Source organism: Maylandia zebra, unplaced genomic scaffold (genome assembly GCF_041146795.1).
Source record: "Maylandia zebra isolate NMK-2024a unplaced genomic scaffold, Mzebra_GT3a scaffold02, whole genome shotgun sequence".
Taxonomy (NCBI): domain Eukaryota; kingdom Metazoa; phylum Chordata; class Actinopteri; order Cichliformes; family Cichlidae; genus Maylandia; species Maylandia zebra.
In genome coordinates this window covers 4,260,957-4,333,045 of record NW_027490032.1, presented here as the reverse complement: position 1 = coordinate 4,333,045, position 72,089 = coordinate 4,260,957, and the positions used below count along the sequence as shown (strand labels likewise).

The 72,089-nt window shown below is 42.0% G+C and overlaps 3 protein-coding genes and 1 long non-coding RNA gene across 6 annotated transcripts; 2 read left to right on the top strand and 2 right to left on the bottom strand.

Annotated features, from left to right (window-relative positions):
* Positions 1–14,879: 14,879 nt before the first annotated feature.
* On the bottom strand, positions 14,880–23,856 carry LOC112431658 (coxsackievirus and adenovirus receptor homolog). 2 transcript variants are annotated; one of them, XM_076880965.1, is made up of 4 exons: positions 23,710–23,856; positions 21,166–21,256; positions 15,856–16,215; positions 14,880–15,617 (listed from the first exon to the last, which is right to left on the bottom strand). In XM_076880965.1, the coding sequence occupies exons 2-4, from the start codon at positions 21,176–21,178 to the stop codon at positions 15,448–15,450; spliced, it is 543 nt and encodes a 180-aa protein (XP_076737080.1). In that variant the 5' UTR covers positions 21,179–21,256; positions 23,710–23,856; the 3' UTR covers positions 14,880–15,447. The 2 variants fall into 2 exon arrangements, with proteins under 2 accessions (XP_076737080.1, XP_076737079.1); XM_076880964.1 differs by lacking the exons at positions 21,166–21,256; positions 23,710–23,856 and adding an exon at positions 20,310–20,614.
* A 15,089-nt stretch (positions 23,857–38,945) lies between these two features.
* On the bottom strand, positions 38,946–58,993 carry LOC112431142 (low affinity immunoglobulin gamma Fc region receptor III-like). The gene is made up of 9 exons (XM_076880963.1): positions 58,908–58,993; positions 54,170–54,285; positions 53,003–53,038; positions 44,188–44,460; positions 43,863–44,108; positions 43,573–43,776; positions 43,330–43,420; positions 39,489–39,573; positions 38,946–39,158 (listed from the first exon to the last, which is right to left on the bottom strand). Exons 2-8 carry the CDS (start codon positions 54,198–54,200, stop codon positions 39,534–39,536), a joined length of 921 nt encoding a protein of 306 aa, XP_076737078.1. The 5' UTR covers positions 54,201–54,285; positions 58,908–58,993; the 3' UTR covers positions 38,946–39,158; positions 39,489–39,533.
* Positions 47,561–48,391, top strand: LOC143415643 (histone H1.5-like). The gene has a single exon (XM_076880966.1). The coding sequence runs from the start codon at positions 47,641–47,643 to the stop codon at positions 48,172–48,174; it is 534 nt and encodes a 177-aa protein (XP_076737081.1). The 5' UTR covers positions 47,561–47,640; the 3' UTR covers positions 48,175–48,391.
* LOC143415644 (uncharacterized) lies at positions 54,900–56,080 on the top strand. 2 transcript variants are annotated; one of them, XR_013096054.1, is made up of 2 exons: positions 54,900–55,267; positions 55,346–56,080. It is a non-coding gene; the product is annotated as an uncharacterized LOC143415644 (long non-coding RNA). The 2 variants fall into 2 exon arrangements; XR_013096053.1 differs by having other exon boundaries at positions 55,342–56,080.
* Positions 58,994–72,089: the final 13,096 nt, after the last annotated feature.

The window sequence follows — 72,089 nt, the reverse complement described above, 5'->3', positions numbered from 1 at the left end:
TAACTAACTTAACCTAGTCTTCCGTACATACTAGCGGTGGGTATTTATGTACCTCCATACCGTCAGCTGTGAGGAAGACAAACTGTCTTAAACACAAACTGCGGCGGTACTCCCAAGCCAATGGCTTCAGCCGCCTGATGCCCAAAAACTAGAAAGAAAATCAGTACAACGCCTTGTGCAGCTGTATTGCTAAAACCTAACAGGGGAACAAAACTCCTGAACAAAATGCGCTCGTGTAGCCAAAGGCTTAATCTAAAAGCGGGTGGTAAAAGGCAACAGCAAACTACAAAACTATCATCAATAAAACTCATCTATTTATAAATAATCCAATAAAACCTAAAAAGAGCCACTTTCTGTTGACAAGTTGTTGCGGCTACTCCAACCAATGGCCGCGGCAGGCTAAACATGAGGACACCTGATGACGCGCAACAATTAACGCACAAAACACTTCTGTATCATTTGCTTCTTTATTTCCACATGCAACTGTCCAAACTATAAATCAGCACATGGGATCAACTGTCAAACACACGCACAGAATATTAAATCATTCAAATTGCGGTATGTTGCGATATGTTGCGATATGTTGCGGTCAACAGAAAGTTTTTGCCTCGCGCTCACCCTACCTTCTGCTCATCACATCAGGTGCTGTGTACAAGTGAGTGCAACCACATTTACCTTATACCACACCCATGAGACACGCCCCACACCCATGCACCAATACAGTGAGTCTATTTAAACTAACCCACTTAGTCAGACGGAAACAACTCATGTGGCTCCTACAGCCTACTTAAGTGTAGAAGGTTCATAAATGAGAGACTAAAGTTTGTTCAAGACAAGAAGTTATGTTTTGGCTGTCTGAACTCTGGTCATCGCTCCAAGGATTGTGAAGGGAGAGAAACCTGTGACACATGTAATAAAAGACATCCAACATGTCTTCATGACAATCGCACGAAGGAAGACAGAACAAGGAGAAATCCACACAAGAACAGTGACAGGACGAGACAAACGAACTCAGATGTCTCACAAGACAACAGTGTCACACCAACAACAAGTGAAGCAACTTCTAACAGAGTCACGCAGAATGTTGACGACACTCACACATCTTCCATTATTCCAGTATGGGTGTCATCCAAAGGTGAGCCAGAGCATGAAATTCTTGTCTACGCGCTCCTTGATACACAGAGCGATACGACCTTTAATCTTGAAGAAACGGCACAAGCTCTGCATATCAAAGGTGAATCAACTCAGCTAAAGCTCACTACCATGTCTTCAAGAAACACAGTTGTGTCCTGTCGCAAGCTCTCAGGTCTACAAGTCAGAGGGTTCTACTCAAATAAGACCATTTCCCTACCAGTGACGTATGCCAGAGACTTTATTCCCGCAAACCGAGATCACATTCCATCGCCTGCAACAGCTAAGGCATGGTCTCCTCTTGAATGCATTGCAAGTGAGATCGCTCCACTACAAAGCTGTGATGTTGGTCTGCTGATTGGGTACAACTGCCCCCAAGCACTTGTTCCTCGTGAGGTTGTGTCTGGAAAGGAAAATCAGCCGTTTGCGCAAAGAACTGATCTGGAATGGAGTATTCTGGGTTATGGCAATCCATGTCTCGATTATGGAGACGCCTTCGGAATAAGTCACCAAGTCATTGTGAAGGAAGTGGTGCCTGACATTAATCCCTCTTCAAATCTCACCAACAAGGTTCACTATGTCTACAGAACTCAAAAAAAGGAAATGATCTCTCCCACAGAGGTCCTAAAGATGTTGGAGTCTGACTTTGTTGAGAAAGCACCAGAAGACACAAAGGTCTCTCAAGAAGATCTCAAGTTTTTAACAAAGATGAAGGCCGGCATTAGGAACAAGGAGGATGGTCATTTTGAAATGCCACTCCCATTTAAGAGTGAAAGGCCGAACCTGCCAAACAACAAGGCGTGTGCTATTCATCGCCTCAAATGTTTAGACGAAAGGCTCAAGAGTAACAAGCAGTACTACATGGACTATAAGAAATTCATGGATGAGATCCTAGCCCATGGAGATGCTGAAAAGGTCACAGAGCAAGACATTGAGAAGACACCAGTTTGGTACATCCCACACCATGGTGTGTATCATCCACAAAAACCCAGAAAGATTTGTGTTGTCTTTGATGCCTCTGCCAAGTTCCAAGGCGCTTCCTTAAATGGCCATCTCCTCACTGGTCCAGAGCTAACAAACACCTTGCTCGGAGTCTTGTGTCACTTCCGAAGAGGCCCAGTGGCTTTCATGTGTGACATCGAACTCATGTTCCACCAATTCCATGTGCATGCTTGTGACCAAGATTACCTACGGTTCTTATGGTGGGAGATCGGTGACCTTGAAACTCCATTCACTGTCTACCGGATGAAGGTACACCTATTTGGAGCAGCATCTTCTCCAGGTTGCGCCAACTATGGCCTCAAGCATCTTGCAGCTGAAGGGGAAGGAAGTTTTAATGAAGAAACCATCAAGTTCATCAAAACCAATTTCTATGTTGATGACGGACTAGCAAGTGTTGACACTGAAGATCAGGCAATACAGCTGGTTAATGAAGCATGCAAACTCTGCAGCATGGGCAAACTTCAGTTGCACAAGTTCATCTCAAACAGCACCAAAGTTCTAGCTTCGCTTCCGAAAGAAGAATGCGCTGCAGCTCCCAAAGAGCTAGATATGGCACTCGGTGAAGTACATATGGAAAGAGCACTTGGCGTACAATGGTGTGTGGCATCAGATCAATTTCAGTTCAGAGTAGTTGTTAAGGAAAAACCACTCACCAGAAGAGGAGTATTGGCCACAGTCGCCTCTGTGTTCAATCCACTTGGGTTTGTGTCACCTTTCATTGTGCTGGGTAAGCAGATCTTGCAAAAAATGTGTCGAGATAAACTCAGCTGGGATGATAACTTACCTGACAGACTTCGACCTCAGTGGGAGTATTGGTTGCGTGGCCTGGGAAACCTTGCAGACGTGAAGGTTCACAGATGCTACATTCCTTCGAACTTCAAGGCACAGCACTACGAACTTCATCATTTTTCTGATGCAAATGCATCTGGATATGGAATGTGCACTTACCTCAGAGAAGTAAGCACTGCTCTGGTGAAGTCCACTGCTCATTGGCTCAAGAGTTCCACCAACCAAAGTCACAACTATACCTCGGCTTGAGTTGTCGGCGGCCGTTGTTGCTGTGCGCACTGGTGACATGCTGAAAAAGGAATTGGAAATGGAAATTTCAGAAGAAAGGTATTGGACTGACTCGAAGGTGGTACTCGGATACCTCAGCAATGAAGCCAGAAGATTTCATGTGTTTGTTGCAAACCGAGTGGAACGCATCAAACAAAGCACAGATTCAACCCAATGGAGGTATGTAACTTCCGAAGATAATCCGGCGGACCACGCCTCAAGAGGCCTCACAGCAGAACGACTTGTAGCATCAAACTGGTTCAAAGGCCCAGACCTCCTTTGGCAGAGGGTCATACACAGTGGGGAAATTAAGGTGGGAGAGTTATCAAACAGTGACCCGGAGGTTAAGAAGGTTCAAGTCCACAAGATACAAGTGGAGGAACAAAGGTCACTGTTAGATTATTATTATTATTATTATTATTAGATCGCTTACACAAGTTTTCCAACTGGTCGAGGATGATTAAGGCAGTTGCTAGACTCAAGCGCTATGTGAAAGAAGCAAATGATCACAAGAGTAGATCACACGACATCAGTAGCCTACAAGAGAGAAAGGAAGCAGAGTTAACAATCATTAAGATGGTTCAAGAAACAGCCTTTGCTCAGCAAATAAAAACCTTGCAACATCATGATGTGATGCAGATGAAAGACAAGGTTAGCAAGTTACACAAGTTATGTCCATTTCTTGATGACCAAGGCATTCTTCGGGTAGGCGGACGCTTAACACATGCAGCTTTGCACCCCAATGTCAAGCATCCTGCGATCCTGCCAAGAGACAGTCACGTGTCGGCATTACTGGCCAAACATTATCACGAGAAGACATACCATCAAGGACGAGGGATCACCATGAATAAACTTCGAGCTAACAGATTCTGGATTCTTGGATGCAGCAAGATTGTGTCATCTTACATCTATAAATGTGTAAAATGTAGAAGGTTCAGAAGGCGCACAGAGCAGCAGAAGATGGCAGACCTCCCAGAGGATCGGATGGAGACCACACCGCCATTCACCTACTGTGGGATGGACTGCTTTGGTCCTTTTTATGTCAGAGAAGGCCGCAAGGAGCTAAAGCGTTATGGCTTGCTAATCACTTGCATGTGCTCCAGAGCAGTGCATCTTGAAATCCTTGACGATCTCTCTACAGATTCCCTCATCAACTCCTTACGTGCATTCATGGCCATCAGAGGTACAGTTCGCCAGATAAGATGCGATCAAGGCACGAATTTTGTCGGCACTAGAAATGAGTTTATTGGAGCATTTAAGGAAATGAATCAAGCCAAGCTAGGGAAACTGGACTGTGAGTTTCTCATGAACACCCTAGCATCTAGTCATATGGGTGGTGTCTGGGAAAGACAAATTCGCACCATAAGAAGTGTTCTCATGTCCATTCTGGAACAATCAGCCAAACAACTCGACAGCTCCACTCTGAGGACATTCCTGTATGAAGTCATGGCAGTGATTAATAGCAGACCATTGACTACTGACCAACTATGTGATCCATCAAACCCAGAACCTTTGACACCGAATCACATACTAACCATGAAGTCCACAATCATCTCTCCACCTCCAGGAAGGTTTGTGAAAGAAGATCTTTATCTCCGTAAGAGGTGGCGTCGTGTTCAACTACTTGCCAACACTTTCTGGACAAGGTGGAAAAAGGAGTATTTGTTAAATCTTCAAGGCAGACAGAAGTGGACCAAAGAGCACAGAAATGCTAAGATCAATGATGTTGTCCTCCTGAAGGATGAGATAACTCCACGCAACCAGTGGAAGTTGGCAAGGATCATTGAAGTGTATCCTGGAAAGGATGGAAAAGTGAGGAAGGTGAAATTGCTGCGGAGTGATCCAACCCTGGATAGAGCAGGAAAACGTACCTCCAAACCTGTGCACCTGGAAAGACCCATTCAGAAGACAGTCATTCTGATGGAAGCGGAAGGAGATTCTCCACCGCACTCTGCTTAAAGGATAATTCATGATAGTTCATTCAAAAGCTGTTCATTACTTCATAGGCAATACTTTATTCTTTTTAATCACAAGTGATTGGTGGGAGTGTAACGGTCTTTTGCATTTGATGTTTGTTGCATTTGATGTTTGTTGCATTTGATATTTGTTAAGCTGTATGTCTGGATTTTGTTCCTTTGCGCCTTCTGGTGGTGAACTGTGTAGGGTACAGCTTTGCTGTTTGGGTCTCCACCCAGCCACTTTTCTTTTGCTAGCGCACATGGTGTCTGCATGCTGCAGCTCAGAGGTAGCTCCACACATGGAGAAAATATCGTTTAAAGAGTGGAAATAATTGACAAAGAAGATGGAAGATAAGGCAATAAGGCAATAAAGGACTATTTAGCACCTCCTGGATGTCAGCTCATGAGGTTTGTGTATTTTAAATGTTTATTTTCTGTAATTAAGGATTTTTGATTGACTGACACTACGTACAAGAGCGCATTTTGATGTGATGTTTTTGTTTTATTGTTTTGTCCGTGAGCAGTTCTCACGGGTTGCCAAGACCAGAATAAACCCTGTTTTATAACTACATCACGTCAATCCTTGAGGGTGCTACACTAAATTTGATTCTGTTCATCTGGACGTAGCGTTTTCAGTAGGAGAAACCTTTCGTCACTCATCCAAGAGACGTATTCACCCTCAGCTGACTGCAGGTTTCCCCAATCTCATAAACAGTACATTACATAGCATAAATCCTGGCAATCTTTCTGGCAGCATACACAATATCACTCTGTTTGTGTCGGGGGACCCGGTCCTTGGGGTGGACCAGTTTTTGGCGCAGCGTGTTTTTGGGTTTAAAAGCCACAGAGACCCGGTGTTTAGAAAAAAATGCATCTCAAATGCTCCGATACTCCTGACACATACGGGATCACTACAGTTTTTCGCTTGGGCAGCGGTTGTCCTTCTCTCCTGGATCGGCTGGAGATTTCTTTAGGAGCCTTCCCAGCTTTGACAAAAGTCCGGCTGGGATAACCACATTTACTCAGGGCCTTCTTGATGTGATGTTCTTCTGCCTCCCTGGTTGCTGTGTCAGTGGGGATGGTGTTCGCTCTGTGTTGTAGCGTCCTATTGACACCCAGTTTGTGCTCCAGTGCATGATGAGAGTCAAACCTTAAATACTGAGGAGGGGGCCTAGGGGTACATCAGTCACCATCTTACAATGCTGTGATTGCAGCTATTCCCCCGTTCTCTGTGAATGGTACTCATGGCCAGTTGGGTCTGTGTTTCCACAAGCCCCGCTAATTCTAGAGACTTATTCATCATGAAGAAAACAAGACAGTCGATCGATCAAACACTTGCGCAAGGGAGGCCTGTGTCCACCACGAAAATGACCTCGACCACGACCTCCCTTGCTGCCCTTTTTATTGAGACACAGTTCACACAAAACACGTCAGAACAAAGCTACGCCCCCTTGGTTCTGAGACAAAGCATTTGTATGTATATGTGTGAACTTCTGTAAGTGTGTGTGTGTGTGTTATGTGAGAATGTGTGTGTGTCTGAGGTAATTACTCTAATAAACTGGTTTTCAAGAGTTTCAGATTATTCAATTAACTGGCCAAAATCTACAGTTCTCCCCATTAACTGCTCCTTCCATAATTCTTCCTCTGCCCCACTGCAATCAGGAAATATTAAATATTTAGGTATTATTATCCTTACTGGACATAAAAGACGGTCTTTCTTATAAGTTTCCGGAGTTCAAGTTTTGCAACACGGACCCCCCATTCATCTCACCTGAGACGCCTTTGTTCTCTGTCCCTGGAGGCCGCAAACGCCGACGCAGAGGGAGAAGATCTGGCGTTCTGGTTCGACTGAGACGGCGCACTTACAGACCACCGTTACCCAGTTTATTACTGGCTAATGTGCAGTCTCTGGAGAACAAGCTGTGCGAGCTTCGGGCACGGATCTCATTCCAGCGAGAGATGTGGGACTGCTGCGTGATCTGCCTCACAGAAACCTGGCTATCGGACAAGGTACCGGACCCCGCAATACAACTGCCGGGGTTCTCTGTGCACCGCGCGGACAGGTCACAGGATCTTACTGGGAAAAGCAGAGGCGGTGGTGTATGTTTCATGATCAACAACAGCTGGTGTGATTATGCGAACGTGCACCCGGTCAAATCCTTCTGCTCACCGGACCTGGAGTACCTGATGATTAAGTGCCGGCCATTCTGGCTACCGAGGGAATTTACAGCAGTGATTATTACGGCTGTTTACATTCCCCCACAAGCCGACACTGACCGTGCACTCAGGGAACTGTACAGCGCGATCAGCAGTGAGGAAACCGCACACCCAGAGGCAGCGTTTATCACAGCCGGAGACTTTAATAAGGGAAACCTGAAGAAAGTCTCACCAAAACTGCATCAACACATCCTTTTTAACACACGTGGAGACCGGCTACTCGACCACTGTTACACCTCTTTCCGGGATGCGTACAAAGCCCTCCCCCGCGCCCCATTCGGCCAATCAGATCACTGCTCCATCCTGCTCCTGCCCGCCTACAGGCAGAAGCTGAAACAGGAAGCTCCAACCCGGAGGGCGGTGCACTGTTGGACGGACCAATCGGAGTCTGCGCTGCGGGACTGTTTTGATCACGCGGACTGGGAAATGTTTCACGTGGCTGCTAGGGACATTGATGAGTACACAGACTCAGTCTGTGGATTTATCAGGAAATGCGTGGAAGATGTCGTCCCATCCAGAACAGTTAAATCCTTCCCAAATCAAAAACCCTGGATTAACGGAGATGTTCGCGCGGCACTGGCGGCACGGAACACCGCCTTTGCCTCCGCGAACACATCGGACTACAAACACGCACATTACCAACTCCGGAAGACGATCAAAGCAGCCAAACGTGAGTACAGGGACAGGGTGGAGCAACAGTTTGACAACCCTCGGAGTATGTGGCAGGGACTAAACACGATCGCAGACTTTAGAGGGAAACCCAGCACACCGCAGACCACGGCCTCTCTGTGTGAGGATCTAAACGTATTCTACGCTAGATTCGACACAGCGAACACCATGAGACCGGACAGTGTGCGCACCGCGGATGACGTCAGTGCACACACTGTGTCTGAGGAGGATGTGCGGAAGTGCTTCAGGAAGGTGAACGCGCGCAAAGCTACTGGTCCGGACGGTATTCCCGGCCGCGTCCTCAAGTCATGCGCGGCTCAGCTGGCTGGAGTGTTCACACACATCTTCAACCTTTCCCTCTCTCTGTCTGTAGTCCCAGCCTGCTTCAAAATGGCCACCATCGTCCCTGTACCCAAATCCTCCACCATCTCCTCATTGAACGACTGGCGACCTGTAGCCCTGACCCCCATCCTGAGCAAATGCTTCGAGAAGCTGGTCAGGGACTTCATCCGCTCTGCACTACCAGACTCACTGGACCCTCTACAGTTCGCATACCGCCACAACAGGTCCACTGATGATGCCATAGCCCTGACACTACATACTGCCCTGTCACACCTGGAGAAGAGAGACACGTATGTGAGAATGCTGTTTGTAGATTACAGCTCAGCATTCAATACCATCGTTCCCTCGAAGCTGGACAGGAAACTGCAGGATCTAGGACTGAGCAGCTCCCTCTGCAGCTGGATCCTTATCTTCCTGTCCGACAGACGCCAGGTGGTCAGACTGGGCAGCATCACCTCATCCCCCATCACACTGAACACTGGTGCTCCACAGGGGTGTGTACTGAGCCCTCTCCTGTACTCACTCTACACCTACGACTGCACAGCCACTAACAACTCCAACATCATTGTGAAGTTTGCGGATGACACTACAGTGGTGGGTCTTATCACCAACGGGGATGAGACGGCTTACAGGGAGGAGGTCAGCGCCCTGACCCACTGGTGTCAAGACAACCATCTCACCCTCAACGTCGCAAAGACAAAGGAGTTGATAGTGGACTTCCGGAGGTGCAGAGAAGTACATACCCCCATCACCATCAACGGCGCTGCTGTGGAGAGAGTGAGCAGCTTCCGTTTCCTTGGAGTACATCTGGCTGAGGATCTTACGTGGTCAGTACACATAAACAAAACAGTGAAGAAGGCGCAGCAGCGCCTCTTCTTTCTCAGGAGACTGAAAAGATTCGGCATGAGCCCCCGCATCCTCAGGACCTTCTATCACTGTGCCATTGAGAGCATCCTCACTGGATGCATCACCACCTGGTATGGCAACAGCACCGCCTACAACTGCAAAGCTCTCCAGCGAGTAGTGCGGTGCTCTGAACGGATAATTGGAGGTGAGCTTCCCTCCCTCCAAGACATCTACAGGAAGCGCTGCCTGAGGAAAGCGGGGAGGATCATCAAGTACTCCAGTCACCCCAGCCATAAACTGTTCAGACTGCTTCCATCAGGAAGGAGGTTCTGCAGCATCCGGTCCCGTACCAGCAGACTGAGAGACAGCTTCTTCCATCAGGCCATCAGACTGCTGAACATTTCATAGACACCTCAGCTTCACTACTAGAACTTCAACATTATGCACTACACACTGTATATAAATGCCACTTGTTTTGCACATATTCAACTCTGTATATTTTATATATTTTATTATTATTTTTTTTACTATTTAATTTGTAAAAATGTGTATACACACACACACAGACACACACACACACACACACACGTAGGAAAATATTTAGTATACACATCCAGAAATGCATACACTATTATATATTGTACATATATTTATTAGTTTCGGATTAGCCATTCTTGTATTTTGCTCGTTTGTGTTGTTGTGTTTGCACATCTCTGTTGCTTGTGGGGCTCCCACACAAGAATTTCACTCGCATGTGCTGTGCCAGTGTGCCTGCACATGTGATGTGACAATAAAAAGTGATTTGATTTGATTTGATTTGATTTAATGTTTCTCCTAAGCTTTCAGACTTAACTAAATTAAATCACATCCCACTTCTAAAGAAAGTAGAAGGCGATCTGACTAGATGGAAATCTTTACCCATATCACTCATGGGAAGGGTCGCCACTATAAAAATGATGATCTTGCCAAAAATAAATTACTTATTTTTGATGATCCCTAACAAACCATCACAAGATTGGTTCAGATCTCTGGATTCATATATTTCCAAATTCCTTTGGAAAGATAAACCCCCGCGTATCAGCTTAAAAACGCTACAAAGAACCAAGGATAGAGGAGGATTAGATCTGCCTAATTTTCACCAATACTTCTTAGCCAACAGGCTTCAGTTCATCTCAGAATGGTCAAAACATACCTTCCTAGATGAGCCCTGGCTAGATGTTGAACAGGCACTATGCAAGGATCTAGAGATTTCAGACCTACCATTTATTAGCTCAAACATCAAAAGACATGAATGCTTTAAAAGTATCAACATCAGCTCCTCTCTGACAGCATGGTGGGAGTTTCTAAAAATAACGGAGTCTTCACTAATCCCATGCAAACATACTCCTATCTGGAATAACCCTGACATATTACAAAACAATAATATGATTAACTTCCCAGAATGGAGTTGTAAAGGAATCAAATATTTAGAACATATATTAGAGGGAACAGAATTTATCCCATTTGACAGACTAGTTGCACAATATGGGATCAACAAGAAAAAATTTTTAGAATATCAACAAATTAAATCCATTATAAAAAAGAAATTTAACCTCAGTCAAGTTGAATTACAAACACCACCAAGTGCGGCACATTTCCTTACTCTTAAATCCCCCAAATTATTATCTAAAATATATAGAACACTTTCTAAATTAGATGAATCAATATCCCTTCCTATTGCAAAGTGGGAAGCAGATTTATCAGTCAGTTTAGACCAAAACTTCTGGTCTCAGGTATGCTTAAAAACTTTTAAATTGATTAAAAATCCCAGTCTGCAATTAATACAATACAAAATACTACATAGAGTGCACTATACAGGTCATCGGATGTTCAAGATGGGCTTTACATCTTCCAACAACTGCTCACACTGTCAAAACAATACACCAGACAATTACATTCACGCTCTTTGGTTCTGTCCACCAGTGCAGAAGTTTTGGCACGAGATATGTGAAGACTTATCAAAGTGTCTGAAATGTAACATTCCAACTTCCCCCTTAGTGTGTTTGTTGGGCAGCTTAGATAATGTCACTTCAGAAAACAATATAGCCCATATGGTTTTCACTGCCCTATGCATAGCCAAGAAAACTGTCCTCATGAACTGGAAAAATAAAAACAATCTTAATTCTAACCAATATAGAAATTATCTATTAGATTACATTAGTTTTGATACAGCCTCGGCCACCACATCAGATCAATTGCTCTGGGCTCCTTTGATCGGCTCCATCACCTAGTGGGGGTGGGGGGTCATAGTTTGGTCCCGCCTTCAATATTGTGATTGGTGTGGGGGCAGGGACAGGCTTAGGGCGTCGGGGGGTTCCCCGGAGGCATCTTCCTTGGGGGGCTCAACCCGGGGTAGCGGTCATGTCCGGTTGGGGGCTCTTTTCTGACTATTTCCTCGTGGCTGCGTGCAGCGGGGCTAGGGGAGGGTCTGTGATGATGGACGTGGGTTACTGGCCTGGTAGCCTGTCTGCCCCTGGGTGGGTCCGGGATGGGCGTGAGGGTCTGGGGGCGCTCCATCTCTGGGCCGGGGCCCTGGCTGGGCCTCGGGGCCTTGGGTCCTGGTTTGTGTGTTGCCGGGGTTGTGGGCGGGTGGGTGCATGGGAGCCCATCCCTGGCGCAGGGTGCCGCCGGTGTGTCGAGTCGCCTGTGGGGCTCTTCAACCGGTGGGGGAGATTGTTACACCTTGCAGGAGCTTTCCTCCCCTCAGGAACTCTCTGCAGGAGGGGGAGATACAGGAGAGGTGGAGGAAGATCTCAGCCTGGGCGTCTATTGTCTCATGTAGTCTGGAAGACGAGTGGATGGTGGGGTGGGTGCAGTTTTCTCTGTGGTGGGGTTGGGTGGACTGTCCCGGGCTCTGTGGGGCCGGGGGGCGCTGCTGCGCTGGGCCCCGGTCTGGATGGGCCTGGGCCCCCTTTTCCCTGGCGGGTCGCGGAGTGTGGGAGTGCCTACTGGGGTCAGCGGGGGAGCTGGCCCCAGGGAGGGGTCACTGCCCCTCCCTTCCTTCCCTCCCCATCTCCAGCTGCCTCCCTCCTCCCGCTCCACCACAACCACCCACACATGCAGGGCCTTGAAGTAGGGGTATGTCACCAGGATGCAGAGGAGGCTACCCCCCCCTCTGTCCCCTTCTGGCTGCCTCTGCCTCAATTTTATCCCACAACTTAGACATTCACATTACTCATACCCTCATTACACATACATATAGGATCTTGGGGGTGGGCACAATACACGGAGTCCAAGTTACCATCAGGGTGTACACCTCACCCCTGGCATCGTTGCTCACCTCTCAATTTTAAATACATGTAGACATTGAGGGCTAACAGGAGGGACTATGCGCTTACCTGCTGCTCTCTGGCAGGTAGCTCCATGCCCTCCTGGGTTTTAATTGCACCTTAGAACACACATGCGTCAACACTACTATGAGCGGGTGGAGGGAGGTTTGGAGTCTTCTCTCACCCCCGTTCTCTGCGGCCTGCTGGAGAGGGGGGGCTAGGAGGTGTTGGCCGTCCGGCTGCGGTCTGGGGTGTGGGGCCTCCCTGCTGCTGCGGAGTCGGGGCGGTCTGCCTCTCCCCACCGCAGGGAAAAGGGTAACACCACCTGGGTCTGGGTGCAGTTCCCCCCTCCAGGGGCAGGGGTACCTAGACCCGGTTTGTAGAGTACGCTTGGGGAGTGTGATTGCGTATACAGCGTCTCTTTATATTTCTCTCCACGTCGGTTGAGTGTGAAGTGCACATGAGAGCATGAGGGTGGGAATGGATGTTTGTGTCTGTATGTTTGTATCTATATGTCAGGTTGGGTATCAGACGCCACCTCTCTGGGGACATCTCGGGCCTTCCAAGGTTTGGAGGCCTATCTCCACCCACCACCACTTCCCCTGCCGGTGGCGGACTCCCTCAGGTGTTGGAGCGTTGGTGGTTCTTTGTATCTGGGGGTGGGCGTCCGGGTACACACCGGCTCACTCCTTGGCGGCCGCTTATTGGGGCTCGCTCGGGCCATTTCGGAGGTGGGGTGCCCCCGGCCTCTCGGCCTGGGGCTCGGTCACTCAGGCACAGCTGGCTGCCGGCGGAGCACACGGGCGCATCGCTGTAACTCCCCCTGGCTTCTGCTCCGCGGCTGCTGAATGAGCCCTCATCTGGGACTCTCCTTAGCTCTTACTGGGACAGTGGCGCGGCTGCCCCTCTGTGGGTCTTCCTTGGTCTCTTGTGTTCTGGGGGCCTCTGGATGTCTGGAGTTTTGATCTCCTCCATACCTGCTTGATACCATAGAGGACAGGGCCGTGGCTCCCCACACTCCCTAGCAGATCATTACATGGAGAAACCTTTGGAATGCAAGCATGCTGATCCACACAGGTATGCACACAGGTGTACACATGGGTATTCACAGACGCGGACTAAAGCTTTCTTGGCTGCTGCCTCAAAGCACACTGTGCGCTGTCTATCTTGCGTGCTGAACAATATCGTCTATTATTTAGTAACTATTGATATCTATGACTAGCTAGTTTATTGTGATGGTGCTTTTTTTTTTCTATTATTATGTTGCTCTTTGTTGTTTGCTGTCTCCTCTGTTTGTTTGTTGTTGTTTTTTCTCCATACAGGTGACCCAGGAGTTTTTTTTTGTTGTTTGTTTGTTTTTCCTCTCTTCCCCCCCTTCTCACCGTCTCTTCTCCCCTTTGGTTTTCTTTCTTTCTCTCCCCCTCTTTCTTTCATTCTTTCCCCCTGTCCTATTAAAAAAAAAAAAAAAAAAAAGATGACAAAGGATGAACTGAAGCTCCGCCATCACGTGATGTCACATGCTGCTGTTTCTGATGTCACTTAAAAAAAACAAAAAAAAAAAACAAAAAAAAAACAGAATGTGTGTGTGTGTGTGTCAGACCTCCTGCTGACCAAAGGGTCATAAACCCAGGAAGCTTACGTCAAAAGAAACAGATCTTTCAGATAGGATGTATCTACAATAAAACCTCCCCCAGCACAGAGTGGTTGGAGAGGTGGTCAGGATCAAAGGGATGGCTTTGATCCTACTGCTTAAACTAAGACTGTACAAATTTAAAAAACACAATGGCAACATTCAACAATTAGACTTAACATGGCCATTGATCAGTGGTTCTTGATTACTGGTCATAACAATTTGCATATTAATGATATGCAGTGATGCTGGTTTCAGTCATTGTGCAAAAGTACTGTTTATAAGGTTGGGAAAACCTGCAGTCAGCTGGACACAGAATGCTTGATTTGCTCCCTTCAGGCAGGAGGCTCCGGTCCATCTGTACCAGAACCTTCCTGATTTCTGACTCAGCTGAGACTGAAGTTGGATGAGTGACAAAACGTTTCTCCCACTGAAAATGTCCAGATGAATAGAATCACTCTTGATTGAGCATCAGGACTACTGTGTCTATGTTGTGTTCTGGTGAAGTAGCCGGACTATGAAATGTGAGGTCATATTGTGAGCTGCTAACCTCCAGGTTAGCCTGCACTGTATAGGTAGTTGATCAAAAAATAGGCAGTTTTATCAATGTAACAGGGAGGAAGAATACAGAGTAATGTAATTGACCAGTTGTCCAACGATTACGTTATAATATCCACTACCTCTGAGAGGCAGGTCTGTAATTATGAGAAGCAGAAACAGTTTACACATGGTTATATTTATTTTGGATCCATTCAAGGTGACAAAATCTGCATCAACAGTTTCAGGAAGTCAGAGCTTCTGATTAAAAACAAAGTACAGCCACAGGAAATGTTGGAATAAAACAAACAAACAAAACACACATTAAGTACTAACACATGTGGATCTTTGTCAGGAAAATATATAAAGGAAAGTAACAGACTGAAGTGTCTCCTTCATGGAAGGTAATGTTCAATAAAGCTGAATCGTTCCAGGTCAAAGGGAGGAAATGTTGGACCTGCAGCTACATAGAAATGTTTTTTTCTTTGGTTTCATTTTAATGAAATTACATTTAAAATGAGTCAAACACCAGCAACATGTGATCAAAGGATCCTGAGTAATATCAGACAAATACTGTTTATATTCCAAACAACTTTCTCCTCTTTTCTGATGAAAAATGTAAATTAAATGCAAAATCTGGACGTGTCTGACAGGTACCTGCTAAATGTTTAATATTACTGATTTCTGTCTTTCCACATTTTCAGTGACACAACTGAAAGCAAAGCAAAAACATCACAGTTAAGCTGACATTTCAAACAGGCTGAAATTCAACAGGAGGCTGGTGTGAATCCTGACTCTGTTGTTGTTTATGTTTTCCGTAGATCAAAAAACCAACAACAGCAGCAACAAGAAGCACAGCAGAAACTGACAGACCAACTATCAGTCCAACAGATCCATCCTCTGTGTGTCCTCCTGTCTGACCTGCAGGTGAGAAACAGGTGTGAGGTGTCAGCTGTCAGGTAGGTGATGAGTGAAGAACAGAACAGAATCCATTTCCTCTTCAAACTGCTGTCAGACATTATCTACTGCACTCTGATCACATCACTCAGACCAGCTGCTTTCTACAAAGTCTCATCAACAACATCTTTAGAAACAAACATCAACAACCAGGAAGCAGCTTCACCTCTGATCACACACACACTCAACTCTACTCACTCACCTGGAGGAACGACTCTCAGTGTGATGATGCTGATGGGATCAACATCTAAAACAGCTCTCTTCCTGCGCTTTGCTCCTCTCTGGACGACACGACACTCGTATGTTCCAGTGTCATTACTCGTCACATCCTTCAGAATCAAAGACACGTCTCCATCCTTCATCTGTCTGTCCTCCAGATCCACCCGGTTCTTAAAAGATGGATGCTGTTGTTCTGGATAGAAACGCTCATCCCGGAACACAAGCACATATTTCTCTCCCAGGTCAGCTCTGCTCCACTCTAGAACAATAATGTTGTTCTTGTTTGGAGCTCGACATGTCAAAGTGATGTCCTGTCCAGACTCAGCTGTGATGTTTTTCTGATCTGAAAGAGGGAACAACACAGAGTTGAGAGGTTAAAGGTCAAAATACAACCACTCACCTCTAAAGCAGCCAATCAGAGTGAAGGTCACTTGTGTCAAACCTCATTTTTCACTGACGCTGCTTTAAAAGTATGTTCTAATGGAAGAGTGTTTTACTTTGTTACCTACCTACAATAAATAAGGAGCTAATTTTAAACTGAGACTGCTGTTATAAGTGTTTGGTGCACTGGAGTTCTCAGAAATGCTTTAAGCATGAAATCTTTCTGGAAAGACTCCACATTTCCTGCAGCTTCACAAAACAAAAACATGTGGTGATAATAAGTGAACATAATGTGTGAGAGAAAGCAGCCTCTCATTATAAGACACTGAGTCTCTGCATGCTGCCTTTATGTAGCTACAGCTGTTTGTATACACTGAACAAGAAGCTTTGTAGCTGCATACTGACTCCTGAAACTACAACACATCACACTGACACACACATTACACTTCTGTCTCTGTCACAGCTGGATTACAGAAACAGATGTTAAGTTTATACAGACTCCGCTCACCCATGTGCCACCTTCACAGCAGCATAAAAAACAGGAGCTTGTCTTAATTGCATTATAATTTTGATTTAATGACTCGATGGAAACAGCAATTAGTTAGAGTTATGGCTACATTACTTTTGCATTTCTCCACAATGTGGTCTGAGATCTGATGTTACTGGTGAAGCAGAAACTTTAAGCCACTAATCTCCTGTCTGTTGCTGTTTGGAAAGCAAATGCAGAAGAGTACCAAACATGTTTCCTGTTTGGTTCTCTAAAATGCCAAATGCACATCAATGGACGAGGATGAGCTATGAGTTGGCTCAATGCTGATTGGGTGAAGAGAGGGATATAAAAGAGATATAAAAACAAAGCATGAAAAGCACAGAGTGGCTGCAGTGGACACTAGTTTTCACTTCAGCTCTTTGTGTGTTATAATTTGACTCTTCTCTGTGGTTGGCTGAAGGTCAACAAACAGCATAAGGAAGATTTTCCCACAGACCGGTTGTACCACATACACTGCCTCCATCAACATCAAACACTGTGCAGGTAGATGAGCCGTCCGTCTGCCTCATATTACTGCACTGAAGCATAAAAGCAGCATTAGAGTGGCAGCTTCAGATGCCACTGCTTTGCTGCAGCAGCTGCCTCTATTCAGAGGTGATGCCACCACCTGCTGAGCAGAGCTGTCGTGATTAAACACTGAAGGATATTAATCACAAGCACATTTGTGCAACCACACACAAGAACTTGAGTTGTGGTTCATTTGTAAGGCTCTGGAGAGATACAGACGACACTGACAAACGAGGCATGTTCAGTGCAAAGAATCTAGATATCCTCATGCTCCGGTAACTTCAGGGTTAATTTGGGGTTTTCTGTACTACAGACGTGTAGTTAAACAGCTATGAAATAACCACTTACTGACTGAGCAATCGTCCAGCATTATCATCAATATTCCTATAATCAATATAAAGTCTTAGACACAACTGTTGCTATTTTTGAGCGGATGGTGTCCTTTAGGGTCAATAGACGTCCAGCATCTTATTCTGACTCATGAATAACTTTGAACAGATAAGCATCCAGGTAGCAGACCAGCCTCAACTATAATCCATCATATTCATGTGTCTTACTGATAAAACTGTGGAATTAAAACTCACACAATAAGTGTTTGTGAGCTTTTCTTCCTTCCTTTAAATAGGATACATTTTATTAACAGCTCTTCTCCAGTCTCACTGACCAAAACGTGCACACATTTATACAGCACGTTTTACACTGAACTACAGCACAGAGCCTTTCCTCTACATCTGATTATCTACAGCAGATTTTATGTATAACCTCTACATATGTTTAATGACCTTGTATAGTTTATCCTTCCTTTGCACAATCAGCTGCTGTTACACTAATCACTGTGACTGTTTTGATGTTGCCAACACATCTGTTTCATGTGAACATGTAAGTGCATCCTGGAGTAGTTTAGGGCGACTGTTTCATGACCACACAAGGAAAATGCTACTTGTCTATCTGATCAACAGTATTTGGGTACATGAATCTAGATAACTTAACCCTTTAAGACCTACCATAGAACCAAGTTCGCCAGAGCTTATATTATATTTTTACATGCTGTGGAGCCATTTTTGGGAGCATTTCAAGTTGCTATACATCAATACAACCATTATAGCCCAAACTTTAATAATATGTCTGCATTAGGTGCATAGTAATTACATAAATTGCAAAAAAGTGCAATAAACTACAAAAAAATTGAAAATCATTTTTGTTTTTTTAACATATATTTCTAGTTAGAGAAATTTAAGAGGCTTATCCCTCAAAACTGTAAATACAAAAAAGTTACACAAACTAGTTTCCCACCACAGGAAATTTATTTTGAGTGTCTTCATAGTTTTATTTTTGAAATACACCAATTTTTATATACTGCAGGAAAAACGAAAATAAATATTATAGTGCAAATTTGCAAAATAACAGCATATGCATCAAAATAAACTATTTCCAGCAGTGCAATATGAGTCTTAAGCATCCCAGAAACGACACAGAAAGTCATAAAGTCAAACATAACTTTTTAAAACACATAACAAGTAAAACACAAGCTCATAAGGCCCCGATCGTAAAAAACTACATTTCCGCAAAATGACGTCACTTCCGGTTTCGGGCAGGTCATGCGGTCATGTGATAGTTCGCGCTGATGGACGTAGGAAGTGTTACAAACAGCTGATGGATCGGCGAAGCGTGTTTCTGGAATATCATGTTTTTGTTGCTGCAAGTGATTTTTATGCAGTTTTTGCAAAGCTATATGTGGAAGGAAACTGTGACCTAGGACAAGCTGATGGCATAAGATGTAAGTACAACTCCTCCAGTTTCATATGCAAAAAAAATTATTGCGCTAGCTTACTTGGTTGCAGAGCTACCGGGATTTAAAAATAGTTACGCAAAACAGAGCGTGCCCGCTCCGATCGGCTGTAAAGGGTTAAAGAGACCCTCTATCAGTGTTGCCAACTTATAACTAATGAACACACACACACACACACACACACACACACACACACACGCACACACACACACAAAGTAACTCCCCCAGAGTGCCAATTTCGGGTCACTGTTGCCAGTGTGGAGCAGGGTTGGAATTGTGACATTAAAAAAACAATAATTGCTAAAAGAAATGTAATTTGTAGTTAAATAATTCTAACTGCCTTTTGGACGTTTTTTACTCACTTTATGTCTCTTCCATTATTTCTGTCTCCAACAACGTAGGTTACAATTACATTAGCATGACCAAATATGCACATTAGGTGATGATGTCATTAAGCGACTTCTAGCGACTTTTAGGACAACCAATAGCGAATTTGATTACTGAGGAGTTGGGAACACTGCCCTCTATATGTTGAACTCTGCAGTACAAGACCAAGTTCTCAGAGTGAAGCGTATTTAACAATTCACAAACAGTAGCAGTGCAGATCAGTAGCGTCTTCCATCCGAAATGGGAAGTCAGCAAATTCTGCTTCTTAGTCAGAATTACTTTCAAATAGAAGTACAAAATGAGGCAGTGCACACAAACAGTATCAAACCCAAAACGTGTAATCTGTACTTTCACTTTTGTGCTATTGTGTTAGCATTGTGCTGTACAGCTAGCTACAGATAGAAAACCGAATAACAGAATAACAGATCAGTGAGATCTCCAGCATGTAACAGGTCGTTGGTGTCCATCCACATCCATGGACTCCAGTTAGCTAGAAGCAACATAAATAGTGTTTAATTTTCTTTTCTGACTGGTACTGGAAGGTAGTTAGCTCAGGAGTGATGTCACAGTACAACCTCCATCAGACCTCTGAGATTAAATAAGCGTAACAAGATTTTAAATTTTAAGCTTTTACTAATGTTTACAGGCACTGCTGCCATCTTGGATGGTGAATTCAGGATTATTGGGGATTTTCACAGGTGGTATTTGAATGCTGAATTTCGTACTGCAATTCGTTACTGGGTTACATAAAAATAATTCATAATCCATCTTAGTTTTTATGTCAGAGCGAAAGTGATTTTGGGTTCTCATAGTTAAATCTCACCTGCAGAGACAAACACGAAGAGACCGACAAACAGCAAAGTGGAGAAAAACAAAAAAGATGTTCGGCGAGACATTTCCGTAGCCTAGCTAGCTAACACTTCCACCCAAACATTAGCGGACGTCACATCCGTGGGTTGGAGACAGAGTGTACGAACATTTCTTTTTTTTTTTGATAGTTTTCAATTATATCTATATTTTATAATATATTATAATCACGGAGAGGCCGCAACAGCTCGAGACGAGAAAGAAATTAAAAGAAACGAAGGCAACAACAAAAAACTGAGTTCTCTACTTCCTGTCTTCACTTTTTCTACTGGAATAAAAGAGCTGATGCAGAGTTTTTATCTAAGTGGTGACGTCTGCCGTTCAGGAGAAAACTGCAGAAAAATTGCTATTTGACGCAGTCATGTCAGGTTGATTTGGGTTCCAGAGATTCGTATTATTGGGTTTTTATTTACTGATCTGATGATGGGGAACTGGGGTTTAACTTCTGAAAGTCACAGAGAAACTTTGATTTCAGTGAACTGCAGATAAAATTCGATAAAATCCAAAAACTCAGATATGAAAGCTGAGCTAAGAGTAGGCTAGCTTTCGCTGAGAGTTTGGTTATCTGATAGCTTGGTCCATTTTTTAAAATTTGAAAATATTGAAAAAGTAATGAAAAGTAACATAGCACTAGTTTATTAAACAGCAATGCCTAAGCAGTCCTTAGTTTTGAGAAGAATAATCGTTAATCTCTCCTGTTCTCTTTCTTACATCTTTTCTCACTGAGTTTCGCTCCATGAGAAACAGTCCATCCCTGAAACAGTGTTTTCTGATATTTGTTGAGATGTTTGAAACATTTACTTTGAAATTACCTGTCACTTCCATGCATCCATTCTCTTCAGCCTATCCTTATCAGGGTCGCAGGCGGGGCCTATCCCAGTTGTCATAGGATCAGACCCATCACTGAAAAAAACAAAACTAAAGTTACTCTACATTAGAGCTAGATAGATGCCGAATTACTGCAACTTAAACTTGATTGACTTTTGCAGCACGAACACATGACAGGAATGACAGAAATGCAGACACGTCTATAAATGTTTTGGCAGCATCAGCTGGGAGGAAAGCAACAAATTGCAGCCCAAAGATGATCTGGCTGGACATTAGCTAGAAATTCACATGATAGCCTCATGTGACAAATCAACATCAGTCACATGGGTGTATCAAACATGGGCTGCAGAAAGAAAATAGACACATATGAGAAAAGTGACCCACTGAACCCAAATCAGCTTCAAATTTTGAAAACTATCCTGGGAAAACATTCTTAACTATGATCAAAACCTGGAGAGTTGAGTAAGCTCTGCAGTGTGGTGGCAGATTTCCTTTCTTGTGTATTAATCACATATTTAATCATATCACATTAGTTCTAGTAATTTCACTTTCTCACTTAGTTGTATGCATGTTCACTACAGAGGGGCCTTGTGCTCTGCACACACAGTGAGACCATTGTAAGGGAGACATTAAATAGATAGTGAGACTCCTTTTGCTTATCGAGGGATGCGGATGTTTAGGTAGGGGCCCTGTTATGAAGTTGAAGCTCTACAGGCATCCTGCTTGTAGGGAGGTGACGGGTGGTCATAACTTTCCTTGGATTGGGGGGGAGTCAAGGATGAGTTGGACTGAAGGTATAGAGATAAATGATGTGCTGTGGAACGTTCTTTATTTGACAGTGTTTGGGAAGGTATAAAATTGTTCATGGGCGGTGTCTTTCCTCAGAAAACTGTTTGGTGTTTGACCTGAACGTTTTCTCCACATTGCATTGTGTTTATTAAACCCACTTCAAATCAAGCTCACTGGGTGTGTTGCAGGTTATTGTTAAAATTTCCACAACAGCAGCAAAGGAAGCCCAGCAGAGGATGTACTTCCTGAGGCAGCTGAAGAAATTCAACCTACCAACACGGACAATGAGGCAATTCTACACTGCAATCATCGAGTCCATCCTCACCTCCTCCATCACCGTGTGGTATGCTGGAGCCACTATCAGGGACAAACAGAGACTGCAGCGTGTTGTGCGCTCTGCTGAGAAGGTGATTGGCTGCAGACTCCCATCTCTGCAGGACCTGTACACCTCCAGGACATTGCGGCGTGCAGCTCGGATCACAGCTGACCCTTCTCACCCTGGACACAGTCTGTTTGACCTGCTCCCCTCAGGCAGGAGGCTCCGGTCCATTCACACCAGAACCTCTCGCCATAAGAACAGTTTCTTCCCCTCTGCTGTCGGACACATGAACAATAACCATATGACTGTACCCGCCACTAACACATGACCCTACGCTGTGTTCACTGCATCATTCCATGTTTGGCACTGATCACCACCTGCACTCATGTATATATCTATCTACTTAGCACTTTTAATTCTTATTTTTATGTTCATTTAAGTGTTGTCTGACAGTATGTTTGCACTAAGTGCCGCAGCAATTTCCTAATGTTGTAAACCTGCACAACATTTGGCAATAAGATTCTGATTCTGAAATGAGCATTCCTTTAAATGGTGAGCAGTAGCTTTCTATATAGTCTGTTTTACACCTCGACCAAACAAGAAATACAAAATGAAAACATTTCAAAACAAATCTCAGACATAATGTTGAGTCTTTTGTATGATTTGGTGTATCTCAAATTTAAAAAAAAGGAATAATCCAAAAAGTAGTTATATTAACACTAAAACACACAAGAAAACAAAGTAAATTATTCCTCCCAAACAAATCGTATAAATTCCAAAAGCCCAAATAAAATCCTAAAAGATACAAAAGACAAACAAAGCAGAAGCAGAAAGTCACCATAAAAACAGCAACAATGAAGTCAAACTGGAAGCCAAACATGGAGTAGAAAGCCTGAAACTCAGTCCTATGAAAACTACAAAGGAACAAACACTCAGTATTGTCAGAAATACATCCCACTATTAGAACAATAAAGCAATTAAAATTGAGCCAAATAAAAATCAAAAACAGAAACCAAACAGAAAAGACTGAAAGAGAAATCTTCAAGACAACTCAAAATCCCAGGAGCTGAATCAGGGATCATGTCAGAATCTCCAACATAAATAGTGCCCTCACTACATTTCCTGTTTTTCATTGAGTTGATTTTCTTCTTTATATTGTGTCAGATAAAGTCTGACAGCTTTGAATTAAAACACATTGAAATAATTTCATATGATGTGTTTACACAGACGAAACCAGCCAACAGTAAATCAGATGCTTCACACTAACTCCACATGACATTCATCTGTAACCAGGAAAGTGAAGCTTTAATCCAGTTCAGATGGATTAACATGAACAATCTGTTAATCCACTGAAGCTCACAGACTTCATCAACCTGTCAGATTACCTAAAAGACTGAAAGACGTCGTTTTAAACACTTACTGTTGTTCTGAAGGATCTCTGAAACCCTCAAACACTCTTCTGATCATCAGGATGGAAAAATTATCCACTGAGAGCAAATAGAAAAAAGAAAGGAAACAAACTTTGACGATTTGGTCTCTGGCTGCACTAAACAGCCCCAGTGAACAATCTAACCCGTATTTCCTTGTCAGCTGTTTAATACGACACACCTTAGACCAGTTTGACTTCATAGCATTCCCGGACTGACTCAGCTGACTGGATCTGAGCCGTGTATTTGACAAACAAATACCACAAACACACCTAAAGTAGCAGAGAGGTAACAGCAACAGGAAGTTAATTCTCTGGCACAGGTGGATGTGTAGACTTTGTAGACTGTCTGTGTGTTTAGAGTCGAGATAAATGATGAATGAAGGGTCTCATGACAAAATGATAATAATAAAAGTCAAAGGTGTTTTTGTATCCAACAAATATAGACACTAATAAGAGAAGACAAATAAAAGAAGAACAGTTAATATTAAACACACACATTACAGAAAATGTCAAAGGAATTATTCTAAAATATACTGTTGTACCTCCAGAGTGTACTGATTAACGTAAAGGTTGCTGGTTTGATTCCAGCTGGAGACACAAATCACTTTAAGACTGTCAGGAAGGGCACCGGGTGTAAAACTCTGTAAATCAAAATAAGGGGCACTAACTGCTGTGTGGTCGTCATGTGACCAGGAGCAGTCAAATGTAACTACTTTCTCTTTTACTCAACAGTGTTGAATGTAACAGTGTTGTTACTTTCATCTGTACAAAGTTTGTGTAAATAAGTTCTCACAGACAGAAAATCTGTGACAGCACCTCCCACCTGACCACTTCAGAATCAGCTGAGGATATTTGTACAATCATTTATTAAAGGTTTTTAAATACTACATATATATTGGGAATTACATACCCTTGCACTAAACAGCAGTGTTGGTTAAATATGTTTATCCTTTTGTGCCCTCATACTTATAGTTCAGGATATACATACATGATATTTTCAGGGCTAAAAATCTTTGTTAAACTCTGTTTCCAAGTATTCTGAATGTTGACATTTCCTCTATAAAGATCTGAAGGAATCTCTAAACACAGTTTTGTGGTTGTGGTGAAGTGAGTCACATAAAGAGAGTCACATTTCAGGAAATCCACAGTTTTGTATATCCTGGTCAGACTGGTTCAGTGTTTGTTTGTTGTTGGTACAGCTGGACTCTGGGTGTGTCAGTGCATATCATCATATGAGCTTCAGTAAAAGTAAATTCATCAAGGACTAAATGATTAATTGGATATTAACCAGATACTGATAATGAAAATTTTTGCTTCTTTTCCAGTTTATTATTCCTCCACCGAAACACGTCAGCATGATTAGTTAAAAGACAGCAGGACAGGAGAGAAGAGACGAGGAGCAAAGTGTGACCAAGAAGCAACGTCACAAGGTCACATTGTTTCTTTATGCTTGCAGTAAAACAACAACAGAAAATGAAGGAAATTGCCGTCCCGGGTTTCCTCCGTGGCGTGAGCGATAAGCAGAGTTTTGTCCTTTCCTTATAAGACTCCTAATTATTCAAAGTAACACTCAGGTATGCCGTTCAGCTGGGTTAGTTACGATATCGGGAGCAGTTAGGAGAACAAAGTGATACAGAGACTGTTCAGATTGCTTTCCCAGAATCAACTCAAAGGTTTATTTGGTACACAGCAGTTTATATAGAGAAAAAAAGGTTCGTGTGTCAGCTTTCCCAGTTCAAACCGGTACAGACTAAATAAGGAAACGTCTTCCTGCCTTCTGAGCAAAGTATCCCTTGTGTAGTTTATCAGTTCAGCTATAATTTATGATCATCCCAGCAAAATACACTCCTAGACATAAAATACAGAGTTCTTTCATTAGTGAATTCTGAAACAAACCACCTAGCCTTTAACAAGCCTTTTCCAGGAGATAAAGAAAAAGGGAGGATGGGAGTAAGGAAGTGGTCTCATCTCTGTGGTGTTTTCGACCTTGGGGTACCAGCTTGTGAGTCTTACACATTAATTCTTGGGTCACAGAGAAAGAGAAAAACAACTAGTAGATGGGCCTTATTGAGTAACAGTTTTCCTGTATAAAACAATATCCTGTAAATGCTAACCGTGGTATCAAAATATCACAACAGTTCTCTCCTTTTATCATGAAATGATAACATAGTATAAAGACAGAATGTAATAACATAATATAAAGACAAATCATAAATGTGAAACAAATCATAAATGTGAAACAAATCATAAATGTAACTAGTCCTTCGAGTAAGCTTAATATCAAAACTTTAAAAAGAAGAAAAGAAAAAGAAGAAAACGTCATTCTCTTCTTTGACAATCGAGTAATTCACAATCTAATGCTCAATACATACATCAGGATCATCATTGATGACATCTGACACATAATCTGGGTCAATTTGTGCCAATTGCAAATACATTGAAGTAGCTGTACTAGTAGCTATACGGGTTATCATTGAACGTACACAGGGTACCACACAACAGACAATAATCATCAAAAACAAAATAATACATGCTACAATGGTTACAAAAGCTACAATTAGTTCCTTCCATTTTCCAAACGTGTCCTGCAGCCACTTGTCTAGCCACTGACCGTGACCTGCATTGGCTCTTAGTTCTATCTGTAATGCTTCAAGTTTATTCATAGCTTGTGTGAATGAACCGTTAGGGGCGGTATTATTGGGAATGAAAGTACAACAAACATCTCCGAACATCGCACAAACACCTCCTTTCTCAGCTAACAGCATGTCTAAGGCCATCCTATTTTGCATGGTCATTAAAGAGGTAGCAGACATCTGTTCTCCTAGGGCCTTAAGGGCCGTATTGGTCAAATTAGTAAGTCTTTGCTGATTGTAATAAACATAATTGATCCAGGCTACATTTTTGTTTACCTGTATATGCGGTATTAGTGAGACAAACCCTGCGGATATTTCCCCTTGTGCCTTTAATTCCCTTGGTATCCCGCGTGGAACCCCTATAGCATCTATGTAAACGTTATGTGAGTAAGTGGAGCGTTTTGTACGTCTGCTGGATACAGGCAGATCTGAGGTTTGTTGTATTAGTAGTTCTTGAGCTAAAGTTACTAGACCGCAGGTACCGGTCCAATTAACAGGTAAAGCCACTCTAAGGGTATTATTGCACATCCAATAAGCATGTGGGATTGGTCTGGTCAGGCGCGAAGCTGTAAAGCCTTTTAATATGCCTCCCCAGTACGAGTCGTTTAGTGTGTTGGGCGAATGCAGGATTGTGGAGTTATCTGAATGCGTACTTATATATGCATATATATAAGAAAACATATGTCTATGTTGTGTCCTGTCAACACTCGCTGCTAGCCATGTTTCGTTACAGCGTGCTCCTGGAAAGTCAGAAAAGAATGTATAGTTTTGCGCGTCATAATTTATGTTTTCAAGTTTTGGTCGGTGGATGCATGTCATCAAGATATTTGGGTGATGGCGCACCTGTTTTGGGGGCGAAAGAGGTTCAGTGCGGTCCTCGGGGCGCTTCATTGGATTACAGGGGTGGGTAGAGTCGTTAATCATGCTGACATCCTTACTAGAGACTTGTCCTGTATATATGAGTAAACAATCTAAAGGACTTAGTTCTACTCGCACCGCTTCAATCAGGGTTACTGTTAAGGGCCCCTTTTCATCATTTTTGAATAGCATCCTTGTCAGGGGAAAACCTGAGATTGGGTATCCCACTATAACCTGTTCTGGATTACCCTTTGAACAGACATAACAATTGCTGTTTCCTAAATCACGAGCAGCTGTTCTAGCATTTTCATACCAGGCGTTAGCTCCTGCTCTAGAGGGTGCATAAAATGGTTTATTAGTGGCGTCTATGTTGTCATTTACTGATTTTAGGGAACGTAATGAGTGCATTAAGTAGGTGTCTTGCAAAATAGAGCATGAGGTATAGTCAGCAAAATATGACCTGCAGAAATGTGAACATGGTTGCAGTCTACAATACAAAATAGCAAAGAAAAATCCTAAGGTTAATGCGATAAGTATGATAAATAACCTAAATATATAAGAAAAACAGTTCTTCAGTCGTCTTCTGGCCTGGTCCCAGGTTCGAGAGACATTGAATAAGCACCGTATGATGACAATGGGCATTTCATTTTCTCCATTATCAGGATGGAGTGAGTCTAGCTTTATCAGGTTAGACATCATGTGGTACTTTTGGCTTTCTGTTCCTGCTGGATGTTTGAGTACCTTGTTGTTGCTCTTTCAGACGTTGTGTGTTAATCAGTGATTGCGTGTGTGTATGTACACTGGATCCGGGCGCTGGCTCGCCTGAGATGTCATCTACCCCTGTGTGTTTATTTGCTCTGGATCCGGGCGCTGGCTCGCCGGAGATGTCGTCTGCTTGATCCGACGCCTGAGATGGTCCGATTGGGCTGGTCTTAACCCTGCTGGCATGAATCCACTGAGGTTGTCCGTCCGTAAGGATGCTGGTTCTCGTCACTGCCAGTACAGTCTGGGGGCTGGAAAACGCGGCCTCCCCGAGTGTCCTTGGTTTTAGTGGCTTCACCAACACGCATCTCCTTGTCTCCACTTGTGGGTTGGATCTGTGGAGGGGAGAGGCTGAGAGAGACAAACTTTCTGATAGTTATTATTCAGTTTTTCTACCAGGTTGTGAACATCAGTGGACAATGCAATATACATCACCTTCTACTAGCGGTGCCCCTCTGGAAGCTGACCATGGTGTTGGAAATAATCTTATTTCAAATGGAGATAATTTGGTTACTGCAGATGGAGTCATTCTAATCTCACAGAGGACTTGAGGAAGTAATTTGACCCAGGTCATTAAAGTTTTAGCACACTTTTGAATTACTTCTAATGTGAATGAAGATCCTCTATCACTGTTAATCTGGTGAGGTATTCCGAATCTGGGTATTATTTCATTGCTCAACTTTTGACAGACTACTTCTGCAGTTTCTTTTGAGGTTGGATAAGCTTCTACCCATTTACTAAATTGATCCACTATTACCAGTAAGTACTTGATGCTTCCTTGTGCTGGCATATGTGTGAAATCAATTTGTAATGTATGAAATGGAAAATCTGGTTGTGGTAAATGCTGATGTTTTGCTTTTGATTTTCCTACATTAGTTCGTGCACATGTTAGACAGGTTGCTAATATGCTTTTACTGCATGTGATGTTTTCTCAATTACAAATCTTGATTTTATTGCCCCTATTACCCCTCTTTGTCCGACATGACTCACACAGTGAAAATGTCGGGCAAGGACTGGCATCAGGGAATATGGGAGGGCAATCAAACCCTTAAGATTTTGTATAAGCCATCTCTGTCATCTAAGGTACAGTCATTATTCTCCCAATAGGTGCAATCACATGCAGAGGCTTGCTCTTGTATGAATTTTAAACCAACATTTGTTTCTAAATAGTCTGGGAGTGTAACAAGTGGCAGCTGTAGGGGCACAGATAATACTTCCTACGGAGGTGGGAGCTGTGATGCAGCTGCAGCCTTGGCTGTCACGTCTGCTAAGGCATTACCTGTTGCTTCGTCTGTGTCAGCTGTACTGTGTCCTTTCGTTTTTACAACTGCAACGGCCGATGGCAGCTGTATAGCCTGCAAAAGTCTCTGCACAAGATCAGAATTAGCAATCGGTTTTCCATCAGCAGATCTAAATCCTCTTTGTCTCCACAATGTGCCAAAGTCATGTACGACGCCAAACGCATAGCGGCTGTCTGTGTAAATTGTCACACGCTTATCCAAATGGAGCTCACAGGCGCGTATTAAAGCCATGAGCTCTGCTTTTTGTGCTGAGTGAAATGGTAATGAGTGAGCCTCTAGTATGATGTCAGGCAATGTCACCACTGAATAGCCACAAAGAAATGAGTTGTCATTCGGCCTTGAACAGGACCCGTCCACATAAACCGTGGCTGAGTCTGGGATAGGTGTTTGCTCTAAATCTGGACCTGGTGCCGTGGATTCCTGTATACGTGTCATGCAGTCATGAACATCAAGCCTGTCTGAGCCATCCTGTCGGTCAGAAGAACACAGCATATGGATCAATAAATGTGCTGGCGAATTGGGTGTGCTGCTCGCTTTTATGGTGAGGTTTGCTGTGGAGGTCAGTGTAGCTTCATAACCTGAGCGACGTTGTGCGGTCATGTGTTGTGTAGTTATGTTTGCTAGAATGGTCGTGACCTGGTGATTGGTGTGTAGAATAGTGTCATGTGAGAGTGTAAGCTTCTCGCAGTCCCTTATCATGATAGAGCAAGCTGCTACTGCTCTCAGGCAGGCCGGCATCCCCTGAACTACTGCTGGCAGCACCTTTGAATAGAAGGCTACTGGACGGTAGCCACTGCCATGCTCTTGGGCCAGTACACCTGTGCAGGTCGTGCCGTTCTCTGTAACGTACAGATGGAAAGGTAAGTGGTAGTCAGGCAGACCCAAACAAGGGGCGGAGGTCAGCGCTCCCTTCAATGCATTGAAAGAGGCAGTCATTTCTGTTGACCACAGTATTCGAGGAAGCTTGTCTTTTTTGCAGCATTCACGCAGAATGTGGTCATGAAAAGAACAGTCTGGTATCCACTGTCTGCAATAGTTCACCATGCCTAAGAAGGACAGCATTTCCTTCTGTGTAGTAGGCCGAGGGACGGAGGTCACAGCTTTGACCCTGTCTGCAGTCATGGAACGTTTTCCGTGAGACAGTGTGAATCCCAAATATTGAACAGAAGTCTGACAGTACTGCATTTTCTTTGCTGATGCTTTGTGGCCAGTCTTTTGGAGGTGCTGGAGAAGCATGTGTGTAGCAGTTTGACATAGTTTTTCACTTTCAGCACAGAGGAGGAGGTCATCCACATGTGGATCAGGGTGCAGCCCTGGAGGAGTGAAGCACCATTGAGAAAGCAGCAGAGCTGTCTATCATGCCTTGGGGCAAACGAGTCCAAGTGTACTGCTTATTTCTATGTGTGAATGCAAATAACGGCTGTGTGTCTTCATGCACAGGTACTGAGAAAAAGGAGCGGAGCATAAATCCACCACGGTAAAATGTGTATGCAATGCATGTCAATATGCTGTGAACATCTGAAACGAGAGGTGGCAGAGGAATGTTGACTGCATTAATTTGCCTTAAGTCTTGTATGAAACGCCATACGCCAGGTTTGTTAGGCTTTGGCACAGGATTGACAGGAGTGTGGGCTTTATTACTCCTGTAGTCAATAAATCTCCTATCATGACATCTAGGGCTGCGGCTTTTTCGGCAGAAATGGGATGTTGCTTGACATATACTGGCTTGTTGTGTTTTAATAGGTGTACGTGATAAAGTGTACAGTCAATAAATCCTATATCATTCTCACTTTTTGACCACAATGTCATATTCTGGTATTCAGCTGGCAACGTAAGTGCAGAAATAGTACAGTGGATAGGGTAGGTTAGATCTATGTGACGACATGGTGTAGTTATGTCATAACCTATGTCTGAGTTATGTGACAAAACCACTGTTTGGCCTTCACTTGTGTGAGCAGTTATCATGTTGTTGAACAGTGTGAGAGAAACAAAAGTGTGGCTCCCAGATATGGGATTACCTGGCAGTGGTTTTTGAACACGTCTTTGGCACAGTGTGTGTCGTGGAATACCAGACAAAAAGGTGTTGAGTTCATTCTCTGCTGAGGGTCCAGCTGACACACAGGATGTTCCTTCTCCATCATGTCGGTACATAGGGCAGAGAAAACATAAACTGTTATCAGTGTCAGCAAACATTTCACCCTTTATGTTAAATGAAATACACAAATTCATTTTTGCTCTGGGTGTCTGCGGCTGCTGGAAAACTGAGCTAAATTTGCACCTCTAGCTTGTCCAACAGTGCATAAAGCGTTTTATGAATACTAGGATAGATTCATCAGGCTTCTGTTTACACATAGTTACTGCATTTAAGTCAATTTTGTCTCTGGACATTGTTAGCAGGGATTTCTTTAGATTCTTAAAGAAATCGGTGATTTTGTCATTATTTACCCACAAAAACTCTGCAGTTGTGGATGCTTTATCATGCTTTGGGTCTAATTCACCTATCTGTCTTATGAGTTGTGACTCGGTTACTCCAGGAATGCATTGACACAATATGTACCTGTAATCCGGACCACCCAAATGGTGATATCTGGTACTTCTCTGTAGTGCAGAGACAAAGGCTGTAGGATTTTTAAGAGGATCGGGAAGCTCTTTAATAGTTGTCACTAATTCTGAGATTTTAGGGGGCTGAATACAACACTGATCTCCTATTATCATAAAGGGGTAAGTGTCATTGACGTCACTAGATTTTGGTTCTGTTTGTTTACTACCGCGAGTGTTGGCGTGAGGACCTTTGTCATTCCGGCTTTGTTTTTCCTTTTTTCCTTTTAGATAAGTCTTTATTAAAGTTCGGGTAACAGGTATTTCTTTAGCTACCTCTAAACCTCTAGCTACGATATCGTGGCGTTTCATGTGGGTGTCTATTGTGGACACTGCCTGATGCAAAAGTTTTTCTTCATAGTCGTCTAAATTGTTTTTCATAAGTTCCTCACATTCTTCTTTCAAAAGTTTTTCTCTCTTTCTATGTTCTGCTAATTCTTCCTCGCGGCGTATATATTGTTTTTCCTGATCTTGTTCAATTAGGTGGCTGAGACCCGTTGCATGTGATTCAGGTTTTTTGTCACTGTCTTTTAAGCTGGTTGGATCAAAGCGCTGACGTTGTTTGCATGCGGCTGCGGCAGCAACTATTAATTCGGTCTCATCTTCGTAAGGCGGCGGGGCTGTAGGCTGAATGGCTGAGCATGCAAGACTAGCTTTTCCCGCAGTAGATTTATTTTCTTTGCTAGAGCCTGCACTAGTTTTATTTGATGTAAAAGTATCTACACCTGGTTCCGGTCCCTTTTTCCATAGTGGTAACATTTGATGTATCACGTCGCGGCATTCTATCATATATTTTCTACAGGACTTTTTAAGCAGACTACTTTTCTTATCACAAATGATATTCAACATTTCTACTGACCTGTTTTCTGGCGATAATCGTTCGGGATAAGGCTCCGGAAATAAATTAGAATGCATTGAACTTACAGTCCGTAAGTTGTAAACAAAGTCAGTCACATAAGCACTCCCGCATGTTCTGGATACGTAATCATGGAAGTCTTCGCCGATTCGTGGACGTGGGTTACACGTAACCGGAAATGGGAGTCGTACTGAGCTGTTGTTTGAGACTTTAAACTTAATTTTTTTTGGTTTTACAGGTAATTTTGATTTTTTATCGGACTTGTCTGTGGTTTTTGAATTATTCTGACCCATGTTCAGTGATTTCCAGAGGGGTTTACACGCTTGAAGGATTTATGTTAGTATTTTCGCTGCGGCACAGCTGAGGTTACTTTAAATTTATTGCTAGCAATTTTTGTTTGGGTGAGCAACTCTCACTTAGCGAGCAACTTCTCGCTTAACGAGCAACTTCTCGTAAAACAACAGGCAACTTCCTGTGTCTTTCTGCTTTTAATTTACTGCTTTTAACCCTTGTATGGTAATCGTTTTGTTTTTTTGTTTTTTTTTTTTTTTTTTAACAAAATTAAATTTAATTATTTACTAGCTTTCTCTGAGTGAGCAACTTCTCACTTTTTAACGTGCGTTTCAAGACAACATGCAACTTCCTGTGTCACTTTTTGGTGAGCAACTTCTCACTTAACGAGAAATATTCAAGACAACAGGCAACTTCCTGTGTCACTTTTTCTGAGTGAGCAACTTCTCACTTTTTAACGTACGTTTCAAGACAACAGGCAACTTCCTGTGTCCACCAACACCACACAAGGGTTAATTTACTTTATTCGGGGACTGAGGAAGTCGTCAGTGTATCTCTCTGGATCACTAAGTGAAACTTCGTCAGCATATCCCGTTTCTTTATGGATCGATCACTGAGAGAGGCATAATACGGTCTCATATAAATATTAAAGACGTGTATTTACCTTCTGTCAGCGGATCCCACTTCTGACACCAAAATTGAAGGAAATTGCCATCCCGGGTTTCCTCCGTGGCGTGAGCGATAAGCAGAGTTTTGTCCTTTCCTTATAAGACTCCTAATTATTCAAAGTAACACTCAGGTATGCCGTTCAGCTGGGTTAGTTACGATATCGGGAGCAGTTAGGAGAACAAAGTGATACAGAGACTGTTCAGATTGCTTTCCCAGAATCAACTCAAAGGTTTATTTGGTACACAGCAGTTTATATACAGAAAAAAAGGTTCGTGTGTCAGCTTTCCCAGTTCAAACCGGTACAGACTAAATAAGGAAACGTCTTCCTGCCTTCTGAGCAAAGTATCCCTTGTGTAGTTTATCAGTTCAGCTATAATTTATGATCATCCCAGCAAAATACACTCCTAGACATAAAATACAGAGTTCTTTCATTAGTGAATTCTGAAACAAACCACCTAGCCTTTAACGAGCCTTTTCCAGGAGATAAAGAAAAAGGGAGGATGGGAGTAAGGAAGTGGTCTCATCTCTGTGGTGTTTTCGACCTTGGGGTACCAGCTTGTGAGTCTTACACATTAATTCTTGGGTCACAGAGAAAGAGAAAAACAACTAGTAGATGGGCCTTATTGAGTAACAGTTTTCCTGTATAAAACAATATCCTGTAAATGCTAACCGTGGTATCAAAATATCACAACAGAAAATAAACTGTTTAGTCCGTAAACACTTTGAATCATCTCTGGACATAAAGGCCAAACACTGTTGATTTCATAGTAAAGTGCTGAGGATGCGGAAGGAGCTGCAGCGCCCCCTGATGGATGATAGAAAACCACAACCAACAAACTGACATGACTCAGTTGCACAAATAAATTAAAAGTTTTAAAACACATCTGTCTTTGCTATCAGCAGAGCAGAGCTACTGAATTATTACTTCACATTTCGTTGTTATTAGACCAACTTTTATTTGCTATGTAAATCAAGCTTTTTTGTGGGTGGTGACCAGTGTTGGTCAAGTTACTTGAAAAAAGTAATCAGTAACTAATTACTGATTACTTCCCCAAAAAGTAATCCCGTTACGTTACTGATTACTTATTTTTTTAAAGTAATTAATTACTTAGTTACTTAGTTACTTTTTAAAAACACGATTTACAACCTGAAGAAGTGATAAAGCGATAGATCTTTCAGCCCAATTCTACTTTTTCTACATAATCCATCATACAAAATGTAATCAAATGGAAAAGTCTCTTTTTAAAACTTGTTTTATCAGTTTTAATCTTTTAACTTTATGCATCAAGCAAAAATTTAATTATATGCAACATTCTCTGACTTGAATAAATTAGTTTAACATTTAAACCTATTTTCTACACATACCAGCACATAAAATAAAATATTTTTTGTGTTTACACTCACTCTTTCAAATAGATGGAAGTAAAACACAGCAGAAAATAAATGAAGTCAAAGACTAGCGGTCCTGTTGCTCTATTTTCACCTGTAAAGCAGGACTGCGGTAGGCGGAGGTTTACCCTGGTGCAGGTGTGCTGCGGCAGTCAGTGGAAGAATCCGCGAGTTTCTCTGTGAATTTCCCATTACGTCGTTGTGCACTCGGTGCTTGCTTGGAAGTTTAGGGTTTTTTTTCGCTGTAAAAAGAAGTTTTCTTCCCACGCACGATGGACGCTAATGTTTTTGTCACTTTTTATGGAATCAAACTCAAAGTAAGGTCAGTGCTGCACGCTCATACTCTCTCCCACAATCGATATGTGATCCATTGTTGATCTGCACACAGCTGTTGTCTCTAACGGCGCACTCGCTTACGTCACTGTCGTGAGACATTCTCACAAAAAATCAGTAACGGTAATTTAATTACCGTTTTTGCAATAGTAATCCCTTACATTACTCGTTACTTGAAAAAAGTAATCAGATTACAGTAACGCGTTACTGCCCATCTCTGCTGATGACACTCAGATCTATATTCAACTGAAGAGAAGCTGTCCTGCTCCACTAGACCCCTTACTTCAGTGTCTGAGTGAAGTTAAATCCTGGATAGCCTGTAACTTTCTATATTTTAATGAAAACGAAACAAAAGTGACAATTTTTGGACCAAGTAGCAATCCTAGCACCTCCTCATGTTAACCTGCACAGTCTTAAGCCTTTAGCACCGCTCCCAAAAACGGAGGCAAGGGGGAGGAGATCCCGTTTAATTGGTTATGAAAGGGGTCAGAAATTTAAGTTCCAACATGTGTGTTGTCCACGGAAAACAAATTTGTATACACTGGCTTTTAATGCAATATAAGAGTTATTTGGTATTATTGTTATGTACTAATATTATAAGCTATTTGGTACTAGTTATTTTGTATTTTTGTACATTTTTGGACTTTAGTCAAAGTTGCTGTTGTACGGAGCCCCGCAAGGGACATGGGAGAAAAAAGAATTACGATGAACTTTTGCGAGATCTCGCAAAACTAACTCGGGATCTCGCAAAACTAACTCGGGATCTCGCAAAAGTTGAATTCCAACAATGGCGGCAGCTACTTGTAATATTACTCTTTCTTGGTCACAAAATAAACTTTTAAGATATTTTGAGGCGTGAACGTAGCTGTGTAAACTTCAAATATCTGCTCGGTTTGCAAAAGTGCTCCGACGTTTTCGGAGATGTCTGACAGCCACCATCTCGAAGCTAACGGGAGGTCGAGACCTACTACAGCCGGGAGGAACACCGCTCTCCCGGCACATCGTGCCTCGACCTCCCGGTCAGCTTCGAGCTGGCGGCCTCCGAAGAATGCGGCTAAAACTTTTGCGAGATCCCGAGTTTGTTTTGCGAGACCTCGCAAAAGTCCATCTTAATTTTTTTTCCCCATGTCCCTTGTGGGGCTCCGTACTGTTGTAATTAAATGTGCTTTATAAATAAATAAATAAACGATTAACAAATTTAGTTTAGGAGATGGTGACCACAGACTATTGCTCCCTCCTGACTCTGTCCTGAAGTGGTTCAATAATCCACCAGAGGGTGCTGCAAAACCTCATGAGTGGACTACATCTGGTGAAACTGATCTGGGCCGCCAAAGGGCCGTCAGTCTTTGCGGTATGTGGGCCATATGTAAGTTGTGTGCAGCCATGGGCCAGTTATATGCACACTGCTGGCCCTGTGCAGGCCCAGAAAGGTTTCAGCTCTGGCCCCGGATTTCGGCCTAATGTGTACCTTAATCAAACCATGTAATAACAACATGTGCCACAACATGCCGAGACTCTAGTCAGACAGCGAATGGACTGATTCTTATATAGAATCTTATACATACACTTTCTCTAAAGTGAGTGCTTTCTAAATACAATAACATTCTTAACATGCAGACTGGAGGAAACAGGGATCGAACCACTAACCTTCCAATCAGTAGGTGACCTGCGCTTCCTCCTGAGTTACAGCCACCCACTGGCAAAGATGAGTAAACCCTCACTAGGTTTTGGATTAAGTGGAGGTAAATAGGAACATAAACAGTGCCATCATTGCCAGACCTGGCCCACATCTGGTCGACATACACTCTGTCATGACACCAGTTAGTCAGAAGTGCCAGCTTGATACCAAATCCGGGCCAGACCTGCTTGCTATGTGGGATTAACATTTAAACGTCCTGATCTGGGGGATCCTAAGATGCCAAGAAAAATGAGATCCTCCCGTTTGTATCAGTAGCCTCTTAACACCCACCCGTCAAATCCAGTGAACTCTTTAGATTTAGATTCCCATCTATACCTTTATAAAGTATTTTCAGCCACACAGAGATCTTATAACAGAACTGAAACATGGCATTTTTAAAGTTTCTGAAATTGTTAAGAGACTGAGTAAAATGCAAACTGGTTTAATGGTCAACTGTTTAAACTGTACTGCCTTCCAAGGCACTCAGGAACTTTTACTCATGCACCATAGAGAGCATCCTGATGGGAAACATCTTAACCTGGTTCGGGAACAGCACCATGCAGGACAGACGAGCTCTACAGAGGGTTGTGCGATCAGCTGAGCGCACCATCCGCTCCGAGCTCCCTGACCTGCACTCAATCTACAGCAGCACCAAGGCCAGGAAGATCGTGAAGGACCTCAGCCATCCCAACAACAGACTGTTCTCTCTGTTGAGGTCAGGAAAGCGATTCCGCTCCCTGAAGACCAACACAGAGAGACTGAGGAGGAGCTTCTTCCCGCAGGCGATACGGTCTCTCAATCACACCACCACACAGTACTGACCCACACATATAGTTCTTACACACACACACTGGACATTCTGGACATTGTTTTCACCTCTTCACTTAAATCACTTTAAGCATATTTGCACTGCACAGGACACTTACAAATGTGGATTGCACAACACTGGACATTATATTTCTTCATTTCCATTTAATACTTGTACAAAAAACTTTTTGCTGCTGTTATTGTATATATATATATATATATATATATATATATATATATATATATATATATATATATATATATATATTCTTCATACATTCTTATATATTTCTATACTGTGTATTGTGTATTTTGTTGTACAGTTATTTTATTTTCAACTTTAATTTATATATTTATCTTATTCTTTCCCAGTTAAATTTACCCTTCATTCTAATTTATGTTGTACAGTTATTTCATTTTTAACTTTAATTTTTATATTTTATTTTATTTATTCCTTCCTAGTTAAATTTACCCTTTTTAATTTTCATATTTATTTCCTATCTTATTCATAGCCTCTTCTTTTTTCTTTAGGTCACGAGCAGTTGTGTAAGCATTTCACTGCATATCATACTGTGTATGACTGTGTATGTGACAAATAAAATTTGAATTTGATTTGTTTTGATTTGGTTTCACCAGTAGATGGCGGAAAACTTTAAAAGTCATTCACGACTATTTCAAGCTTCACTGAGAGGTTTCACAAGAGGAGCTCTGATTCAGGCAGTGTGATCCAGATGATCTCATGTTTATCAATTTATACTTTATCACACACTAAAACACTTCATTTCTTTACTTTAGGTCAGACCACTGAGTGTGAGACTATAAATATTGACAGGGTAATGAACACTAGTCAAACATTCACCATGTTAAACCTTCTCTATACTTATATCTTCCTGATAAAGTGCAACTGAAAATGCACAATACATACTGTACTGTTCGGTACTGGTGTTTTACTTTGTTTTGCACCCGCTGAATGATGTCCCTGCTGTTTATAGTGTGCCAGTTGAAGCTTAATTTTTATTCCTTATTTCACGGTAAATAAAAATAAGATTGAACAAAGAGGGAATCCCAGAGTTTATTGATCCTGCAGAACTTATATGGAACGCCTTTACAGGTTATAGAGGAAATTAAAAAATATAAATAACATTTGGATGTCCTCTGGTCTGAGGTGCTGGGGGAGCAGTTAGAGAGCAGCAGCTGGACGTCAGTGGTTGGACTGGTGGACTACTTCAGTGAAGAGTAGACGATGTCTGGCTCTGGTTTAAAGTCTGAACACAAACACACACAGTTCAAAAAACAGCAAATATTATTACAAGCTTTGTAGTTCAATCAAGACCTCCAATCTCCACCTCTCTGCATCACACACAGTCCCTGTTCAGACTTTACTGGGACTAGTTCAGAAATCAATGAGCTGTCGACACTCTAATTAAAGTTCACAGAAGTCAAACCTTGAGCTCAAAAACAATTTGCTCTTTAACTGCATTAAATGACATTAAAAAGTCAAACATTTGGTTACGTGGTTAGCTTAGCTTAGCACGATGGTTGGAAACATGGTGAGCAGCTAGCTTGACTCGGTTAAAGATAAAGAGCAGCTGTACCTGGGCCTCCTTGTTCTGATGTTTGTTTGTTCTTAACTGACATCTTCAGTTCTCACTGCTGAGTCGACTGCAGCTGAATTTCTGTCTGTGTAATAAATAATAGAACACATTTGCATTTCTGTAGGTGCACAACTATAAAACTACATCATCACACTACAGCAAAATGTTTTAATTAATGAGGGGATTAAATATATATTTTTTGAAAGCTCAGCACCTTTTGTACAGTTTTTTTTTTCTCTCGTCTTCACACCTTTGCTCTGAAACACAAAGTGACCACAAAGAACTGGGGGGTGTTTCTGTGTACGGGGCAGGTGGACGACCACAAAGCTGCCAGTGAAGACTGACACTCTTCACCACAGAGTACAAATCAAACACTTTTCACAACATGAGCACTAATATTAGACACACTGGTATGCTGTGATGACTACTGTTATACTAGAATTACTACTTTATTTAAAATAAAATTATATATAAATACTGAGATAGATCAAGTTTAAAATGTCGGAGTAAAAAAATATATATATATCAAAAAAGGTAAATTTAAATGAAAACTGAATAAAATGGAAACAGTCCTTAATGTAATTAATATTGACCTTGAATGGATGGTGATCTGTGTGGAAATTTTATTAAAATGCTTTTCCAAATTATGTCTCCGTGTTCCCTCCTGTTAAAATAAACAGCTCTGTGTTGAAACACCTGCAGCTGAAGTGTTTCTTTCTATCAGAAACAGGATGCTGGACGACTGCAGAGCTGTTAGCTTCAGTTAACCACAGACCACAAACACACAGTCCAGCTCACAGTAAACAACACTCAGTAAGTATGAAACATGCAGACGGTTGCACTTGACTAAGTTTTACTTACTACCATCAGTTCTCGATGGAACTGACTAAGCATTTCTAATTTTAAATGAAGCAATAAATGTATCACAAAAGTATGAAATTAAATATTGTGATTTCAATGTTTGATTCTTAAAATCTCACATGGTAAGAGTCAGAAACAGTCTTCATATTGACCTTGAACTCAAATACTTGGCAGCCATCTTGGTCATGCATCTGGGCAGATATTTGTGCAGTTATTTTAAAGCCCCGACCTAAATGACAGGGAGCTTCATAGCTTTCAATTGGCAGAAAAAAAAATGCATGTATAGAATCATCAGTGAAGTCTGATAAAACTTGTGTAAATAGATTGGTTATGTTGCCCTGACTCAAGATTTACCCCACAGTTATCCTTCAGCTACATCTGTGTGAAGTTGTGTTATATGTCTTCATTAGAACATTAAACAAAAGGGAAGCTTTTCAGAGCTGAAACATAACCTGAGAAAACCTGCAGTTCCTTCAGTGTTCACTTGAGGCTCCATGTGAACATGTCCAGTACACATTAAATTCCCCACGCGAGGGAGCAACATTTTAGACAATGTTTTCACCAGCCAGAGAGAAGATTACAAAGCCCTCCCCCACCTTGGTGCCTCTGATCACATCACTGTTATGCTAATGTCGATATTTGTGTGGCCAGAAAGATCCTCAGAGGCACTGCAAGACTGCTTTTCCTCCAAAGAATGGGAGATCTTTAAGTAGGCTGCCACACACGACAACACCACAGGAATATAGAGAAACTGTCATTGCCTACATCTCAAAATGCATCGATGATGTCACAGAGACCAGGACTATCACTGTCCGGGCCAATCAGAGACCATGGCTCAGAGGTGAGGTCTACAGGCTCCTGAGGGGGAGAAATGCAGCCTCAAGAGCTGGGGATGAGGTGAACCTAAGAACCCCAAGGGCAAACCTGTCACGTGGCATCAGAGAGGCGAAAAAGGCAGTACTCCAGGAGGATTTCACAGAGCTTTTGCGGCAGCAGAGATACTCTGAGGATGGGCAGAGTATCGTCAGCGTGCCGGTCCCACCTCTTTATGAGATGAGCTAAAGAAATTCTTCTTGAGGTGCAGAACCTCACCCCCACACAGAGGATCCCTTGCCAGGATCAACACATGCAAAGCCCCAGGTCCTGATAACATCCCAGGACGAGCACTGAGGGACTGTGCTGTGAAACTCACAGATGTCTTCACAGACATCTTTAATACATCACTGAGCCAGGCTGTCGTTCCCGATGACCGATAATGCAATTTCAGCTTCACTCAGCCCTCACACATCTGGACACTAGAGACTCATATGTTAGAATACTGCTCATAGATTTCAGTTCAGCGTTCAACACCATCATTCCCCAACAACTCATTCCCTGGATCTGCTGGGGATCAGCACCTTGCTGTGTAACTAGCTGCTGGATTTCCTGACAGGAAGACAGTAGACGGTACGGGTTGGCAGCAACACCTCCGGCACAAGAACAATGAATACGGGGGCTCCCCAAGGATGTGTTGAGCCCTCTTCTCTTCACGCTGCTGACCCACAACTGCACACCAACACACAGCTCCAACATTTTCATCAAGTTTGCAGACGACACAATTGTGGTAGGTCACATCAGCAACAACGATGAGACCTACTACAGGAGTGAAGTTAAACATCTGGCCGAGTGATGCAGCAACAACAACCTTTCCCTGAATGTAGAGAAGACTAAGGAGATCATCATAGACTCCTGGAGAACTCACACCCTGCACACCCCACTAACCATCAATGGTGCTGCCGTGGAGGGTAAGCAGCACCAAGTTCCTGTGTGTGCACATCTCAGAGGATCGCCACTCATCCGTCCACCAGCTTCTTCAGTATGTTGCCATGAGGAAGGAGACTGAAGAGCCTCCGGGCCAGAACCAGCAGACTGAGAAACAGCTTCATCCATCAGAGTGTCTCACACACAAACTCCACACCTGCACTCACCTTGTTAGAGTTGCTGTTTTGAGATTGTCATTTGTGCTAAGATATATATAATCATTGTGTGTATGTGTGTTACTAGGTTTTATAAGCTTCTGTGCAGACATGAGATGAAGGAAGCAGCCTTGATGCTATAATTTTCTGTTATACATTTAGAATCCAGAAGGTTCTATTCTTCTAAGGTGCAAGACTGTTTATTTCTGCTCTACACACACGTACACATGTCAGCTCTTTGAAAGGTCACATCCTGTACAGGGCATCTGGAAAGGTTTATAAGAAACTATGCCTATGTATGTGATGGCGAAGAACACACACCTAGACAGGCGTATACTTTGCTAACACACACATGCCCGCTTAAGACTGTCACGTGTTCCATCGAACTATGTGTAACTACATATTCATGTAATCACTGTTGTCAATTAAAGAGGCAGGGAAGGGGAAGTCAGCCCAGGTTGGCTAAGTTCAAGTGAAGACTAAAGAGCTCTTGACCTTGGCCGGCTTCCCTTGCGAGAGAAAAGACAAAGAGCGCCGTCTTGTCCTGTTTTGCCGTAAAGTTGGTTGTCTCTGTTCCAGCGGGGTTTGTGCCTTAATAAACCCAACACTGCTCTTCCCTCTGAACTCCTCGAACATACAAACTCTGACCCACCACCATTACCCTTTCACTGACTGCCCCACCCCCACTTGCACACGACATAGCCACAGTCACTATGATTGTGTTGGACACTGCTGTTTATATAATTGTATGTTATTGTGTGATGTTGTAAATAAGACGTTTATTTTATTTGTATCTTTTTTTCTTCATATTACTTTAGTGTACACTGAGGGCCATGAGGTATTGTCAATTCAAATTCTTGTGTGTGACTGTACATATGGTCTTTGACAACAAAGCTGACTTTGACTTCACTTTTGACCAATGCAGAGAAGTAAGAAAAGAGATGAGACTGATCAACATGTTTACTACGATAACAAAGAGCTGAAATCTCAACATGAACTCTTCTATGAAGAAAACACAGTACTACCTCTGCGTCGTCTGATTGGCTGTTTTTGAAGTTTTGACATCACAGTACATGACATAAGTGATGATGTCATCTTCTTCAGCTTCTTTTCCATCTGTTAAAATTTTCCAAAATGAACAATTATATAAATTAAATATCTAAACAAAGATTACATTTAGGTTAAGTTGTTACTGTTATCTTAATGAATGTGAACTTTATTCTAGTAAACAAACTCAAACATGAAAGATCAGGAAGTCTGAGTCTCACCTTCAGGTTTCCTGTGAACACATCGTCTCACCAGCAGAACCAGTAACACCAGTAGAACCACAACACAGACTGATCCAACACATGACAACACAGAGAGAACAGGAGGAGAGAGTGATGGAGGAAGAATGATGAAGATGGAACCAGGGTTAGAGGTGGATGTAGGTGGAGGTGTGGATGTAGGTGGAGGTGTGGTGGTGTGTTCCCCTAAAATAAAGCAAACACAGTCATTAAGTTGTCGTCACATTGTGAATGTTGAAAGCTGCAGAAACACAGACAGGTGAGTGTGTCACCTGTGACAGTGATCCAGCTGGATGGAGACTCTCCATGACCGCTGATGTCACACTTGTAGAGGCCTTCATCAGACCTGGAAACATGCTGGATGGTCATGTGACCTGTAGGCTGCTTCCTGATGAGGGAGCCATCTTTATAGAAAGCAGCTGGGAGGTTGGAGGGAGGGGTCTTTGTTTTACAGAGCAGAGTGACGTCATCTCCCTCCATCACAGGGAGGACAGGACTCTGCAGGATCACTGATCCACCTCAACACAGAGACAAACTACAGCATTTCATCCATTTACACACAGCTTCATCAACACTAACTCCACACACTCAGCTTACCAGTGACTGTCAGGTTAACCATGTTACTGATGGGACCCTCTCTGGACTCACACCAGTAAACTCCACTGTCAGATGTGAGAATGTAGCTGATACTACAAGAAGAATTAGCTGAATTTGTCGGTTTTCCCCATTCTGCTCCACACTGGGTCCTCTGCAGGTTGGTTGCATTTCTCCTCAGAGTCCATCCAGCAGAGCTGTCGTCCTCCTCACAGCTCAGAGACACAAAGTCTCCTTTAAAGAACTGAGAGCTGCTGGGACTCACAGTCAGACGAGCTGTGAGGATTAAAATGAAAAATGATGATCTGTTAGACTTTTGTCCAACCAGTGGTGTGATATTTTTTTTTTTATTTCATCAGCTTTACATCTGATATTGATTCTGTAAACATGAAAGTGTTGAATCTGATTAAAACATTAGCAGGATGCACTTTTACATCTGAGATTCATTGTGAAACATGAACTGTTAGATTTGTATTGTTGATTGTCATTTATGCTTAGAAATATTTACTTATATATGCTTAGAGTTTTGTAATTAGTTGTAGATTGGTAGAGGTTTTGATCCTTGATAGTCTGCAAACTTTGTGTGTATTAGACAGCACTTTGGGAGCATGAGAGGTCATACCGTGTCTTATTATTTTATGGTTGGATTAACGTAGTTGCGTCTGTTCTAGTCTAAGTGCTCTTTGTTTAGATGAACTGCAGGACTTCCTCACCGTGTTATCTAGGATGAACCATCTAGGGTGAGGGGGAGGCTACCCTCTTCCTGACCAAGGATGTTTGACCCTTTGATCAGCAACACACACACACACACACACACACACACACACACACACACACACACACACACACACACACACACACACAGGCAAGGTACTCTTTGTTTGTATGTAGACGTCGTATGTTAATGAACCTATGCATATTCATGTAACCTCAATAAAAGGACAGTGTATGGGAGGACGGACGAGAGCTACTGGGGTCAAGCGAAGGAACGGCGCTCTGTCTGGTTCTCTCCCGTGCACGAGTAACATGAAGAACTTTGCCTATTTGTGTCTTGCTTAGCAGTGTAATTATATTGTCTTCAACGTTCCAGCGGATGGGTTCAAGCTACAAACCTAACATTAATTGGTCCTTCGATGCCGGATCCCTGGGATCGCATTCACCGAGGGGGGGGAGGCACGCTGAAAGACTGACGTCAGCCAGGAAGTTCCTGTGGATTCGCTGTCTGTCTTTCTCCTCGATGAATGGCGATCGGCGGGATTCAGGCTGATATTACACGCTAAGCAACGCCAAGTAAGTTTAAAGAGGCCGACTCTATAACCGTGTCGTTGTGCAGTCTCCGCCATTTTGTGAGGCGTTGAGAAGTTCGCTGCTTTGTGGAGCGATAACTGGGTTAGTGTCCCGAAAAAGAAGTTTTGGTTAAATCGCCCAAGGGTCCCAAGCGTCCGGTGAGTGTCCGGTTTTGAAATCGCCCTGGGTGTGTGTCCCGAGCGTCCCTTCATTGGGTTTTGTCGCGCGAGTGGGTGAGCGTCCCACAACTGGGTCAGGGTCCCGAGCGGTCCGGTGTGAGTCCGGAGTAGGCCTATTTTGTGTTGTTGTCATTGTTGTCGTCGTCGTCGTTTTTGTTGTTGTTGTTGTGTGAGTGTGTGCGGAGCAGAACACGTGGTCTGTAACACCGACTGTTGTTGTTATCATGGGTTTCTAAGCAACCAAGAGTGAGTTAGAGGGAGAAAGACGTTTGTGCTGGACTTTGCTCCTGGCAGCACAAAGTATTTATGTATAAAAGAGAGAGAGCGAAGGCTCCACAGCTGCGTGGGTGCACGCGAATGCGGTCGCGCGGGTTTCACGCGGACCTGAGCCGTGCGGTTAATCGCAGGCTTATAAATGGAAGAGATTCAAATGTTAGAAGTTTTCAGAAAACACACCAGCCTTGAAGAGTGTGTGGAAAAGGCCAGCCCACATCAGCAGCTGTGCTCTGGTGGGTGGCTTTCCCCCCACCCCTTCCTGACACAAAATGTTAACAGCCTGTGTGCCAAACCATTGAGGTGGATAGTTGTTAAAAGTAATCTACATTAAACTTGTGGTTGCTTAAATTCAGTACAATGACATGTGAGGAGAAGTGATATAGGTAAATATTTAAACTCATGAAGTGCATAGAGGCACTTGACCTGTGTGGAAGACTGTCGTCTTGTTATGAGCCATTGTTGAGATATAGAGCACATCTGTGAAAACAACTAATATGCTCAACCCTGTATGAAACATCTAAAAATACATGATGGAGAAGCTGTGTTGAATATGTAAGTGTAAGACTTTGCCACTGTGGGCAGAGCATGCAACTACTGTGTGATGTCGCGTTGCAGTTTTGTTTTTGTTTTTTGAGCTGATGAGCAAGCTACACATTATCAGATCAAGAGCTGTCTGAGAACTACTCAAAGAGAGGGAAACAGAGAGTGTGCAGCGTTTCCATGAGCAGTTTTTCTGCACCTTGACTCGTGTGTGTGTGTAGCATCAGCATCATGCTTTTGTTTATTTGTTTTGTTGGATTAAAAATAATTAAATAAACTGGTGATCATGCTTATGGATCACCATGGCACATATCTCCAGCCATATGGTTTATTTATGCAGATGAAAAAGTGAGTGTGAATGTGTCTGACATCACAGTGTTTTTGTGCGCTGTGTAAAAGTAATTGCCTTTGATTGTGAGTGAGAGCGGTGATTCTGCAGGTCACCAGCTATTGTAACGAAAAAAAAAGAAAAAAAAGAGTGAAAAAGAAAAATCATAGGAAAAAGGTTTTGTGTTGATCAGCCAAAAACAACTACAATTTCATTTTCTGCTTTTAAGAAAAGACTGTTCACAAAAACACACACAGAGAGAGATGTGTGTTGATTAAGCAGTGATGATAATAATGAAATGTCTTAGTTTGTCACTTTCAGGTGAAAAGCAGACCTGAATCAATTTTCCACATGCAGCGGTCGGAAGAAAGTTATAGTTTAACATCATTGGAAACATGCAGGCCAAGTTTCTGGCTGACTTATTTACAGTGCCATGTGTTTCTCAACCTCACAAGCGAGCTCACTCCTCCCTGAAGATAAGGAATGCAGCTCCATGATAAAGAGACAGCAGCAAGTCCTGAGCACAAAAAGTCCCAGCAAAGCAGCAGCAATGTGGATAAACAGCAGCAGAAGAAGAAAGCAAACCCATCTTCCTGTCTGATTGGTTGAATTTCACGGAGGGGCGAGCAAGATGGCAGCGTGAAGAGGAGTTTTTGTTTGAGTTCTCAGCACGAGACACTTATTTGACGTCTTTCTGGCCTTCGGGACTTTTTTGGAGATCAGCGCGCTAAACTTGCTGGATCTGAGGCCAGGGTCTGCGGCGACAGCATGTTGAAATGCTCAAAAAGGACTGAGTGACTCGGGCAAGCCACATGCGGCTAGCGACATGAAAGAAATGGACCCTTCATGATGCGTTCAACGTGCCAGCGCTGTGGTGGGAAAGGCTCCATCATAAACACGCCCTGCACCGAGGTTCAGGCCAAGAAGAAGAAGACGATGACTTCCAAGCCCAAGAAGGTCAGCCTCAGCGTGGGCGAGCTGATTGTGAAAGCCGTGGCCGCTTCCAAGGAGCGCAACGGCCTGTCCGTGGCCGCCCTCAAGAAGGCTCTGGCTGCCGGAGGCTACGATGTGGACAAGAACAAGGCCCGTGTCAAGACCGCCATCAAGAGTCTGGTGGCGAAGGGCACTCTGGTGCAGACCAAGGGCACCGGGGCCTCCGGATCCTTCAAGATGAACAGGGTTACTGAGACCAAAGCTAAGACGCCCGCCGCGGCCAAAGCCAAGAAACCGGCAGCAGCTGCTAAGAAGTCGCTCAAGAAGGCAGCGGCAGCACTTCAGACACTAGCACAAAATCAACCGCATCAGAGGAGGGACAGGACAAAGCTGAAGGAGAAACTGCCTGCTATTGGACTGTTGAAGTGGGAGAGGACAACAGAGTGAGAAGACTAGGTGAGAACACATAGGAATTATTTAATGTGGGAAATCAAAATTTGGGTTAGCAAACCTGGCGAAAAGAAAACTGACTGCTTAAGTTGGAAAATTGAGAAGGAGTCTGGATATATGCAAATATAAAAAACATATACATCATATACAAAATCACACACACAAGCAGAACATGCATTAACCCTACTAACACTTCCAAACACAAGAGAGCTTATGAAGATTAGACAACATCTTCAGCATGTGAGTCTGTTTATCATCTTGTCCAAGTCACTTAGTGTGATGCAAAGACCAGTGGACTCATAGCACATTAGTTAAGAAATGATTAAATAATAGCAGAGAAATGTGTAGGAAAGGCACAAACACTCATGCAATGAAAATTAGCTTGTTATCTTTCATCAGTGTTAAAATAGTGTCAATTTAGCAGACACTTGTTATTAAATACTGAATTTATCCAATGCAAAAAATTGACTCTCCAGGTTGCAGGACAACAGTTTAACTTTTGTGGGAAAAAAGATCCTGGTTTGACCAACCAGTGATCAGACAATAAATTTAGTTGTTAAAATGGTAAATTGGGAGAAGCTTCCTGCTTGATTGAGGCAGCACATGTAATTTACTGTATGAGGGAAATTGTCTTTTGTGATACTATTTTGAACATGCTTTTCTGTCGTCCTGTCAACTTAGTGGGTTAATAGCTGATATGCAAATTAGTTGATCGGTTTTAGATTAATGAAAGGTGACTGAATTCTAGCACGAGTGAATGAGATGTGTTGGAGTTATTGTGTGTTGAGTGGAGACTCTAAAACACTGAGTTTCCTGCTTTGATGTGCAAGTGAATCCTGTATTTAGATACACAACTCTGAATACGTCAGAACAGACTGTTTTGTGAAGTGCATGACAGCATGTCACATGTTTTATGATGAAGGGAAAAAGGAAAAATTGAATAAAATAGATCTGTGGCTTAAATGAGTGAAGAGCACAGACCTGGTAATTAAACTCATAGCTAATAAGGCATTAAGGTTATGTTGTTTTGTGCAGCTGATGGTTGGTTTGGAGTGAATCTAGCTGATGATTTTTCTTTTGTTGTGAAGTTGAGCCTGCCGATTAGTATGATGGTATGATAAACCATGCTAATGGTATGATTTACCCTCCTGAGATGAGGAGCTTGTGTCATGACTTAACAAGGCCTTTTTATTTTGATACTTTCACAGTGCACTGAAAGTTTTGTTTGATAATCTCTGTTCTTTAAGCAGATCTGCACGTCGGGAATTAAAAGCGCTACACGTCGTCGAGAAAATTGTGCCAAGTGAGTTCTCCACATTTAAATGGACTCTGGAGAAAGCCACTTATTTGGGACAATTATTAAATGACAGTCCCAGTCCAAAAGGATTCAGCGATGTAATCCAAACTAAAGTTCTTCTTTTTCTTTTTGAAATGACGTCATTTTGCTGAGAGTGGAAACTAAATGCGACGATAGGTTCCACTATCAGCAAAGAAAGAAAGAATGAATGCATGAATGAGTGAGTGAAAGGAAAACAAAACTGACTGACTGGTAAAAGCTGACAAAAGCTGACAAGACTTTACTGATGTAACACGACTGTGTGAAGTTGACCCCCGCCTGGCAGGGGTGCAGATGAGTCTGTGTGTGCTTCCCTTTACAGAAGCAGAAAGATGACAGCAACACTCGAGGTTGCGTGATGATTTAACATTTTAAATGCCATTTTCTGTGTCTGTGAATTTACTATGTGTGTGTCATTCACTAGCTTGTGTGCTCACAGAGATATCTGTGACAAAGTATGCATACACCTGCGCAAGCGCTAACATTTGCATTTTCGTTTTTACAGCATTACGGTTCTTCATGTGTTTGATCATGTGATTTATAGGAATACTGGCTAATGTTTCTCTACTACAAGATTTCTGGGTTTATGTGTGAAGAAAACTGTAGTTACAGGCATATGTTGATGGAGAAATTAATATAGTTTGAGACATACTGTGATGAGACCAGTGTTACTGTTTCCACAGCGAGTGTTAACTTTATGGTGTTTTATGGCACCTCTAGAATCTGTTGACCTGTGTCTGACCTCCGTCTGACCACAGTCAATGTGTATTGCTAATGTTTGTTTCTTTGAGAATGCTGTAGTAGATTCAGCTGAAGCGGACAAGTGACATGAGTAAAACAAATAAGAGATTACGGTGTTTATGGGATAGTTTATTATGGGCTCATTTGCTGGCCACTTTTGAACCCATAATAGTAATATATAAGTGGAGTGACTTTGCTTAAGAGCAGTCACTGATTACATTAATGTTGCCTGAGTACATGGGATGATCCATGTCTGAGGCGACTTATGAAAATAATTGTAGTTTACTGATTTGAGAAAACCTGCACATGACACTTGTCTTGCTGATGTTGAATGCTTATTACTCTTATGATACAATTGTTTACAGGTATGAAGTTTGATTTCACTTCCAGATTTTGCTTTCCAGGCCATGATGGTGTGTATGCAGGCTCCTGGGAGAGCCAGGTGTTAAGCAAACTTAATATGCAAGACACACTAACATCTTTTATTGCAGGGTTACGGAGCTACTCCGGAGGAGATGCCCTGATGTTGCCTGGGACATGATCTAGCTAATCTTTTTCTTTAAGACTGGAATCCAGGTTTGGTGAGTTGTCGCATGGGTGTGTCCATGCGTCAAGAGGAGGGGTCCAAGGATTAACATTAAACAATGTTTTTTATTATTGTTGCAGTGATTTGTGTGATTAGCCGTTTTATTTACAAATATTAAACCTATGCAAGTGGTGCACCCATGTTCAGATGAGGCTTTGATGGCCTATAAGTGAAGTTCACTGAACTAAAGAATGTGGTTTGATGATTGTTGACATGCTCTCCAAATAGAAGTTTTTCTTCTTAGCAAGGAAATACAGGTGCAGCAGTAATCTCCTGAGAAATCTTCAGAGGCCCAGTGAGAAGCGTGAACCATTCCAGGCATAGCTGACAGCCCAGGCAGTGGTTGAGGTCAAAGGTCAAGCTGGTTGGGGCCCATCATGAGATCAGACCTTGGAGCCACAGCAAGGACCATGAAACTGCCTGCAAAATAGAGGAGAGGATCGTCCACAAGATGGGAGCTGAGGCCAGGAGAGAGGCTTCAGGAGGATCAGAGATCATCTTCAGCACAGCAGACATCACACAGAGAGCTGTGCTACTGAGTTTCCAGGAGATTTTAAATAAAATGAAAGATTCAATATTGACGCTGAGGAAGACAACTAAGGTGTACGACGTGCTCTGCCTTAAACCTTCAGCAGCGTTGGAACATAAACACTCAGGGGATGAGGAGCGTGCCAAGCTCCATCGACAGCGTAGAAGGAGTTCGAGGATGACATCATGATTCTGTGAAAAGCACAGGAACCAGAAGCTATGGTGGTGATAACAGCAGTTTCCTATGAACATCACCTAACGCTGTGCCACTGTACTGTGCATACGATGACACTCTGAAGGCTGCTGGGATCATAATAGCAGTAAGACAACCCTGCACCCTTTCCACAGAGGTGTTTTCTGCAGAGTATGGACAATGAAGGACAATGAAGGAGTCATAAATATCCCCCTCACAGGACGAAGGCCTGAAGTGAGGTAATGGGAGGCCATAAAACTAGAGTGCTGAGAGGTCTGCAGCTTTGGAAATAGCTGAGAACCATGTTGACAAACAACAAAACCAACTGGTATGTTTGAATGTTTATTCTACATACATTTGGACTCTGGTCCTATGGACAACGATGGAAACAACTGGAAGAGACATTCATGACGCCCTGCAGAGCTTAAACCACTCTGCAGAGAGACATGTGATGTGCACACCCGGAGGAAGCACCACCAAACTGAGATGTTTTTGAAAATGTTATCTTCTTATTTTCACTATTAAATTAACAATTTGTTTGTTTGTGGGATGCAGTTTGCCATGAGATGAGATCAATGAGGAATGGGATAACTGCTAATACATTTGTTAAACTGTGTACCTTTTCAGTAATTTAGGGTGATTTGACATATGCTGAGTATAAAAATGTTTGCATTGAAACTGTCAGACATGAGGTATTCATACCTGGGAACTTTTCAAGCATAAAGGTCAAAAAGGGGGGAAATGTTAGATTTGTATTGTTGATTGTCATTTATGCTTAGAAATATTTACTTATATATGCTTAGAGTTTTGTAATTAGTTGTAGATTGGTAGAGGTTTTGATCCTTGATAGTCTGCAAACTTTGTGTGTATTAGACAGCACTTTGGGAGCATGAGAGGTCATACCGTGTCTTATTATTTTATGGTTGGATTAACGTAGTTGCGTCTGTTCTAGTCTAAGTGCTCTTTGTTTAGATGAACTGCAGGACTTCCTCACCGTGTTATCTAGGATGAACCATCTAGGGTGAGGGGGAGGCTACCCTCTTCCTGACCAAGGATGTTTGACCCTTTGATCAGCAACACACACACACACACACACACACACACACACACACACACACAGGCAAGGTACTCTTTGTTTGTATGTAGACGTCGTATGTTAATGAACCTATGCATATTCATGTAACCTCAATAAAAGGACAGTGTATGGGAGGACGGACGAGAGCTACTGGGGTCAAGCGAAGGAACGGCGCTCTGTCTGGTTCTCTCCCGTGCACGAGTAACATGAAGAACTTTGCCTATTTGTGTCTTGCTTAGCAGTGTAATTATATTGTCTTCAACGTTCCAGCGGATGGGTTCAAGCTACAAACCTAACATGAACCCAATCAGGTCATATCAGTGAGCATTTCTCAGGTTTAAACTGTGACAGAAGAAGGTTACTGACCTTGGTTTGTTGTGCAGCTCAGCAGTGAGATCAGAACTAAAGAGAAATAACACTCAGGTTGATTTGAGGTGAACATAAAGAACAACTCCACACAAACAGCAAAGCTATATGTGGAAGGAAATGATGACTTAGGACAAGCTGATGGCATAAGATGTAAGTACAACTCCTCCGGTTTCATATGCAAAAAAAAATTACTGCGCTAGCTTACGTGGTTGCAGTTCTACAGGGATTTAAAAATAGTTACGCAAAATGGAGTGTGCATGCTCCCACTGGTTTTAAAGGGTCAAACACAATTTATAAATCATTTCATTTTATTTTTATTAACATAACTCACCACATCCAAACTTTTCTGGCACACGCCATACCACATTTGCATCGGAATATCATGTGGTGGACAGCAGGAAAAAAGCATGTCAAGAGCTACTTTGCAAAGTGCAAGCTAATCAGCAGCAACTCCATGTTTGATGCAACATGCTTCAATAAAAAATGGAAAAACAGTCTATATATTCTCCTAATCATTGAGCCATTAGGGAAAGAAGGGACCAGCTGGTGACTTGAAGTCTGAAGCCATTGAGTGGCCGGTAATATTACAAAAACACTAATCAGAAGTTAACCTAACCTAAGTCTTTGGACTGTGGGAGGAAACCTACACATACACTAACCACCACCTCTGTGACATTTCTGCTGTAGATATAAATTGTAAATGACTCTATTTTATATTTTTTAACACTTCTCACCACATCCACACTTTTCTGCAAAGCCTGTACTGACGTTAAAGTGGCCACAAACTTTAGACTCTTCTTCACAAGTTTTATGTGAAATTGAGCTTCTAGAGTTATTTTAATGATTTACATCTATTTGCACTGACTACACTGTGATTATATAGAAATTTCCCACTGCATTCAATTAACCCAGTAAAGTCATGTGTCCACTGTGCAGCTGTGTTGATATAATGAGTGAAAGATTTGATCTTTTCACTGCCTGCTGTGTTTCCTCGACTCCTGAGCAAAGATAAAGAGTCAGTTCAGACCTGCAGTTGGTCCTCGTGGTGTTTTGAACTTGAATTCAGCCTGATTTGTTTTTCATGTCTTCTCCTCCATCATCAGTTATCAGGAGAGCAGACAGTCAAAGTACAAGAATTCAAACAAACACAGAGATTCTACTTACAGAGCAGACACAGCACAGATGTTTCCTTCATCGTCCTTCTCACTCATTTGAGCTTTTTTTCATTTCTCTCACTGACACCAAGCAAAGCCCGCCCTCTTCCTCTGAGCACCAGCTTTCTATTGGTTCAAACACAGTGGGTAACTAAATTCTTATAAAAAATGCAAGATATAAACACACAGATGGAAAGAAATTTCAGAAACAAGTTCTATGTCCTCTGCTCTCAGTGATCTGTAGTTTGGTTGATGAACAAATCCATGTCCATGTAGTGGACGTCCCCCTCAGTGAGAGGCAGATATGAGCTGAAACACAGGAATCAAACCAGGGACGCTGCTGTTATGGAGCTGAACTGGAACCATTCAGACACTGAGGCCCTCTGAACACATTTTAATTACAGCTGTGCAGAGACACACTGATGACTGACTGGAACACTGTGATTCACATTTTACATTAACACCATCCTCACACATGGTTTATATGTGGCCACTAGAGGGAGATGTTGGACTTTAAACACTAACATGGATACAAGCAGATCATCAAATTGAGGTTTCAACACAACTGAGTTTGATGCTCTTTGATGTTTGCACAAGTACACGAGCCTTAATATACAAGGAAAAATGTCTTCTGAAACATCTGTTGGGTTTTCTTTGTCAAACTCTTCTAAACTCATATTAAAAACAAATATGTTGGACAGAATCAACCTTTTGGGATTTACTTATCTGTGTTACAGGCATGGTCCTTTAAGGGTGAAGCCTGATGGGAAATGTATGCGGGTGTGTGTAGCGGAACTGCCTGTCGGGTGTGTGAGGGTGAGCGGAGAAGGAAAAGAAAAGTAACGGTTAACTACATGTGGCAGGATGAATGTTATCCCTCGGTCCAACCCACTTTCAGCCTGGCCCATTAGGGGGCGCTGGTATAAGTAGTGGCCATTTGAGTGTCTCTGCATCGCTTGCCTGTGATCTCCTTTTTGGTCACCTGACTTCCTCGGTGTGGTAGAGATCGTTTGTGGGTTACTCCTCTAAAGTCTCCATCGCGGCTGGTCGTAGCTATAGAAGCCTCCTCTGAGCTATTCTGCTTACGTTCTGTGACCCGGCTTACTTGGTACGTAATCAACTTTTGTTACGCTCTCTGCCTTCTATTGTTCTTTTATAGTAATTATTTATTATGTTTCGCAGGAAGTGTGGACCTTAGTTTTGCGCCAAGCTACGCGAACTGAAGTGCTGCTGTTTTGCCTTGCTGTGCTTTTACCGTCTGTTCCCGTTGTGAGAATTCTTTCCCTGCTGCTGTCAGCTTTTACAGTGGACGTCAGCGTGGACAACGGCCATATGCATGCCGGTTATCGGAGTCAGCTGGCGTGCATATTGATTGACTGTTAACTTATCGTCGTGTGGACGGCAAGTTGGAGCAGTACGGCGATTCCGTTTGCTCCAGATTTTAGAGTTTTATTCAGATTGTATGTTGTTTTATTGCTTTTTGATTTGTAGTTTGGATTCTCTGTTACACCACTGGTGGGAGGCCCTTTTTCTAGCTGTGGATCACCAGTGTGGTCCTGCAGTTGGGTTATCCCCCGGTGCTACACATTAGTTTGTTGTAATATATTAAAATTTTCTTTGTTTCTTTTATTCAGATGCGGAGTGCCGACGTGGAGGAGACTAGGGTGCCTTGGTGGTGGGATCCCTTGAGTGTACACACCTGCCTTGTCTAGTTTATTAGTGTGAGTGTGTGATAGTGTGTTGCACTTGTGTTTTGGTGTGTTTTCTTTCTTTAGTTGTGTGTGGCATCCCTGCCCCTCCACTGGTAAGCCTCAGCTCTGAATACCTTTTTAAGCATATTTGTACTTGAATATTTATGATTATGCTTTTATTTGGTGTTTTAAATAATTACCAATAAATTGTCAATTTGTTTATTATTGAACCTCGTCTCTGGATTGAGTATAGCGAACCTAAGTGCCTTTTTGGTGATTTAGTGTCATTTCCAGTATTCTCTGGGTGAAATTCCCAGGGTGGCGTTGTCGTTCTTTAAAACTGAAGAGTATTTACTTTATATCCCAACCTCGTCTCGCCACATACAGAAGAGACGAAGAGAAAGTAAATAAAAGGAATATAATAACTCCCTCGGCAGCCAAAGTTGTATCGGCGATGCCCGCTGTGAGTAAACTGTTTCAGCCCACTGTACGCGGTGTTCGTGCCTTGGAGGAGAAATAAAGGTTCGGTAAAGCAGTTTCCTACGCCTCCCTCGATCTTCTTGCTAGCGGAGTTGACCTGTATAGTAAGCTGTTGCCGGCTGCGAGTCAAGTAACTGCCAGAGGTTTCCTTACTACGGTTCGGGGCCGCGGATCTGGCGCGGTAACATCTGGATGATTGAGCATGCACACACACTGCCATGTCTATGTTATGTTGTGTACTGGTAAAGGTAGCCTGACTCAATTTAGATCCAGTTGAACTTTGAAGTCATATTGTGAGCTGCAAACCTCCAGGTTTAACTTTAAAAGGCAACTTTTGGGGTATAAATATAGAAGAGTCTGAAAGAGGTGTGGCCACAGCTGAAAAGCCCAAACCATGGAGAAAGGAGGACTCTGTAAACTACTTGGTTTTTTGTATCATTTCTGATGACTATGTTAAAAAGGAGTTAAAAACGTTTTATGTTTTTGTTTTGGCTTTCCATTATGATTTTTTGATTTGATTTATTTTTACTCAATCCTGACTGCGCACCATAACAGAACACCTGTTCTGTTATGGTGCGCAGTCCTCGCCAGTTGACCGACATGTCTATCCCTAAATGTAACGGTCTTTTGCATTTGATTTTTGTTGCATTTGATGTTTGTTGCATTTGATATTTAAGCTGTATGTCTGGATTTTGTTCCTTTGCGCCTTCTGGTGGTGAACTGTGTAGGGTACAGCATTGCTGTTTGGGTCTCCACCCAGCCACTTTTCTTTTGCTAGCGCACATGGTGTCTGCATGCTGCAGCTCACAGGTAGCTCCACACATGGAGAAAATATCGTTTAAAGAGTGGAAATAATTGACAAAGAAGATGGAAGATAAGGCAATAAGGCCATAGAGGACTATTTAGCACCTCCTGGATGACAGCTCATGAGGTTTGTGTATTTTAAATGTTTATTTTCTGTAATTAAGGATTTTTGATTGATTGACACTACGTACAAGAGCGCATTTTGATGTGATGTTTTTGTTTTATTGTTTTGTCCGTGAGCAGTTCTCACGGGTTGCCAAGACCAGAATAAACCCTGTTTTATAACTACATTGTGCGTACGTCAATCCTTGAGGGTGCTACACTAAATTTGATTCTGTTCATCTGGACGTAGCGTTTTCAGTAGTAGAAACCTTTCGTCACTCATCCAAGAGACGTATTCACCCTCAGCTGACTGCAGGTTTCCCCAATCTCATAAACAGTACATTACATAGCATAAATCCTGGCAATCTTTCTGGCAGCATACATATCACTCTGTTTGTGTCGGGGGACCCGATCCTTGGGGTGGACCAGTTTTTGGCGCAGTGTGTTTTTGGGTTTAAAAGCCACAGAGACCCAGTGTTTAGAAAAAAATGCATCTCAAATGCTCCGATACTCCTGACACATACGGGATCACTACAGTTTTTCGCTTGGGCAGCGGTTGTCCTTCTCTCCTGGATCGGCTGGAGATTTCTTTAGGCGCCTTCCCAGCTTTGACAAAAGTCCGGCTGGGATAACGACATTTACTCAGGGCCTTCTTGATGTGATGTTCTTCTGCCTCCCTGGTCGCTGTGTCAGTGGGGATGGTGTTCGCTCTGTTTTGTAGCGTCCTAATGACACCCAGTTTGTGCTCCAGTGCATGATGAGAGTCAAACCTTAAATACTGAGGAGGGGGCCTAGGGGTACATCAGTCACCATCTTACAATGCTGTGATTGCAGCTATTCCACCGTTCTCTGTGAATGGTACTCATGGCCTGTTGGGTCTGTGTTTCCACAAGCCCCGCTAATTCTAGAGACTTATTCATCATGAAGAAAACAAGACAGTCGATCGATCAAACACTTGTGCAAGGGAGGCCTCGTCTGTGTCCACCACGAAAATGACCTCGACCACAACCTCCCTTGCTGCCCTTTTTATTGAGACACAGTTCACACAAAACACGTCAGAACAAAGCCACGCCCCCTTGGTAAAAACAAAAAACTGAGTTCTCTACTTCCTGTCTTCACTTTTGCTACTGAAATAAAAGAGCTGATGCAGAGTTTTAATCTAAGTGGTGACGCCTGCCGTTCAGGAGAAAACTGCAGAAAAATTGCTATTTGACGCAGTCATGTCAGGTTGATTTGGGTTCCAGAGATTCGTATTATTGGGTTTTTATTTACTGATCTGATGATGGGGAACTGGGGTTTAACTTCTGAAAGTCACAGAGAAACTTTGATTTCAGTGAACTGCAGATAAAATTCAATAAAATCCAAACACTCCGATATGAAAGCTGAGCTAAGAGTAGGCTAGCTTTCGCTGAGAGTTTGGTTATCTGATAGCTTGGTCCATTTTTTAAAATTTGAAAATATTGAAAAAGTAATGAAAAGTAACATAGCACTAGTTTATTAAACAGCAATGCCTAAGCAGTCCTTAGTTTCGAGAAGAATAATCTTTAATCTCTCCTGTTCTCTTTCTTACATCTTTTCTCACTGAGTTTCGCTCCATGAGAAACAGTCCATCCCTGAAACAGTGTTTTCTGATATTTGTTGAGATGTTTGAAACATGTACTTTGAAATTACCTGTCACTTCCATCCATCCATTCTCTTCAGCCTATCCTTATCAGGGTCGCAGGCGGGGCCTATCCCAGTTGTCATAGGATCAGACCCATCACTGAAAAAAACAAAACTAAAGTTACTCTACATTAGAGCTAGATAGATGCCGAATTACTGCAACTTAAACTTGATTGACTTTTGCAGCACGAACACGTGACAGGAATGACAGAAATGCAGACACGTCTACAAATGTTTTGGCAGCATCAGCTGAGAGGAAAGCAACAAATTGCAGCCCAAAGATGATCTGGCTGGACATTAGCTAGAAATTCACATGATAGCCTCATGTGACAAATCAACATCAGTCACATGGGTGTATCAAACATGGGCTGCAGAAAGAAAATAGACACATATGAGAAAAGTGACCCACTGAACCCAAATCAGCTTCAAATTTTGAAAACTATCCTGGGAAAACATTCTTACCTATGACCAAAACCTGGAGAGTTGAGTAAGCTCTGCAGTGTGGTGGCAGATTTCAGTTCTTGTGTGTTAATCACATATTTAATCATATCACATTAGTTATAGTAATTTCACTTTCTGACTTAGTTGTATGCATGTTCACTACAGAGGGGCCTTGTGCTCTGCACACACAGTGAGACCATTGTAAGGGAGACATTAAATAGATAGTGAGACTCTTTTTGCTTATCGAGGGATGCGGATGTTTAGGTAGGGGCCCTGTTATGAAGTTGAAGGTCTACAGGCATCCTGCTTGTAGGGAGGTGACGGGTGGTCATAACTTTCCTTGGATTGGGGGGGGAGTCAAGGATGAGTTGGACTGAAGGTATAGAGATACATGATGTGCTGTGGAACGTTCTTTATTTGACAGTGTTTGGGAAGGTATAAAATTGTTCATGGGCGGTGTCTTTCCTCAGAAAACTGTTTGGTGTTAGACCTGAACGTTTTCTCCACATTGCAATGTGTTTATTAAACCCACTTCAAATCAAGCTCACTGGGTGTGTTGCAGGTTATTGTTAAAATTTTCATAACAGCAGCAAAGGAAGCCCAGCAGAGGATGAACTTCCTGAGGCAGCTGAAGAAATTCAACCTGCCAACACGGACGATGATGCAATTCTACACTGCAATCATCGAGTCCATCCTCACCTCCTCCATCACCGTGTGGTACACTGGAGCCACTATCAGGGACAAACAGAGACTGCAGCGTGTTGTGCGCTCTGCTGAGAAGGTGATTGGCTGCAGACTCCCATCTCTGCAGGACCTGTACACCTCCAGGACACTGGGGCGTGCAGCTCGGATCACAGCTGACCCTTCTCACCCTGGACACAGTCTGTTTGACCTGCTCCCCTCAGGCAGGAGGCTCCGGTCCATTCGCACCAGAACCTCTCGCCATAAGAACAGTTTCTTCCCCTCTGCTGTTGGACTCATGAACAATAACCATATGACTGTTCCCACCACTAACACATGACCCTACACCATGTTCACTGCATCATTCCATGTTTGGCACTGATCACCACCTGCACTCATGTATATATAGTGGGGCAAAAAAGTATTTAGTCAGCCACCGATTGTGCAAGTTCCCCCACCTAAAATGATGACAGAGGTCAGTAATTTGCACCAGAGGTACACTTCAACTGTGAGAGACAGAATGTGAAAAAAAAATCCATGAATTCACATGGTAGGATTTGTAAAGAATTTATCCGTAAATCAGGGTGGAAAATAAGTATTTGGTCACCTCAAACATGGAAAATCTCTGGCTCTCACAGACCTGTAACGTCTTCTGTAAGACGCTTTTCTGTCCCCCACTCGTTACCTGTATGAATGGCACCTGTTTGAACTCATCATCTGTATAAAAGACACCTGTCCACAGCCTCAAACAGTCAGACTCCAAACTCCGCCATGGCCAAGACCAAAGAGCTTTCGAAGGACACCAGGAAAAGGATTGTAGACCTGCACCAGACTGGGAAGAGTGAATCTACAATAGGCAAGCAGCTTGGTGTGAAAAAATCAACTGTGGGAGCAATCATCAGAAAATGGAAGACATACAAGACCACTGATAATCTCCCACGATCTGGGGCTCCACGCAAGATCTCATCCCGTGGGGTCAAAATGATCATGAGAACGGTGAGCAAAGATCCCAGAACCACACGGGGGGACCTGGTGAATGACCTGCAGAGAGCTGGAACCAAAGTAACAAAGGTCACCATCAGTAACACACTACAACGGCAGGGAATCAAATCCCGCAGTGCCAGACGTGTTCCGCTGCTGAAGCCAGTGCATGTCCAGGCCCGTCTGAAGTTTGCCAGAGAGCACATGGATGATACAGCAGAGGATTGGGAGAATGTCATGTGGTCAGATGAAACCAAAGTAGAACTTTTTGGTATTAACTCAACTCGTCGTGTTTGGAGGACGAAGAATACTGAGTTGCATCCCAAGAACACCATACCTACTGTGAAGCATGGGGGTGGAAACATCATGCTATGGGGCTGTTTTTCTGCCAAGGGGACAGGACGACTGATCCGTGTTAAGGACAGAATGAATGGGGCCATGTATCGTGAGATTTTGAGCCAAAACCTCCTTCCATCAGTGAGAACTTTGAAGATGAAACGAGGCTGGGTCTTCCAACATGACAATGATCCAAAACACACCGCCCGGGCAACAAAGGAGTGGCTCCGTAAGAAGCATTTGAAAGTCCTGGAGTGGCCTAGCCAGTCTCCAGACCTCAACCCCATAGAAAATCTGTGGCGGGAGTTGAAAGTCCGTGTTGCTCGGCGACAGCCCCAAAACATCACTGCTCTCGAGAAGATCTGCATGGAGGAATGGGCCAAAATACCAGCTACTGTGTGTGCAAACCTGGTAAAGACCTATAGTAAACGTTTGACCTCTGTTATTGCCAACAAAGGTTATGTTACAAAGTATTGAGTTGTATTTTTGTTATTGACCAAATACATATTTTCCACCATAATTTACGAATAAATTCTTTACAAATCCTACCATGTGGATTCATGGATTTTTTTTTCACATTCTGTCTCTCACAGTTGAAGTGTACCTCTGGTGCAAATTACTGACCTCTGTCATCATTTTAGGTGGGGGAACTTGCACAATCGGTGGCTGACTAAATACTTTTTTGCCCCACTATATCTATCTACTTAGCACGTTTAATTCTTATTTTTATGTTTATTTAAGTGCTGTCTGACAGTATGTTTGCACTAAGTGCCGCAGCAATTTCCTAATGTTGTAATCCTGCTCAAGATTTGGCAATAAGATTCTGATTCTGAAATGAGCATTCCTTTAAATGGTGAGCAGTAGCTTTCCATATAGTCTGTTTTACACCTCGACCAAACAACAAATACAAAATTAAAACATTTAAAAACAAATCTCAGACATAATGTTGAGTCTTTTGTATGATTTTGTGCATGTCAAATTAAAAAAAAAAGGAATAATCCAAAAAGTAGTTATATTAACACTAAAACACACAAGAAAAAAAAGTAAATTATTCCTCCCAAACAAATCGTATAAATTCCAAAAGCCCAAATAAAATCCTAAAAGATATAAAAGACAAACAAAACAGAAAGCAGAAAGTCACCATAAAAACAGCAACAATGAAGTCAAACTGGAAGCCAAACATGGAGTAAAAAGCCTGAAACTCAGTCCTATGAAAACTACAAAGGAACAAACACTCAGTATTGTCAGAAATACACCCCACTATTAGAACAATAAAGCAATTAAAATTGAGCCAAATAAAAATCAAAAACACAAACCAAACAGAAAAGACTGAAAGAGAAATCTTCACGGCAACTCAAAATCCCAGGAGCTGAATCAGGGATCATGTCAGAATCTCCAACATAAATAGTGCCCTCACTACATTTCCTGTTTGTCATTGAGTTGATTTTCTTCTTTATATTGTGTCAGATAAAGTCTGACAGCTTTGAATTAAAACACATTGAAATAATTTCATATGATGTGTTTACACAGATGAAACCAGCCAACAGTAAATCAGATGCTTCACACTAACTCCACATGACATTCATCAGTAACCAGGAAAGTGAAGCTTTAATCCTGGTTCAGATGGATTAACATGAACAATCTGTTAATCCACTGAAGCTCACAGACTTCATCAACCTGTCAGATTATCTAAAAGACTGAAAGACGTCGTTTTAAACACTTACTGTTGTTCTGAAGGATCTCTGAAACCCTCAAACACTCTTCTGATCATCAGGATGGAAAAATTATCCACTGAGAGCAAATAGAAAAAAGAAAGGAAACAAACTTTGACGATAGTGATTTGGTCTCTGGCTGCACTAAACAGCCCCAGTGAACAATCGAACCCGTATTTCCTTGTCAGCTGTTTAATACGACACACCTTAGACCAGTTTGACTTCATAGCATTCCCGGACTGACTCAGCTGACTGGATCTGAGCCGTGTATTTGACAAACAAATACCACAAACACACCTAAAGTAGCAGAGAGGTGACAGCAACAGGAAGTTAATTCTCTGGCACAGGTGGATGTGTAGACTTTGCAGACTGTCTGTGTGTTTAGAGTTGAGATAAATGATGAATGAAGGGTCTCATGACAAAATGATAATAATAAAAGTCAAAGGTGTCTTTGTATCCAATAAATATAGACACTAATAAGAGAAGACAAATAAAAGAAGAACAGTTAATATTAAACACACACATTACAGAAAATGTCAAAGGAATTATTCTAAAATATACTGTTGTACCTCCAGAGTGTACTGATTATCGTAAAGGTTGCTGGTTTGATTCCAGCTGGAGACACAAATCACTTTAAGACTGTCAGGAAGGGCACCGAGTGTAAAACTCTGTAAATCAAAATAAGGGGCACTAACTGCTGTGGGGTCGTCATGTGACCAGGAGCAGTCAAATGTAACTACTTTCTCTTTTACTCAACAGTGTTGAGTGTAACAGTGTTGTTACTTTCATCTGTACAAAGTTTGTGTAAATAAGTTCTCACAGACAGAAAATCTGTGACACCTCCCACCTGACCACTTCAGAATCAGCTGAGGATATTTGTACAATCATTTATTAAAGGTTTTTAAATACTACATATATATTGGAAATTACATACCCTTGCACTAAACAGCAGTGTTGGTTAAAATATGTCTATCATTTTGTGCCCTCATACATATAGTTCAGGATATACATACATGATATTTTCAGGGCTAAAAATCTTTGTTAAACTCTGTTTCCAAGTATTCTGAATGTTGACATTTCCTCTATAAAGATCTGAAGGAATCTCTAAACACAGTTTTGTGGTTGTGGTGAAGTGAGTCACATAAAGAGTGTCACATTTCATAAAATCCACAGTTTTGTATATCCTGGTCAGACTGGTTCAGTGTTTGTTTGTTGTTGGTACAGCTGGACTCTGGGTGTGTCAGTGCATATCATCATATGAGCTTCAGTAAAAGTAAATTCATCAAGGACTAAATGATTAATTGGATATTAACCAGATACTGATAATGAAAATTTTTGCTTCTTTTCTAGTTTATTATTCCTCCACTGAAACACGTCAGCATGATTAGTTAAACGACAGCAGGACAAATGTGATGAAACTCAGCAGGAGAGAAGAGACAAGGAGCAAAGTGTGACCAATATAAGCAACGTCACAAGGTCACTTTGTTCCTCTGTGCGTCCAGTGAATCAACACTAGAAAATAAACCATTTACAGTTAATATAGTCAGCAAACACTTGAAATTATAGCAAAACCCGAGGATGCTGAGGGAGCTGCAGCGCCCCCTGATGTGGTTTTCGTCATGTCGAAACCACAACCAACAAACTGACATGACTCAGTTGCACAAATAAATAATAATTTTTCACTCCAATTACATTTTTGATTTCTGATTTGATTTTCTTCCTTCACTTCTGAATATTAGGTTAAACTCTTAAACAGATTAAACTCTTATTATTAAAACAGTTAAGTCTGTGTTTGCTAACAGCAGAGCAGAGCTGCTAAAATTCACATTTTCTTGTTGTTAGACCAACTTTTTATAAGTAAATGTCATTTGTTATGTAGATCAAGCTGTTCTGTGAGTGCTGTCCAGTGCTATATTTGTGTGTATGAAATATTTTCTTACAACATCCTGTTTCACAGACAAATATGGTATTTCTTATTGTCTTAAACTTATTTTAATGGAACACAATCAAATATGAACACATTCATAACAGTTTTGCTTAAAGAGGAAATGTCTGTGAAACAGGATGATGTAAGAAAATATGATAAAATATTTAATCTACACAAAAAAGCATTGATTTCTTAATTTTGGCTTTGAGAGTTTAACTTTCTCAGTACCCAATAAAAAAACATTAAAATGTGATTACAGTCTATCATCTTATTCTGTTCATATTACATAATCCATCCATATTACAATTCGTAAAGTTTTTCATATTGTCTTGTAGTGAAACATTAATATACATATTGTAACTTATATTGTAAATTTAGCAATTAACAACAACTATACATTGCAATTATTCTACATTGTGAAAAATATGTGGTATGCTCCTGATAAAATATTGATATGTCAATGATGTTTAAACTACTCTATCTCACTGAATACACCCAAGATATGACCACAATACAAATGTAGACAAAATAAATTATGACTCTTACAATGTACAAGGTTTCCTTTGACTTAACACTAAAACAATTCAAATCAGTGAAATTGGGCATAAGAAGTCATCAAATTTTGTTTAATTTTAGTTGTATTTTTATATAATACTAACACTCATTCACTTAAACAAACAAACAAACAAACAAACAAAATTATTAATAAGCACACTTTTAAGATCAACATGGGTTGAGCCAAAGTGCTGTACATAGTAGAGATAAAATTGTAAACATGCATAGAATATAAAAGACTAGTCGGATTAAAAGCTAGAGAGTACAAATGTGTTTTCAACCGGGTTTTAAAAATGTCGAGTGTTGGTGAAGACCTAATGTGAAGGGGCAGACTGTTCTAGAGTTTGGGTGTAGCGATCGCAAAAGCTCGGTCACCACTGTTTTTCCCTCTAGTTCTGGGCATTGTCAGAAGCAACTTATTTGCAGACCTAAGGGCTACTTGTTTTTTGTTTTTTTGTTAAAAGATCCGAGTGATAAGATGGAGCTAATACATTCAGAGATTTAAAGACAAACAGCAAAATCTTTAAGTCGATTCTGCGATGTACTGTCCCGAATTCGACAAGTGGCACAAAAACAAACCAATGGAGGCCCCAGTAGAGTGCAATCAGATGAAGAGTTTATTAAGAACACACGTGCGGGAAGAAGGACACAGCATCACATCTGCGGACTTCTTCTGCCAAAAATACACAGAGAATGGTTTATATATCATCAGGGTTTGACGCCCCCTCTTGCGTTCTATAACATATTTTTGTATTTCTAAGAACATCATTTGCATCTTGTACAGACAACGAGACAATTTTTACAGCTGAGTTCAGACACAGAAGTTCCTCTTTCTAACATCTTTTCCCAAATAAGACGATGATTTCAGGCCCTGGAGATACCCGTGGACTTGTCCTCCTGTTGACCCATCTTCTGTCACCTGTTACTAAGTAAACTCTTTTTTAAAAAATTTTTTTTATTAAAAGTTTTGTAATTATGACAGTCGTCCACATGGAAAAAAAAAAACAGTAAAAAAACCAAACAAACAACTCATGATCATCGCTTCTCTCTTCTCTCATGGTATGTTTAGACCAAACACAAATCCCTCTTTTCTCATGATTACATATAGAGATACAAAATTTGAGCCTCAGTCATCTTTATGGACCGCCAGCCTGTATCATTCAGCTTTGATATGGAAACAGAAAAAAATAGGAAGGGAAAAGTTTGTAAAATCAAAATTCATTCTATATCTCACAAATGTTAATTTCTGTGCAGATTGTACCTTCTTATTTTCCTTTGCCTTTGCTAAAAAATAACGTCTTATTGCAGATTATATTCTGCCACTGAGAACCTCATAAGCTCTTTTATAAAAAGGTACTTTAATTTAGCAATACACACAAACAAACAAACAAAAACAAAAAAAAAACAAAAAAAAAAACAAAAAAAACCCCCCACCCCCCCAGAAAAAAACCCCCCAAACAAACAAAGATACTACGCTCTAACAATAACTTAATGGCACAGTGAAACCCGCAGATCTGCTCGGTCTGGGGGAGCTCCCCTCCACCTCTTTACAGGTCCCATGTCATTAGGTTTTTACTACTGTCCACTCAGCACTTTACAGTCCATCCCTGATCATATTCGGAAAGGGGTATTTCCAGTCTCTTTTATAAACTACCTTTAAAAAAACAAAAAAACGTCCTTAGCAGACCTTCCTTCTTCCAGTAGTTGCGTGAATATCTCATCCCACATTACCACCTTCAACAAATCTGTCCCACTTCCTCCAATTTTTATGAAATTGGTCCATTTTGAGGTTAAAAAAAAAAAGTAAGTTTTTCCATTCTATATATTTCCTCCATTATTCCTATCCAATCTTTCTTTGTTGGGGGCTCTCTCTCCAGCCACCTCCTGGTAAGCGCTTTTTTGCCAGCTCCCAACAGGATGTTTATCAAGTTTTTGTCCTTTAAGGAGGCTGCTGATGGGATATCGCCCAAGTACACAGTACAAAAATCCAAATTTAGTTTGAGACCAGTCACCAAGTAAATTGATTCGACCAATTCACTCCAGTATGACAGGATTATTGGGCATTTCCAAAATATATGGAAATGATCTGCCATGTTTTCCCCACAGTTTCTCCAGCAGTGTCCATCTGTCAGTTGACCTTTTTGTTTGTATTTTATTTTGGGTGTTATAAAAATCCTAATAAAATTTTTCCACTCCTGTAATCATTATGAAGCTATAATTTGAGGTACAATAAAAGATACATTTAAAAAAAAGTTTTTGTACATTACATGGGGATTACAGGCATAGCAGCACTGAAGTAGTTCCCTGCACCATCCAGGTAACCTGGGTGTAAGCCAATATAGTTAGTGTTAAATGAATATTCAGATGGTTATGAATCATCTCTGGATAATTTCACTACAGAAAGATATGTTGAAGAAAACAGGTTAGAAATGTTCTGTGTGGTGTTGAGGACAAACATATTAATAGCCCAAAAGTTAGAAGAAGCAGTCAGTTTAACGATAATGTAATGCTTAATTTTAAATGAATAATAATTATTTTTAATGGGGTTTTTTTCTAACACTTATTCCAGAGTATCTATTGTCATTGTCAATTGTAACAGAGAGACAACACTGCCACCATGAGGTCACATTAAAACACTACTGGACACTCAAAGCAATTTAGTCAGTATGCCACATTTTCCCATTCACAAGTTTTTGTAACTTTCAGTGTCTGAGAATGTACAGAGAGCAACTTAGTAATCAGCATCTGGGCTGGATCAGACTGAAGCAGCCAGAAATCATCAAATTATTGGAATCAGAATCAGAATACTCTGGTCTAAGCTGCTGGGGGGACCAGTTAGAGACCAGCAGCTGGACATCAGTGGTTGGACTGGTGGACTACTTCAGTGAAGAGTAGACGACGTCTGGCTCTGGTTTAAAGTCTGAACACAAACACACACAGTTCAAACAACAGGAAACATGATTACAAGCTTTGTAGTTCAATCAAGACCTCCAGTCTCCACCTCTCTGCATCACACACAGTCTCAGTTCAGTCTTTACTGGGGACCAGCTCAGAAACAAATCACAGAGCTTCCATAGTGTCCACACTTCAATTGCTTAAATAAATTTCACACTCAACTCAAACCTGAAACAGACAGACCTTTAACAATTAGCTGGTCATGTGCATAAAATGGAATTAAAAAGAGATATAATTGATACTTCTAGCTTCTCTCTCTCTCTCTTTTTCTGTTTGTGTTCACTTGGTGAGCAGTCGGTGAGGCTTGAGACTGTAATGGTGAACATTGGTGTAGCAGTGAAATGAGATGTGGGTGTTTAACGTTTGACCAAGTGACTTGTAAACAGAAAATAAAAGAAGACCTAAAATTGAACCTTGTGGTACACCACAAGTAATGTCTATGATGACCACATTAGTTCCTTGTAGGAGTTGTGAATGAAAAAAAAAACAACTGCTTTCAAACCATTTTTTTTAACACATCAGTCATTTTCATTGATTGTTTAAGAAAAGTGGGTTTTAATAATAAAAATAATATAATATATATAATAATATAATAAAAATCAAGAAAATTATAGGGAGGAGGAGGGTTATTCAATCAGGAAGAGCAGAGAATCAGTGATGAGGATGTGAGGGCAACTATTAATAACATGAAGAGTGGAAAAGTGGTTGGCACAGAAGAAATGCCTGTGGGGGTGCATATGTCAGTGTATGAACTTTTAACTGATTATTTGAAATTAATGTTTGATTTGAACATTCACAAGTAGAACAAGTAGTAAGCAGACGTTGGACCTCATTTATTTATTTATTTACGACTAAAAAAATGTATTTACCAAATAAAAACTGACAGCTGAGTTATCTTTAAACAAAATGGGAGACATATCTCAAGACAAATGTGAAACTCTTATATTTCATTTTCATTCATTTTTTTTTTTTATTAACTTACAACAAATTGTTTAAAATAGTAGAAAAACAGCCACTTTTCTGATAGAGATGAACGGTTTGATATCCTGAATTAAGTTGAGATAAGCTTAGCAAAAAGACTGGAAACAGTCTGGAAATATTCACTTGGCTGTGTCCAAAGTTAAAGGTAAAGAGCAGCTGTACCTCTGGTCCTCTTTGGTGTGACAGCTATTTCTCCATAACTGATGGCTTCTGTTCTCTTTGCTGAGTAGACGGCAGCTGAATCACTCTCTGAAACATACAGAAATAATTGCATGTACAATGGTACTGTTTTAGTATTACACTACAGCTGTGGTAGCACATTGTTATTTTTGGTTTATTCAGATATTAAGTGTTAACCTTTATACACAGGTGTGGGTTTTCACTGTTTTTTTCCACCTCTGCTGAAAAACATTTGACCAGAATGAACCGGTGGGTGTTTCTGTGAACATGGCAAGCAGAAGACCACAAAAATGCCATCTTCTTTTAATGCAGACTGAGACACTTCACCACAGAGCACAAAGCAAACTTGTTCTCACAACATGAACACTTCTGTTAGCCAAACCAGGACACACTGTGGTAAAAGGTCTCATCACTCTCAGACTACAGTTAACCGGTGTCAACAACAGGAAGTTGCTTCTGTGGTTTCACATGCAGAAAGAAGTCAAAATAATTCATTGTATAAAAGTGGGTTAAGTGTCAAGAGTTTGTCTCCTTAGACATCTCGTGACATTGAATTATTCCTGTTAACAAGTTGCTTACTAAGTCCCAATCAACACTACTGTGGCATTTAATGCTCAGTTATATTGCTGCTTAAAAGTCACAACACACCTGCAATTTTGTCCAGGTAAGGTGGACTTGAAGCTGAGAGTACACCATTAGTCACTGCCAAATGTGGTGCCAAAACCTGTTGACCTGCCACATGTGAACCAAACAATTCTGAGATATTTGATTCCTCTTAAAACATCACTGACAGTTGATGTGATGAACACATCCTTCCTTCAGGGTCATGAACACATGCTGTAGTCAGCTTTGATTGTTCACCATTGTTGTGGCACAAGTGCTCATCACAACAATGAATAAATAATTAGGTGATGACTTCAGTGTTTTATATAACAGTAGATTAGCTGTTAATACACACACACGATTAAATATGGGCTGATGCTACACAGGTGAAGGATGTGTTATGCAAAACAGGATGTTACATGAATTTACATGCTGGTTTCTGTGGGTGTTTTTTGACCACAGATTTTTAACATTTAACATTTTATATTACATATTTACATATTTATATTATATTTACACAGCTACATTTTGGGGGTTACATCTCTACGGGGGGTTATGCATCCAGTGCTTGTATTACTACTCTGGCCGCTGTGGACTTTATCTTCCACATCTGCTCCAGTTGTGTTATTAGCCTCTATTTTCTCATGGCCCTTCTTCCTGGTGTTTCTGTCCACTGGGATTGCCACATCTATTGCCACATCTATCGTTTTCAACCATCACTTGAAAACGATCACTGGTTGGAATCAGGTCTCACAAGACCATAGCCCTGTTGTTCTCAACCACCTTTAGTGGTGTCTCCCATTGGAACTTGGGAACTTACAGGACTATTCTATACGCCTTTAGAAGAAAACACTATAGTTCCTGTTATGTTATATGCGCCCAAACACTCCAGTATCTGTGTGGAGTGTACTGAATAGAAGGATTTTCTATGGTCAGTACAGAAGTGCTCAGATGGGTCTGTCTGGTGCTAGAGTCTGGTCTATCTGGTCTTAGGTGTACAGTTCTGTCTACCAGTAGCTGATGCTTTGACCCTCTGATGCTATCTACAATACCTGTCTGAGGTGTATTCATTTGTTTATGTTCCTACTTAGCTAGGTTGCTATGACACCTAAGAGGAGCTTCCATGTTTCTCAAGCTTCTGGGTGTTGTGCATCTGTCTCAGTGAACATGCCTTTGCAACATTGCTCAAAAGTCTGACACAATGGCTTTTGATTGGAAGACCTTTGGGTGGTCCCTCCATGCCCAAGGTGTGTTTTATTTTAACCCTAGAACACTATCGGCGGGTGATTTTCACCCGAGCAAATGTATTTACATAATTTTCAATATGTTGCGTTTGTCTGAGTGTGGTGGGTCCCTGGGTAGCTTCAGCATTGTGTTTGACATTTTTGAAGACGTGGGTGTTTCCCTACCCCAAATCCCGCTTTTTCCTACAGGCATGTGTTCGGGTGAATTCCACCTGGCAATAGTGATAGAGGGTAAAGTAGGTTTTGGGTGGATTTCACCCGGTGATAGTGTTAGTGTATAAAATCAGGCGATCTTGCCGCATTTCAAGGGTGACAACATTCAGGCTCACCATATTTACTGTCCCTCTTCAACTACAGCTGTCACCCTGTTGCAGGTTTAGTGTCTTTGGCATCCCAGCTAGTGCGTAACACATAGGTAAGGTTTGTTTAACTTGGCAATTGTTAGCTGATTAGATTTCTTTTTCTTTTTTCTTTTCTTTTTTTTTTTATCTAAAAGCTATGTTATGTAGCTAGCTAGATAACTGTGCACATTATTTCTTTCAGCAAATAGCTAGCAATATAGCTAGCTGGTGAAGTTCTAGCACTCCTCTAGGGG

Excerpts from the sequence above, each read along its gene's own strand:
- LOC112431658 (XM_076880964.1), bottom strand. The coding sequence starts at position 20,382 with ATGTCTCGCCGAACATCTTTTTTGTTTTTCTCCACTTTGCTGTTTGTC. Across the intron at positions 16,216-20,309 it reads CTTCGTGTTTGTCTCTGCAG|ATCAGAAAAACATCACAGCT; the intron begins GTGAGATTTAAC and ends TCCCTCTTTCAG. Across the intron at positions 15,618-15,855 it reads ACTGAGAGTCGTTCCTCCAG|GTCAGACAGGAGGACACACA; the intron begins GTGAGTGAGTAG and ends TCTCACCTGCAG.
- LOC143415643 (XM_076880966.1), top strand. The coding sequence starts at position 47,641 with ATGATGCGTTCAACGTGCCAGCGCTGTGGTGGGAAAGGCTCCATCATA.
- LOC112431142 (XM_076880963.1), bottom strand. The coding sequence starts at position 54,200 with ATGAAGGAAACATCTGTGCTGTGTCTGCTCT. Across the intron at positions 43,421-43,572 it reads TGTTCACAGGAAACCTGAAG|ATGGAAAAGAAGCTGAAGAA; the intron begins GTGAGACTCAGA and ends AAATTTTAACAG. Across the intron at positions 39,574-43,329 it reads GCCAATCAGACGACGCAGAG|ACAGAAATTCAGCTGCAGTC; the intron begins GTAGTACTGTGT and ends TTTATTACACAG.